Consider the following 72,089-nt stretch of genomic DNA (forward strand, 5'->3'; position numbering starts at 1 on the left):
CAAAGTCACTGCTATTGTCTGTGTCTGTGCACATGCAGGTATTACATATAAAATCCCTGTTTTGTAGGTAGTGTCTGTCTTCTCATCAGTTGCCAAAAGTCAGATGCATGTAGGCACTCGCTGCACTTGCAGGGTTAACTATGTGGCACAACGAGGTGCTCCAGTCCAGCCTTGGACAAGGCAGTTTGGGCACTGGAAGCAGCACATGTATTCTGGGCTGACAATCAGACAGAGAGCTTAAGTAAATTCCAAACAGGTAATCACACACAACATACTTTAAATTCTCAGTTATTTCGTTTCAGGGAATTATGTTTCATTGGCTTCCAACATCTTCTCTTTCCATCTGCACAACACCATTTAATGCTATTTAAAAGGTAGTTAGTTTTGACTTTTCAAATGGCAGAATTCAACAAGATGAAGCAAAAATTTTACTGATTTGGACACTTTCTTAAAAAAAAAATCTATAAGAGGCTCTTTCTAATTAACAGCATATTATTAATGACAAATTAAAAAGGAAAAACATAACAAATGTGTAGTCTATAGTTTCAAGTTTTATTTGGCTTTCACCAAAAAGTCTATTTCCTGTTCTGATCCTCCTTTTGTCCTGTTTTAGTCAACTATTATTCCTTCAAATGTATAACATTGTTAATAAGCACTAAAGATTATGGAGTTATGTCCATTTTGATCTCCTGATTTTTACATGTTTGTACAGTTCTAGAAGCTACTAATTTCAGCATGAATTTCCCAGGATGATTTTGTGCATTAATTTTGTAATAATTTTAATAACTATCTAGCCATTTTTGTAAGATAAGAACAAAATAGACAAACATTACAGTATTATAACACAAAGTAGAGCACCAGCAGCAACTCATAAGGTACCGTGTTTCACATAGCAAATAAGTAGACAAAGGAGCAACTGAAGTGTGAAATTTGGCATGAAAATAATCATAATTTGGTAACATACCTGTATAAGATAACTTCCACGGCTAAAAATAGATGTTCTTCAGAGAGTTATTATTCTCGAAGTAGACTTCAAATGTCACAAGTGAAGGATAAGGTTTAACAGGATAAAGTTTTACAGCAACCAACAAGCCTTTAAATGGCCTGAATAGTTATGAATCATTTAAAGTAGCTGTAGCCAAGCATGAGAGTTCATTTTTAGGCTTTGAAACATCTCTGCCAGTAATCTTTTATGAAAATTCCTAATCTATAATCACACTTGCTGAGGCCAACAGGTACGTGCTCAGTACTGTGTTTTTTTCTATGGCACACTTCAGAAAGCCCTGTCCATATCAATCCGGGTGGCTTGCAGACTAACCTGGGCACACTCAAATTAGGAAGACAATATTAAGTGAGGACCACTGAGGTGATGAATGTTTGTTATGTGGTGTGACAACCCATACACCCCTCCTAGGATGACCAAGGATTCCCCTTTGATTCCCTGTGACCATGTGTGGCATTTGCCCCATAGGACTCCCCCATGGTGGCAGGAGATATTTATGTGCCCTGGGTGAGACAGAAGTGCAATCATACAGCAATATCATTTAACTTAGGCAGGTATGTGAACAGCAGTATTCTTGAGTGTAAGAGTCTTGTATTCAAGTCACTACTTTTAGCTAGTTTTTAGTGAGTTGCTCTTAGTGACCCTTGCTGGAGCTTTTTCCACTTAAAAGAAAACTAAATAACCCCTGCATTGGGGAACTGAGCCTTGCTTTGTACCTTCCTATGTGAGTACAAGTTGGTTATTTTTCTACAGCTGGTGAGTCTCTGTCTGACACAAACATAATCAAAACTGAAAACATTTCAAAGTTTGTTTGGTTTGCCTCTCCTTTTTTTTCTTAGAGTGAGAAAAAAATATTTTTAAGGTATTTTTTAAGTAGTCCCAAAAAATTCTGACAAACATGGATCTCAAAATGAACGGACACATTTTAGTGGAGCTGAACTGTTGTCACTGATGGAAAGGGCAACATCAATAAATTAACTCGTCTTGCAAATAATACAATTGTTAATGGAAAAATCATCCACGAATCCTGGGTAAGATGGAAAAAATACCAAGTAAGAAATAGTAAGTAGAAGGAGGAGGGAATGGTGACCTACATGAAACTGAGGAAACATTTGCTAAGTTGTATGAAATAAGGTGAGAAAAAAAGTAGGGAGTTTCCTACTTACATCTTAAGTGAATGCAATAATATAGTATTGCAGTGCTGAGGCTGAGAACTTCATTTTCACTTCAGGTATAGGGCAGAGTTACTTTGCAGTGTTATTATTCCCAAATCTCTCAGGAGGACTGTGACAGACACGACTGGGCCCACAATCTTGAATGCCATTATTTGAATCTGTCTTTTCTGTGTCACACTAGTTTGAGCGTATATAGTATATTACCTTTAATTAATTGAGTGTTTATGTGTTAAAAAGTTATTCACTTGTGCACAGAGTGATTTGCCGGGATTTATGATGGGAACATTTTATAACAGCAGCATGTGTTTCCCTACAATTTGTATAGGTTCATTCATTATAATTTTTCCTGATGTTTTGCCTACCATATTATTAGCTTCCCCAAAGCAATGAAATAGCAGCTTGTCTTCTCACAGCAGAGAAACGAGAGGAATAATTATGAATGTGGAAATCCCAGTGAAAACATGCTTCTATTGAAAGGGCCTAGTGGCCCAAATAGAAGCCTGCTGGATTTATGAAGTCTATAAAAAAAGCAAACATACAGAAAAACAGATGCTTTTTTTCTTCCAAAAATCTTGGAAGCCCCACACTTAGGAAAAAAGCGGGGGAGGGAGGAGGAGGAGAGAATGTTACAGTTATGCCACTATTAACAAAAATTTATATTTTACTATAGGTTATGGAGTCTGAATAAATCATCAACGTTTCAAGTCCCTGCCATGCATAACTATTTAATCATTTGGAAGTGTTCTTTTCAAAATGTAAGAGTTTGTGAGCATAGTGTTTGATTTGTTACTCCTTCAGTAGCAAAATCACCTTTGCTTCAAAGGGATAGCTCTTTAGGACTCTTTGCATGTAAGAATTTACAATAATGGGAAAATTAATAGCATTCACTAATGGTAGTATGGGATTTTTTTTCCCAGCCTGTCAGTGAGGAGGTCTGGGGAAAGCCTGTGAAATCAATTCCAGAAAGTGTTGTGGATCACTGGTTATTTTACAAAGACCCAAAGCTGACAGGACCACCACAGTCATTTGTGTTTATTGTTCAAGAGGGTGCATTTTTGGACCATCCCTAGCAAAACCAACCTCATTTAAGAAAAAAAAAAAAAGGAAAAAAGGGGGTCAGAGGGACCAGAAAGGAAGCAGGAGGCAGTGTAAGCAATGAGCCTGCTCCAAGCCCGGCTCTAGGATAGTCTTCCCCACCACTGCCCTGGCCCTACCCCACTCTTAGGCACTTTGTATTATTACATGTGCACTCTTCATTGTTATTTCTCACAACAACTCAGTCTGCTTCTGCACTCTGTCGTCCGGGTGGCCACTCATAAAAAATGTGATTTACATTCTTGTTTCACCACCTTTTCACTTCCTGTTGCTTCTGCAGCCCGTGCTTTGCTTGCCTTTTCTGTTCTTTTAAGCTGAATTTATGTGCATTTTATATTTATTATTTTTACATGTTTACACATGCAGCAGAAGAAAAAATAGACCACTGTCATCAGCATGGTCCTAGATTTCTTTTAAAATGAATGTATATATAATAAATTCATCAAAATAATAAAAATAATCTTAAGTTCCTTGAAGCAGAAAAGTACTTCCAAAATTCCAGTGAACTTTATTTCAGTTGATTTTTATCACATCCCAAAATTCTTCACACCTAAAAATAATTACACCAGAAAAGCTATTACATTTGAGTTACAACAAGATCCTTTACAATGGGTTGAAACTCCTTTCAATATCAATAAAAAGCTGAGCAACACAATACAAGTAAGTTAAAGACTGGAGCAGCCACATGGTGACAGTGTCTTTCATAGATGAAGTCATGGAGTTTGAAAGCATGTGCTCACCTTTTGACAGGATTGAACCTCAACCGGCAGAACTCAAGTCCTTCAGAAGAGTTAAGACAATTTACCCCTACTGACGAGCTAGCCCTGTGAATATAAATCCATGTGACAGAAGAATAAAAACGGCCATTTTGTCCTGATTCAATTCCACTCAGCAGCAAAGGCTGAGCAGAAAGATCTGTCAAGTAGAAGCCCTCTGACTGGCCACACACTTTTTGCTGTAAATGTTATGGATTGTCATAAAAGGAGGCTCATCCTGAGTTTTTGCTGGAGACTTGAAGTAGCCCTTAGCTTTTGTAGAAACAGCCCTTTATCCTCTTGTCTGCCTTAGATTCAGATCATTTTCTCCAGTAGGGGTAACAAAAGAAAAGTGATTAACTGGAAGAACATATGAATAGATTCAAAGTTCAAGTATGCATCCAAGATTTGGCTGCTTCCCTAAAATTCATTTAAATTTATCTGATTTTTTTCCCCCAGATCTAAAAAAAGCTGTATCATGCCCACAATCTTCCAACAGGTAGAGCGATCCTCTTCTGTTCTCCGCTCCCCAGGGCCATCTTCTCCTCCTTAACATTTCTTTTTAGGTGGTAAAAAATCCAACACCATTGGTCTTCCAGGCACATACCTTTTAACTGCACTGTGCTTTCCATCTAACCTCAGTACCAGCAGAAGGGGAGCATGGTCCCTTCGGCCACACGTGTCTGATGAGATTCAGGAATGTGCTGATGCCAGATCAGTTCCACACATACCATCCAAATGTTTCAGTATTCTCACCTCACCATTAATTCCCTGCCTTTTTCAGTACACAACGTTGACTAACTTTACCATAGGAGCCATGCCATAAGCTCAGGGCTGGCAGCTCATGACAGTTCAGCCTCTGGTTTCTCATCCTAGTTCTGCCACTGATGTACAGAACAACACTGGAGTAGTAAGTTAAACCCCCTCTGCCTTATTTTTCCCAGCTGTAAGATGGAGTTCTTTATTTTTCACAACTGTTTTGAGAGCTAGTTACTTCTGTGGGAGGGAAGGGGAGAATTATATATGTGTTACTCCTTCCTAATAGGCAGAAATGAAGAAAAGTGCTACAAATCAAGGAATAGCAGAATTAAAATATTTTTAGAGTGTCAATAACAATAATAACATTTGAGCGAATCAAAAACATCAGGGTAATTAAAAGATTTTTTTAATCTGGTCTCACGCTTACTTTTAAAATAGTGACTGTAAAGATTCTTGCTTAAAAGTATATCATAGATTACTAAAATGAAGTCAATAAATTCACTCCCATGCAGCACAGCTGATACAATGACTATGTTCATTTACATGGTATCAAATGATTTGGTAGACATTAGCTTCTACTTTATCTGAGATGCAAAGAGGTCATAAAGAAAGAGAGGTGAAAAAAAGGATCAGAATTCTAACAGTCTGTCTGTGAAAACTGAGGTAAGGGAAGACAAAGAGATTTAAATGTGCCCAGACAGAGTACATGACAGTTTTAAATCAAGATCATGTTTCCCTGCCTCCTACCCAACCTTCTTAGCTCTGGAACAACCTTGGTACAAAATGTCAGTACTGCTAAACTACTCAGTTTAAGCTTTAGCTAGTATAATTGTGTTATGTCACACTTCTGCAAAACAGTGAGTGTCGTTTAAAGGACTTTCTGCAAGTCAAGGTACAGCAAATACATACACTTCCATAAGCCAGGGAACAAGGGCTCTCACTCATGGTTAATGGCTCTAGTCATTGGGCTGCAATACAGAGAAAAGTAGGTGAAGTCTTCACAAGGATACCAAAAGATTTATAAAATCATGTAGGAAAGAAAGGAGAAACATTCAGAATCTCCCCACGGAGAAGAAAAAAAAAAAAAAGAAAAAAAGCAGAAGCAGCAAATTCAGTGGTTATCAGGACTAAAATGAACTTTTTCTTCTCTGCTTTGAAAAACCTTCAAACACAACAAATATTACTCAGACTGAAACCTCTTTGATTTTAAATGCTTCCCAGTGTCTTTCTTAAGTGTTTTGTTTCAAATGATGAAGTTTTAATAAATAGTGGACACATAATAAGCTTCTGTGGGATTTGGACTTTATCCCATAAGTGAGAGGAAGACCTCATAATTCAAAGAGTGATGAAGCCGCAAGAGAGTTATGAAGGTTTTTCCGCACAAGTGGGATTAATTCCATATTCCACAGATGCCCATTATATAGAGGTTCTCTGTTTATACTGCAAGGAGGTAAAAAGCTTTTTTTTTATTAGATTAAAATGTCAGAGTTGAATATAAATGTCTTAGTCAGAAGAGTAAAGAACAGCTGCTTTGTGGTGTCACAAAACATCCTGAAAACAGTGGCTGAGTTAGTGGAGGGACATGAAGTGAAAGTATTCTGTGTGGCAAGCAAACATCACTACTGATCACTTGCCCCCTGTCACAATATTCTGACTTTCTGCAATGGGGAAAGAAATCCTATATTTTTAAGAGGATCTGTGAATTGGTTTTCTTCATGACTTCCAACATTTAAGACATACAATGGGCCCTATTTCTACTGCTTTTGGGCTCTGTTGCTTCATGATGTTAAAGCAGGTCTCCACAACACACCAGGGGCACTAACAAAGGAAAAGGTGAACTTATAGTGAAATAACCTGCACCAATTAGAAACAAAAAGAACCTGCAACCCAAAATGACCACTGAATCTCAGCTAGCTGTGTCCCAGCAACAAGGAATGTGTTTCTATATGGACCAGGGATATGTTTGCTCAGTAAAACCCCCAAATGCTGCCTGCTCTTATGTTAGACTATTGCTTTGTAGTGCAGATTATGCAGATACTGCTTTATAGTCAGAGAATGTGCCCTTATCTGACAATTCTTGTCTCTGTCCCCACATCTCTCGAGACTGGATATTACCCTCATCTTAAGACAAAAATAAGCTCACATATTTACATATTTTCTCTTCATGGAGATATTTGTCTTTATAATGAAACACTTTTTACCTTTAGAACAGGAAGTGTCCAAAATACAAATTATAAAAATTAGATTTGGGCTTTGGTCATGAGACCATAAGCTTTGCTTAGGAGACTGAGTTCTTTACAATACTACTTTGCAAACCCAACCCCAAATCTTTAATTATTAGTAAAGAATCCTCTGTATTTATCATTATAGCAGACAGGACATTTTTGCTTATGTGGGGTATAAGCATTCCAATTATTTTCTAACCATATATGTATTTACAGATGTACATTGCAATGTTTAAGCCCTGCAGCAATGGATCTCTGGTTTTCACTGAGCATGGAGCAAGCTGTCTGCAAACACTGTAACATTCTGCCCAGTGTCTAAACACCTGGGAAAATCTTTCCTCATTTCTTAAACTCAGTTACTGCTTAGGGGTTCAACTCAAACTTGAAGCTTGAAATATCCAAATAAGTGGACCATGCCTGAATTTCAAAAACCAAAGAGCTATTTCAGGATGAAATCTTGCCATAACCACAGAACACAGACCTGCAATGAAGACTGGAGTATCAAAATGCTGCCATTTGGCACAGGCAGCAGAAATCCAAATCATCCTGCTGGTTACTGTTGATAGTGCTGGGCAGCTGTGAGAACACACTCTTCTTTAATACTCCATCTGATGCTCCTTTCAGAGGAGTGGGGATCACCGCCTGCTGCGGTGCCCAAGCTGTGGTCCTGTTCCTGCCATTCCACAGAGAACTGGTGAGCTGGGTTGGCTACTTCTCTGCTGTGAAAAAAATCAGAAGAACTGAAAGGGAGCAAATAAAATCAAGAGAACAAGCTGATGATAGGATTAGTGCTTTTCAAAGGGGTACATGCTTCTGTGGGGATAAAATCACACCTATTTCTGCCCCGACCACAACTGTGTAAGAGGCAGTGTTCACAACAGCATCTCCTCTGCATGGGCTGTGACCCAGAAGGTGGCTTTTGTGAAATGTACTGTCTCATCAAGAACAGACTGGAAACCCCCTTGCTGTGCTGAGACCTGCAACATCCATGCCAAGAGGACAAGAAACCTGAAAAATATCTGGCCCTTCCTGTGATGCCAGCTGAGGTGGCAGCTCAGTCTAGATCTGCCTTAACCACAAGCTTGTAAATCTGAGGTTTTGCTCTGGGTCTTTAAAGGTCCTTTTACCTTCTGCTTCTGATGGATCGGTATTTTGAGGTCAAGTATTTTTAAATATTTATTTTTAATCCTTTAGCATATCTGCTTGCCCACTTAAAATAGCTTAAGAGGTATTTTGGGCACAAAAACACAAACACTCACATCTTTAATGAAGCTCTGGAGTTACCTCCCCATCAATCACTGCAGTGTGGAAATGTGCTACAAGTACAGTTCAGCACTAGGTTTCTTGTGGTGTTCTGATACTCTCCATGTCAGAAATAGCAAAATTTGAATGTGAAACAAAAGACAACAGTTATGATGGGTCATAGACTAGAACATTAGTAGGTTCCTTCCATTTCTTTCTAAACTTTTTATCTCTTCTTTTAAGACTAAGTTTTACTATTCTGTCGCAAGGAAGATAACACTGAACTTAGTCTAAGAGAGCATCCTTAACAGATACAGCAGATCTGCAGTGAGATGTAAAAAACAGAATAGGAATCAAATATGAAATTAAAAATTGGATTGTGTTCTGTTAACTGTATTTTATAGATCATCTTTTATTCTCTCAAGCCAGACTCCTGCATATATTTTTTACATTAAGATAATTTCACAGACTTCCTTATGGAGTTGTTCCATGTTTATACTAACTCTGTGGAAGCCTCTACTCATATTTCTGCAATGTTTTCCTACTGGGAGGAAACAGTTAGAGGAAAGTTAGGTCCAAAGAGATCCACCACAATGATATCATCCCTTCCTAATACGGAAAGATTTCTACACCTAACTCATGCTGATCCCATCCATTTTATCCCGCAGAGAATCACACTACTTGTTGTATACCTTGGGAGTAGCTGGCAGTTGGGATCTGGATGTCTGTATCATCAAGTTAGACATACTGGTCACATGGACTTGGAAGGAACAAACAGTAATCAGCAGGAGCCTGTGGTGTATCCTAGGGGAAGAAGGAACAGAGATTAAGAAGGCATGCCACCTTATCTCGAATAATTCACGAAGTATCTCCTGCTTTCTAAGAAGATGATTCAGAGCTACAATTCAGAGAGGGTGCAATATGGTTCTTTTGCCCTCTAAAACACTCCTGTCAGTGTTGGGGGGAAAAAAAAATAAATCATACTCCTTTTCTAAAATCTCCTTCACTTCAACAGCACTTGGCCTCCACAGGGAAGCAGGGAGGAGGCTGCAGGAAGATGACATCCTGTAGGCTGCAGTATCCTCCCCATGATTGATGTATGAGCTCCACTGGGGGTATGACTTCAATCCTTTCCTTGAAACATGAATCAAATGAGGCCGCTAGCAAATATATTTCCCTGTCAAACATTTCACTTCCTGGAGACAGTTAAGAGCTAATGTGACATATTGTGTACGTTTTATTTTTGCTTTTGGGTCAGCAAATTGCTGTACTGTTTTCCAGGCCCTTAAACTTGGTTTGTGTTTGCTGAAAGAAGCATTGCAGACACATTGGTTGTGAGTCTAGCAGGATTTCTATCACACTGGCTGGTCCTAAGCTTTCAGATGAGGAACTGAAAAATCAGGCCAGAGGTACATGTGTTCCGCTTTGGTTAAGACTTCAAAAGGGCAGACTGATGAGCTTCTTCAATGTCGTCATACTTGCTGCACCATCCAATCTGCCTTTTAACAAAACTTACAACTGATGCAATTGGCCGGCTTGTGCATACAGAAAACAGAGACTCAGAGAACATGCTTTTTCTGCCTTTTTGTTTTTCCCTGGCCAAAAAACATTCAAAACCTGTGCAAGTGCAGATCTCAGAATAATCCCTTCTCATCTTAATACTGTATATGAGAAAACTGAGGCACCAAGCAGTATGTCTGGCCCACAATGACAATGGTAATAAATGGTAGAGCCAGGAGCAGACCATGCTCTACAGACAACTGATTGGACCTAACTGTTCATTCACTGAAGTAAATTAAATCCAAATTTAATTGAATCAATTTTATCCTAAGTCTCACAGTGATATAGAAGGGAAGAAAGAGATGCTGCAAAGCCACCAGTCATTTTCCTTCTTTTTGGGACAGCTCAGAGATCATCGCCCACCCAGTAACAGTTCAAAGCAGCCTTTCTTCTACCAGAGATCTCTAACCACCCATAGAACAAACACAGCAGAGGAGCCAGACCAACTAACCATGACAAAGTTGTTGAGTGACTGCTGGACTCTCTCTCAGGGTTACCTGAAGGTTGCAATGAACAAAAACAGGTCCTCAGTCCATCAGAAGGAAGCAGGGCTTGTCAGCAGTTCTGGGCAATTAGCCCTGGAAAACATCCCCCCAGGACTGCATCTGACTGCCATTCTGCTCCTGCAGGGTTGAAGAACAATGTCAGATCTGGGCATCACTATGTACCTTTTGGGAAAACCTCTGATATCCTGTTACTAATAAGATAATACTTTGTATTTCTGCAACACTGCTCATTTTTCTTCAAGTGTTTCAGAAAACAGGAAAAGCTGGTGGGTAAGCCTTTTCCTCTTTGTTTCACTCACATTCATACAAGCAGCATTTCATGAAAAAGACAGCACAGAAATGGGTAATTCAGGTAGTCCGTAAATGTTGTATGAAGCAGCCTCCTATCTGAATAAGGCTGAAACCATTGCAGGGCATACTGCTGGCAAAACAGTGTTAGAGAAGCAGACGTGTTCATAATAACGTGACATTATTTGGAGCACTGAGATGTTTGTATTAATGTGACATTAATTACTCTCTTTTTTAATAGGAGTCACCTCCTCTGTTGAGTTCTGTGTTACTAATGTATATCAAAATTAGTAGATACACAATTTTGCAGCATAGAGGTACTATAACACTACCATAGAGGACACAGTATAAAGTTCAAAGGTAAAACAAAAATAGAGTGTTCCCCTTTTCTGTGACATCCACTTATTGACAGCAAAGATTGATATAAAACAGCCTAAGAATGTTTTAGTCGGGCCTTAGATCTTGAGCATCTCCAGCTCGGCAAGACTGGTTAAGTGCATTCCCCCGTACACATAGATAGATATGTATAAATTTGTCTTTAGTTACCCTTTAGTAAAAAATTCATATGTAGAAGCACAATATTCAAAAGAGACATAAAGAGCAAAACTCCACAGATGGCAGTGAAAATATTACTAGTCCTACCAACACTGAGGTGGTTTGGTGCCTCTGAAGGTCTTCAAGGACTCTGAAAACAGCTTTTTTTTCTCCTTCAGCCAACAGTCTGAATGTGTAACTAGGCCAGACACACTGTAGCAAAGGAAATCTCTTCTTGTTATTTGTAATGCCAACACAAATTTTCCAACACAGGTATGCCAATATGTTTCAGACTTCATCTGGGAAGAAGAGGAAGCAATTTGGTCTCTACAGTGGTGCAGCCTTCAGCATCTTTGCAAAGACTGCCTGGAGTGCCTGCTGTGGTAGCGGTGGTCTTTGTGATGTGGAAAGCTGCTTGCCACAGAAAACTATCACACTGCTGGCATTTCCCCCTCTCTATCTTCCTGAAGTGCAGAAAAGGAGAAATGTCAGAGGTGTTTTGGGATAAGAAGCTGTCTGATTGCCTTGCTTCTTTGTGTTTAACTATTTTTCCTCTCACTCCACTCAGCGTTTCTTTCTACTCGCAAATGTTGTTTTAAAACAGATGTCCCTAGGTGTTCAGCTGCCTTCAGCTGGTAGCTGTCTAGTTGAAGGAAAAAATAAACTAGCGTACACTTTTCTGAATCAATGCTGTAACTGTCACGCTGCTAATGTTGACTTCCTTATAGTTTATGGTGTTAGTATCACAGACTGCTTTAGAAGAATCTATACCTGAAAAAAACATAACTTCATCCCTCTAAAATTGCTTCTTAAAAGTTATCCTGATTTCAGATTTCTCATTTAGTTCCATATCATTCTCTTCCAGGGATGATGAGCATTATCAGATTTTACTTCATTTATGATCTAGCAGTGGTAAAAAATCTCATGCACCACTGAATCCACATTTTGCTAGGTATGTTAAACATAGAAAGATGTTATTCCTGTACTAAAGAACACTGCAATGTATAAGCATTGAGGGGCTTTGTATAGATCTCAGCATGAACCACAAAAATTTTGTTATTGAATTAGGCCTCTTTGAAACGTATAGCTCAAAAGCTGAAGGAAACAGTGGTACAATCACAAGAACAGACATTCTTCACGTTTATGGATGTTCTAATAGAAACACATAAACTGTTGAAACAAATGGGAGAGAGATACAAACTACAGCTAAAATATTTTAAAGTCTTTCCCTATTTCCCAGATGCCCAGAGATTACTATTGGTCTTAATTTTTTCCTTGAACTGGTGCAGATATCAGAGCCTGTATTTTAAAAATTTTCCTATATTTTAGATTTCTTAGCCAGCCAGGACAATATCATTGTTTGCTCAGCAGAATTACATGTATCTTCAGGTCTAACACACAAATAACATGTTTGGATGGTTTGTATGAATATAGTAAATTGATAAACACATATATACAAGTTTAACGTCTTCAGATAAGACCATTCCATAACAGCATTATCTTTTAATCCTGAAGCCCAACCCCCACATTAATGGTTTTTTGGCTTTTCTAAATTATCGTTCAGTAACTACTGATGTAAGAGTAGCAATAGGAGGTTCAGAAAGCTGATAAGGTATAAACTGTGCCAATAACAGAAGAGTTCTCCTGTTATAATATAATGGCAAAATACACATAAAACCAAATTAAACTCTTAGTATTTTCATGAACAGAAAAGGATTTAATTAAGGAAGTCAAGATTCCCTTCCAGTTCCTTCTTCCAATAAATGTGTTCAGACTTTGATCTTCGACCTTTATTCATAAAATTAATTCTACATCATATTTCTACATATAGCTCTCTAAGGAGAATCAAGTTTACACTTCCCTCCCAATCCAAACCATAACAGAGCTTAATTAGGTGATAATTTATGTAGTACTTAGCATGAACTTTTGACACTTGCTAAAGTAGGCAGCATGAGTGTACACATGTTATCACCTGACTACATCAAGCAACAGAGCCTATGCACCAGTCAGGTGTCTTGGGCTTTATAAGGTATCAAGTAACTTTTATAACCCTGTTGTACCTACATTTCTAATAGTTTGGTTCTGTCTCCAGTGTACATTAATATACATGCCTATGTGTACGTAAAGAACTGATTGTAAGAACTTGAAAACAACTATCAAATAAGGAAAACAGATGTTAAGACAATCAGCAATGAGGCTGCAATGAGGCTGCAATGAGGCTGTCCAAAACTTTGTAACTCCACTCAGTTTTCAGGCAAGTGCACAGCTGACAAACGTTCCGTTTTTGCCCACCCAATATGATTAAAAATGTGGAATTGAGCTCTCTTCCTATCAAAGTCAAACCTTGAGTAATTATAACCATACTAATCTGACCTGTTAACAAAAGTGTACAGAGCTTTTTCATATGGTGATTGGGCTTTTTCCCTACTCATAGAGTATTCAGCTTAACTGCTCTATTAGGCTCAATAGCAATTTTTTGGTGGACCTGATGTCTTTTCTAAACGGTCAGATGACTTTGATCACAATTGGTTCATTTTGTTTTGGGTAGTCTAAGCCTGACTCTCAAATTGTGCAAGATTTCGTAAGAGAACAGACATTAATTCATAACTTGTCTTCGTTGAGCACCTCTTGTAAAGAACATAGACTACTCTAAACTGTCCCTAGCAGAATCTGGTTCCCCAACACCCCAGCACAGTCTTTCACAGAATTACGCCATACTGCTCTGACATCGAAATAGACCCTTGTCTATTTTAAAATCTTTTAAAATGTGGAAGGCATTAGTTAATTTACTAGTGTCCTTGTAAAAGCCATTGACCTCTCTTGCTGTGTCCTCTTCTTTACAGCTCAAAAATTACTGAGAGGACTAGCAAGTTAGAGCTGTAGCACATCACTGAGTCACTGTCAAGATACCTCCCAACCCAGTTTGGTTTGCTCCATTTGGTTACCAGCCAAAAGGCAAAAAGAGAATGCAGCCTCTGTAGCAATGTTAGGCAGAGCATACACTCCCTGGCTATTTTAAAGAGATATTCTTGAAGCTGAATCTAACTTTTTACAGTAGGTGTGCACAAAGGAAAACAGAGCCTCAACTTTTTTCAACAGCTGTCAGAGTTGTCTGCATCTCTTCCCACACAGGCAAGACAAGTTGAGGTCGTCCCTGACACAGAATCAGACCCCAAGACTCGATCCCACCATTTAAATAAATAAATAAATAAATAAAGCTACTGTAAAGAGCAGTGAGAAGGAAGCAACAGATAGTTTATATTCTGTCTACAGGTTAGCATAGGACCACAGAAATGTCATTCCAGGGGACTCAATTCAAAGCAAAATGTTTGAGCTACTGCACTACAGAACTTTACACATGGCCAGGGAAAACAGAGAACAACAACTTTCCACAGTGTTTAGCTGCTTTGCTTGTGCTTCCATGATACAGAGGCCAAACATACAGTAATTTTAACTGAATCAAGTCCAAGACTTGTCTAAGTATATCCACTGAAAATGAAACCGACCTTGGGGAGAAAGAAGAAATGGCAAGGCAGTGAAAACATCTTATGCCTTAAGGAAAAGGATAGAGAAAGTAGCAGCGAGTCATGCCTGCTCTCAAAATAATAACTAGGGCTATTATTTACTGGACAGAAAAGACCTTTCTCCTTGCACAGTAACTCTTTGGTGCCAGCAAAGGCAGACAAGGTAACTGGAGTATTCTGAAAGAAAACAGGATTGAGTATTCAGGGGGATGATGGTAGGACAGAACAGGAGCAAGAGATTCTCTTACTCCTCCTGAAATGGAAAGGATGACTTAGCACGGCCAAGTAAAGGAGACAAAGAGTGTTTGTCAACAGAGAGTAAACTGCAGAACTTCTGGTAATACAAGGAATATTGAATCTATAATGATACTAATGGCTTTATTTTAGCTTCTAAAATTATCCTTGTCCTACAAATATCATAATATCACCTATATAAAAATAATGAAATTATATTAAGGATCTGTGGTTAAAATTCCACTCAAGCGTATTTGTCCCTTGCCAGACTTAATAAAATAGCTACAAGGCAACACTCAGAGCACACTTATTTTCCAGCACTTTTCTAACAAGTGGATGGACTATATTACTCACCCAAAGCATCACCTTCCATGAGTTATGACTCCTTCCATTTAACATTTTTTCTTTTTTATTTTTAGTGTGGAAGATTTAAAGGTGACAGACATTTTCTTCTTTTCCTCTCCTTTGCCAGCCCCTCTTGCTCTTTGCCACCTCCTCTAGCAAGAGATTCACATTGCTTTCAGTTCAACTTTTCTGTCCCCTTCAGGAAGTGGAAAGGTGGAAGGGGGAGTTAAAAACTTCCTTTATTGTCTCTTTTTGTAGATCTGGTGGATTAGCTGGTAAGAAGGCAGGAGTATGTGCCATGAGCTACTGCACTGTTCACACATCCCAATGTCTGTGAGGATGGAAAAGCCCACTCCCACCTCGGAGAACCACAGCAGTTGAGCTGAACTGTTGATAAAGGTTCTTATCTGCTGTAAAATTCTGAATACCTGAACAGATGCAAATATGTCTCATTTACACAGGTTTTGCTTTAGTGATTAAATTTTCCCTATGCATTTTCTCCTAATTATATTTTTTTAAAGCACACCAAATACTAATTCTACATGACATTTTTATCACCTGCTTAACATTTCAAATGAAACGTTTTATTGCGTTTGATGTTATTTAAACACTTACCGTGTACTCTTCAGTCCTACAATTTTCAATGTGTTATGGCTATATTAAACAACTATTTAAGAAACAGTTGGGGTATGTGCAGTTTTTTTCCATTTTTAAGTGCTTAATCTGTAATAAACATGCAGTATGTTGCAAGTATATTTCATACATGTGGCCCTTTATGCGTTAAGTGTTAAGAATATATTTTTGCATTGCCATAATTGAGTTTGTCACTTTTTCCATTACAAACTTAATTTCAGGGTTTTTAACTTCTCTATAAAATGTGCCCTTCAGGAGGAAACTTGACATTTAATTTCCCAGCTGAAAAGAGGAGGTGTTGGGTTGTTTTTTTTTTTCTTTTAAAAAACAGATTAATAAAGTAATTGTATAACAAAGATTTCTAGCATTCAGAAACAAAGTAACAAAAACTCTCTGCAGCTTGGATCCCTCCTCTTAGGCTGCTAAAAAGACTTAATGAAAAAAAAAAATCAACTCTGAACTGGAATTTAAACTCATCATTTTTTAATTCTACTCCAAAATAAAAACTTTCAGATATCAACTACTACTGATTAGCATTTGAAACCGTTTTTGACTCCATCACAAAGCAGATCAAATAATCTCAAATTGGTATAATATAAGATGTGTTCATCGTCTGTCTAGATCACTGCTAATTTCAGCGAACATACTGGCCCAGACCAATAAAAGCTTTTTCATCTTACAAAATTAAATCTAACAGAATAATGACAGTTCTGCTTCATATACTTTTATGATATTCTACAACTCACAATAAAAATGTATTCACCACTTTTTCCTCTCCTCTAAAACTGTTGTACCAAAAACATACTGCTTGCCGCTATTTCTGTTCCCAAACAGGACAAGAAAATCATGCAGGATAAAAGCACTGAAGAAATAAAAAGCTCAGCCAGCTTATTGAAAATGTATAAGTAAATAGACAAATATTTGTTAATAACAAATATGTTTTTCATAATACAGGCATCATTTGTGAATTAGTCAAATATCAGAAGTCTAAGCTTATTGCAGCTTTTATTTTCAGCCCCATGCATAATTACTGCTATTTTTATAAAAATGAAACATCCATATTTTCAAATTCTCACATACTGAGTGCCAGCAGTTTTCCTCAACTACAGTACTTTCCAGATTAATCTATCCCTACATTGCCAAATTTTATGACCTTTATTGTAAGTCACCCAACAAGTGTTTTCTCAATGTTCTTTTTTTTTCCTGAGCAAAGTAAGACTCCTGGCATTCACTCTTTCCAAACATAATATTATGGCTCACAACTTGGTTAAAAAAAAAAAAAAAAAAAAAAATTACTCAAAAATGCCCTGATTTGGAGCCTTTAAAAGACAAAACAAGTCCTATATTTATTATATCAAAAAATTCCCCAAACTCATGACATTCCAGACTTGACTGATGATTTGTGAATGCTTTCAGGTTAGCAATACTGTATTATGTGTTCCTTAGATTCCTGTCTGACCACTACATCCACCAACTACTTGGTCTTTGATCTTTTTTCCACGACTTTCACCCAATATTTTCAGGTTTATAACTCAAATTAAATAGCTTTAACCTGACTTGGAGCTTTGCTGTACCTATTTTCTAGCTGAACTTTAAAACGGCTCCTAAGGTGTATGGTTGCTCCACTACACCTGGATTAATAGGCAGGAACTGTGGATTTTGTCTGTGTCATGCTTTGTCCTCTGGCACCATGTTCTCATACCAGACATTTTCCTAATTGCTTTGTGCCATGCTTTCTGCCTCTTGTAGCCCATTATTCAGTTACACAAAGAGTTTAAAAAAAAAAAAAATATGTGTATATATATATATCTTTTCTTCCATACCAAATACCTTTTGCATCCCAGCAGAATTCTGCTATACCATTGATTCTGTTTTCATTTTCAACTACAGAGAAAAAGTACATATGTGAGCAGAGCTAGGTTGGTGTTTTACTCAGGTGGATGAGTCCATTTTTTCTCATTTGTCTGTATCATGTTTTTCATTAGTTTCTCCCTGTGTGACATAGCTCCCAGCTCACATGGTTAGTTTTCATTGTTTTGCTTTCTTATGAATCTCCTTTTAGCCTCTAATGCCAGACAATTATTTACTAATTTACTAACAAAAGTACAGGTTTTAAAATATAGACTGAGAAAATAAGAAACCTCCTAGGAAGCCAAGACTTGTGGATAATTTAATTTTACGCTGTTGCAGATGATCCTGGGCTGGGATGTTGAATTCGTAACGAGACCTGACATATGTGAACGGGAACATCAGAATAGCTCCAGCCTACCAATTACAGATCAGAAGCCCTAAATTTCCAGATTTTCCATTATATACTTTATCAGAGGGCATGTTTTCATTTATAACCAGCCATAGCAAGTTTATATCACTCTTGATTTAAAGCTTAACTTCTTAGATCTGCCAAAGTTGCAATTCAAGCTAGCCATGCGGTCAATAAACAGCGTCTTATTTTAGCATTCTGAAAATTCTTTAGGGAAGCATTTGTGTAGAAATAAAAGCAACATCATATACTGGAAATGCCTGAAGGAGCATATCTGAGCTGTGGGTAGAAACACCAAAACAAACAGCGCAACACTAATTGTAGACAATCTCTGTTGTTAATAAATTCAGAGCAACATCAGAATTATTGCTTCTTATTCGGACATCAAATTTAGACATTCAAGCAGCTATATATTATACTTTTCTTTGCAGGAGAATTATTTAGACTACTTCAAGTTACATGTCCAAGTTCCCTCTTTTGTGAACAGTAAATAAGCACCTGTAGGAGGTGGTCTTAAACTCCCATCCAGCTCCAATTTCTTATGCTACACCTTAAATATACTGCTACTAAAAGAACATAGGAAAAGTTGTAAATAGCAGCAACTTTTTTTTTCCAGATCTTCTAAGAGGGCCACCACTTGACCCTACCCTTCTAAGCCATAACAGTCTTGATCATGTGTGTGAGTCTCTGCAGAGGCATCTACAAAAAAATGAGGTATTTTGGGTACTTTTAGGAGATGATAGATAGATAGATAGATAGATAGATAGATAGATAGATAGATAGATAGATAGATAGATAAATAGTGCCTCAGAGTAGCTGGTCCAAACTGCTTTCTCTGGTTACATCTCTTCTGACAAAAACATTGGTGGCAGAGCACAGGCTCAGTCCTAGCACACTGCCATCCATTCTGATAGACCATACCTGGCATGGTGTCAGCATCTCCCAGACAGCGCTCAGGAACAGTTCAGGGGAAAGCACTGACCAGACCTCCTTCCCAGTGAGGCAACCTTATTTTCAAGGGAGGAAGAAGAAAGTAGTCTAAACCATCATTTAAACTCCTTCTCTCGCCAGACACACACAAGCTTTGAAACCAGGGGTGCAACATCACTTGACAATTTGTTTTTTTGTCTTCAAAATATCACATCCCAAATCAACTTAACTAAAAACAAAACAAAAATCAACAACAGTGAAATCACATTGGTTTCCAACAAGTACATAAAGGATATATGGCATGATCTTATGTAACCGTGATGAGAAAGCCTACAATTATTACATTGCTTACTATATTATACACTTATAAGAGGCATGAATTATTTAAAACACAGCGTGACCACATTTTTGTGGCTTCAAGGGATTCATTTAACACAATCCAAACAGCTAAGTGTTAAGGTTAAACTGTCAGTAATTATTTACAAACCACAGATTTAGTTTGGAATATGAGAAGACAATTTCATCCCATTCCCTACACAAAAACAATTATTGGGGTTTTTTTAAAGCTGATGATATAAGGAGATACTTCTTCTTCTCTCCTTGTGTCTTTCTTTCTACTACTGTCATCTCTTTCAACTGTGATGAATATAATTAAGTCAAGTCTCAATTAAACGAAAGTTAGAACTTCTTGAAATAAAAGTATTTTTGAATTCACTGGGAAAATAGTGGATCCAGGTTTTGTTTCCTATGAAAAGCATTAAAAGAACTTGTGGACATACAGTAGGGTGTGAAGTGTAGTAAATCAAGCTCCTAACTGTGCTATTAGTCTTTTTTAATTCTCCCTTTAGTGAACAAATGATTCTGGTTTTTTGCTTCAGAGAGCTATAAACCACACAATTTACAACTATTTCAAAAAATAATGGTAGTATTCTCAAAAAATAACAGCAGTATTCTCAAATAAAACTTTTATCCAAATCTCATAATTATTTTCAGAAAAAAAAAAAAAAAGAAGTACTTTTGGGTACCTCTGCAGTTCTTAGTCATGTAAATTCCCAATGATATGAGTGAAAGTTTGCCTGTATGGGGACTGGAAGGAAACAGAGGGAGGACCTCTCCATTCGACTTCAGAAATGTTGGTCTTGCACATTCTTCTCTGAAACTGTAATGTGCAATACGTTTATTTATATTAGTAACCAAGTAACAATATTTATTTTGGAAGACACTGGGTTTCATTACTGTGGGCAGAAATGCAGTATTCACCCACAGCCCGAGGCTGAGCACAGAGGGACAGTAGTTTCAGGGCATTTTGAACTGGTGCTTCCCCATGGAGGAGACTGCGATGCCACAAGTGTGGAGAGGACACTGCTTTGAGTAGCCACTATCACCCTGTCAGGCAAAGATTCCCCCATGACATGAGACTAGAAATCTGTGTGCTCCTTCAGTTTGTTCCTTAGGAAAAAATGCTATTGAAAGGTCTTGGTTTGGAGGGAAATACCTCATTTTTTCCCTTCCATATCTCATAGCCTCTTGACATACAACTTTCTAAATAATAAAATCTAAGTTTTTCTGAAGTTGTATTTTGATGCAAAACATATTAGTACAATACTGCCAGTCCCAAGCAGTCAAAAATCATGAGTTAGATGCCAAAAGTTATGAGACTGGCTTGCACTTCAGATTTAAGAAGAAAGTGTCTTTTGTTATGTTATTCTTGGTCTACAGTATGGTCATATTTTTAAGCTTCTGTCTGTAACCATGAAAGCAGACACTCAAACAAAAGTCAATGCATTGTTTTATTTCTTTGAATGAAATTACATTTTTATGTAATACTTGATTTTAGAATCTCAGGCATTAAGAATACTAGATGTCACAAGACTAGCCATAAAAGTCACCTGATTCGGCAATGTTATCAATTATCAGCTGTGTGGTTATAGTCTGAACATCTTGGCACCCACAAATTGACACTGATTTAAAAAGCCATCATTAGATAATGTGAATTACAATGATATGATACTATGCTTCTATTTCTTGGTAATATAAAAAAAGTTAACAGTACTCTGTAACCCAGAAGTGACAGCCAATCACACCTTTTACTCTTTGACATGATCCAAAACCACATATCAAGTCTTGCATATTTTTGAGTGGTTTCAACTGAAAGTCTTATGCCAAGAATACCCTTGTGATTTGGATTCTAGATTGAGTGAAAAATGCTTCATTCAGATCCAAACAAAATCTCAGAAAAAGCACTCCCTTCAGACTTGTAATCTTGTGATTTGTGCAAGAATGCTGGGGTTTTGGGTCATAAACCCAGAAAAGACAGTTTTATAGATTTCTATCCTATGCTCAAAATCCTAAAGTGAAATTCTTTAGTAGTTTTAGCCACAAATCTGCAATATATGTATTTTTTTATTATAGACATAAATTACTGCTCTTCCGCTGAAGCAATCACTACATAGAAATGTTTCATGATTCAGATCTGATCTTAAGAGTCAGGGTAACTGGATCTGCTCCCTTCTTATGTCTGAGAAGGTTCACATTTCTAGTCCCAGGACATTTCCATAAGGGAGTAGGAGAAAACTTATTTTCAAAGCTGGGCAAGTGCTTGAGAATCCCAGCTGCACAGTGATTTTTCTGTCCCTGTTGATAGGAAAAACATGGATTGTAGGACTTCATCATCATAAATGACATGATTCCACTGGGTTCACTGTTGCATGTGCACCCGAGCTCCACTAGAACTACACTGGGTTGGTTGCAAAACTGGACTCCATTACACACTGCCATTAGAAAAAAATATTGGAGAGGAGAGGAGAGGAGAGGAGAGGAGAGGAGAGGAGAGGAGAGGAGAGGAGAGGAGAGGAGAGGAGAGGAGAGGAGAGGAGAGGAGAGGAGAGGAGAGGAGAGGAGAGGAGAGGAGAGGAGAGGAGAGGAGAGGAGAGGAGAGGAGAGGAGAGGAGAGGAGAGGAGAGGAGAGGAGAGGAGAGGAGAGGAGAGGAGAGGAGAGGAGAGGAGAGGAGAGGAGAGGAGAGGGAAAGGGAGGAGAGGAGAGGAGAGGAGAGGAGAGGAGAGGAGAGGAGAGGAGAGGAGAGGAGAGGAGAGGAGAGGAGAGGAGAGGAGAGGAGAGGAGAGGAGAGGAGAGGAGAGGAGAGGAGAGGAGAGGAGAGGAGAGGAGAGGAGAGGAGAGGAGAGGAGAGGAGAGGGAAAGGGAGGAGAGGAGAGGGAAAGGGAGGAGAGGAGAGGAGAGGAGAGGAGAGGAGAGGAGAGGAGAGGAGAGGAGAGGAGAGGAGAGGAGAGGAGAGGAGAGGAGAAGAGAAGAGAAGAGAAGAGAAGAGAAGAGAAGAGAAGAGAAGAGAAGAGAAGAGAAGAGAAGAGAAGAGAAGAGAAGAGAAGAGAAGAGAAGAGAAGAGAAGAGAAGAGAAGAGAAGAGAAGAGAAGAGAAGAGAAGAGAAGAGAAGAGAAGAGAAGAGAAGAGAGAAGAGAAGAGAAGAAGGAAGTGTCATTTCTACTGTTTAATAATCTAAATGATACTAGATAATACAAATTTACTTAGGACGGTAAATGTAACTTAATTATCTTTCTATCAGTTTATGACTGTGAAGTTGGCAGTTAAGCAGGCATTAAGCAAAAGAGACCATTGTTAGGAGTCTGTAATTGTTCTTTGGTCTTTTTTATTTTTTTTTTCCCAGAAACAATTTACTGAACTACTCTTTGGCCTGAAATCGGTCAAGGTCTCTCATTTGTCTGCTGTCACTATATAGATATATAGAGATAGAGAGATAGAGATAGAGATAGAGATAGAGATAGAGATAGAGATAGAGATAGAGATAGGGATAGGGATAGGGATAGGGATAGAGATAGAGATAGAGATAGAGATAGAGATAGAGATAGAGATAGAGATAGGGATAGGGATAGGGATAGGGATAGGGATAGAGATAGGGATAGAGATAGAGATAGAGATAGAGATAGAGATAGAGATAGAGATAGAGATAGAGATAGAGATAGAGATAGAGATAGGGATAGGGATAGGGATAGGGATAGAGATAGGGATAGAGATAGAGATAGAGATAGAGATAGAGATAGAGATAGAGATAGAGATAGAGATAGAGATAGAGATAGAGATAGAGATAGAGATAGAGATAGAGATAGAGATAGAGATAGAGATAGATAGAGATGATAGAGATAGAGATGATAGAGATAGAGATAGAGATAGAGAGACAGAGAGATAGATAGAGAGAGAGACAGAGAGATAGAGAGATAGAGAGACCATCCTCCAGACTTCCACTACAGGACTTCTCTCTCCACTTCATAACTTTGAAGTTTTAAGTGCTCAAAAGATGTTTTTGCTATAGATTCACATTATTTAAAGGAAACTAAAAACAGGAAATGTCACTGAATCATTTCCCACATTGTACATGACTAAAGCCGAATTTTACCCCTCAAATCTCTGCCACTCGATTATACACAGAAATTAGCAGCAATAGGAGGTATTGCCTGTACCTATCATCTTAAAAGAAAAAATACACTGATAGTAGATTTCATGAATGATAGTGCGGCTTCAGGTCCCTCATAAGTTCTGAAATGTGCAAAGAAATGTGCTCTAGTTTGCACAATTTTTGACAATTTCTACTCCCTCCCTTTCAGGATGGCCTCATCCATTCCTCTTTTTGCCCGTTGTCACTGGCGAATACTAGAGAGGGAAGAACTGAAAGAACAAGAGAGAGTTTGCAGATAACAGTTCCTCAATGTGTACCTCACCACAGTCATGACCATTCGCTGTCAGCAGCAGCAGCTGCTGTCACTGTTCTGCCTGCTCTGCCCTCTCTATCCCCAAGAAAGAAGGCAGATCCACCAGAAGCCTGTTGGTACACATTCATTCAATACATCAAGAGTAAACTAAATCCTCAGACTTCTCTGTTTCAGTGCACTTCAAGTTACTCTACTTAAAAGACAATATGATTATTTAACATTTTATTTTAAATTGGATTTTTATATTTTCCTCTGACTATAGGTTCCTTAGGGCCTTTCCAATCCAGTAATTAACAGGACAACATTCTCCACTTACAATCTTTTACCTGTGGTCTTATTCCTTGCTATGAAAAATTACTTTTGGATCGGAATCTAGACAATCTTTTTTGATTATTTATCTAAAACTAAAAGCAGGAAATGATTCATTAGATTTCTGCCAATACTGGAGTGTTGCCACTTTTAGCTCAGGAAGAGTAGGCTTCCTTTGGCAGCCTGTGCTTGCATGATGATGAATGAAGTTCTATGTTTAGTGCTAGCTAAAATTTTATAGAGTCTAAAAAAGCAATCTAAACATGTTATAGGGAGTAGGTACATTTTTTTAGATAACTATACCATAAGTTTTCATGCTGGGTCACAGCAATACCTTCAATATATACATAAAGGAGGGACGTTTTCCAAAAAACATCTTAAAATACTTGAAAATTCACTATTTGTCATAATAAACACATAATTTCTCCGAAGTGAATGTACACTCACAGTTACATTACATGGAGAACATAAATGCCCCTCCTTGTCTTAATGATATAGCACCCAAATTGCATGCAGTCATTTGTCATTGAAAAGCATGGACCACCATGGAATGGGTAGTTAAACAGCACAATAAAACCTACTGTAGATCTAACCGGCAACTGTTACCTACTGATGAACAGAAAAGTCTTAGAAGTCTTGACAATATAAATATTTGTCTGTGCTAAGAGTTACAGCAATTCAATCATGATGCCATACTTGTGCGGAGGGAATTGCGTAGAAATTATGCATTTATATCTGCTTACAGCATTCAAGCCTGCTTTCAGAAATAATCATTGATTTTATATAAATTAGTCTCACTGGATTGTATTTGCCATCCAGACAAACTTATTTTCAAGGTCTGAAAGTAAACAGACAACTTTGAGTATTCCAGACTTCTTTACAAATGTTTTGTACTTAACTTTAATGTCCTCAACTCTGTTCTCACCTATATTTGCATACTAATTGTCTTTGTGATTTGCTGGAGCATTTCTCCTGTTTCCTTTGATGCCCTCCCAACAGCCTTCTGAAGTGGCATGCTCTGGTGGGCCAGCTCTCATGCTGAGAATAGTCCCCTCATTCTTGTACCTTCTCTACCTTCTCTACCTTCAAGAGAGTCCGCAGATCCAGATGGGCACTCTCAGAAGCTTTCCACCTCTGTGAAGACTAGATTTTCAACGTGGGGACAGATACCCTAACAGGACAGCTTAGTGTTTAAACATCCCTATATCTTGGGTAGTTTAATTTATGTTTTAGATTTAAAGATTAAGGTAGAATCTCTCCCAATATTTGAAAGCTTTGCATGTGTCATAAAGCAAACTGTAAAGGGGTAAAAATGTAATTTTTAAGAAAGACTTTAGTGTTCACCTTCATGACCCTCAGTCTCTCAGCTATCCTCCCAATGAAGAAGGTAAGTACTCTCTGCCAATGCATATATAAGACATTTATAAGTGAACTGGTTTTGACAGGTTTTGTTCCATTTCCCACAGTGTACACTTTCAGATACTGTGTGGGCTATGTGGAATTTCCCTCTGTTCTGTTGCTGAAAATCAGAAACACTCATCTCTGTGGTATGCAGACTGAAAAATCATGCAGACTTGACCAAAACTGCAGGTGGACTTATAGACATATCCCACTGATGGAAAAACACAAACAAAATGAATGCAGGGAAATCAATTGCTCCCTGAAGACCCTACTTTCCTCTCACCTCTTAACCCCTTTCTACTCTTTGCCTGCCAGTCACTTTGAGTTTTCTCCTTCCTACACTTGAACTGCCACAGAAGAGAATCTTAATGGTCTAGCTGTACTCATTTCTTTCTCATCACAAATAAGACCAAAATTTCTCAAATAAGACCATCCTCGAGCTGAGTGCTATGCATTTGCTGAAAGTATTCTTGAAGGAAAAATCTTTTGTATGCCTGATTCCTTCAGAAATCAGTCCACTGACATCCTCCACTTAAAGATCCAACACTCAGGTATGGTCCCATTTATGAAATTGCCTCAGATTGGCTTGACCTCAGTCCAAGGACATGGGGAGTGATAACCAGGGCTGCCTTCAGATCCTCCTTTTTCTCTTCCAAACTCTTCCTGAGCACAACATTGCATCTTGTTTCCTTACAATTTCAGATTTTCTCAGGAAGAATCCCACTCTCACTTTTTTATCCCAACTGCCTATGCACACTGGCAGTCTGTCATAGACCCATTTGTTTCTCAAGAGGACAGCTTGAGAGAAAGGAGTTACTTGCTCTGCTGTCTTCCTCTTATATCACTCTCTGAGGACAGAAGAGACTAAACATATCAAAGCTGCAAGAGGTAAGCCCTGAGAAAAATCTTTACTTTTTTTTCTCAAGAGTAGGTCTTAAAACTATTATTTGATGATACAAAAAGATATCAAAAAACTAAGTAGGAGGCTCTGTAGCTCTCTGAAAAACAAAGAAATAAATAAAGGAAAAAGCTAGCATCACCTGAAGCTTCTTAATTTCACACATCAGTTGGTGTTATCAATTGCATCTCATAGTCACTTTCGTTGACAGTAAAGGGCAAAGAAAATTATTTGGAAACAGTGGAAAAACACTGGAAATTTGTTCAGAGGCACTTCAGATACTATATTAAGGAAAATTAATCTTTAACACATTTGGTAAGTAGATTATTAGCTATTTTTTCATTGATTTACACTAGTATGGGATTGCATAAATTCTATTAGGAAACAGATTCTCTGTCCTCTGTAGATCCAACAGATAAAGATAAAAGCTGAGGAATTCAAATCACTTTCAGTTCCTTCAGGAATATTCTTTGGGAGTGTAAAATATTTTCCTGAAAAGAGCCTTAAACAAGGACTCAAGAAAAACAGCAAGTCTCAAACAGCATATCAGAAATCTCATTCAGAGGTGTAGCATTCGAGAAGCAGCTTCCTTCTACAATCAGCAGCTACAGAAAGAACTTAAAAATAAATAGAAAGAGCATTTTTACACTGATGACCTTGTCTGAGATTACATCATGTCTCAGTTCCCATGAATGCTGGACACAGCCTAGGTTTCTGTCATGTCTACTTGGAGATACATTTCTGCTCTTTATCAATAACATGCCATGTGTGTTTGAGCTGGGGAAGATTTGCTTCTTGCTTCCATATATACTGTCAAAGCACTGAACCAGAGAACTGATTTCCAGATAAATGACTTCCTTTGCTGATGGATCTAGCACACCAAGAAATAGTTTTCTCAGCTTTAGCTGAAGTACAGGATGAGGGTTAATTCTGTATTGTAACAGGCTGCTTAAACATGCATAACAAATCCACCCATTAATAAATTACACTAGCTATAGGGGCAAATTATGTCTACAATGCACTATCTGTATACTGAAGTTATCTTTGTAGAAGCAAGTTCAGGTCCAGTATTTGGTTAATTTTGGGTGCAATGTACAATAGTTAGTTAGAATCAAAGAATCTACTGCTATTCTTGTCATATACATATGTAATCTGTCAACCCAACTTCATTAAGAGCTAGGTAGGTATGCAAGGCAGACTGCTGATTTCTAGATTTCTTGTGTTTCCTATCAACTTGCTAATGGCTGCATTTCTGTCAGTGGGATAAAAACATAATATATTGTGAAAAAAAGAAGAAGATGGTAGCACTGTGCAACCTAGAGGGTATGATATTCTTCTGCAATCAACAGATGTTTCAGTAGCATGAAAAAGTATTTACTCTACCTGAGATCAGAGGGTATCCTTTTATTGCCCTCATAAAAGCTTGACTGCATTTGTATTTCTTTACATAAAAAACAAGTTCTTCAATGGATGAGACTGCAACCTGCCCTGAAAGCTTAATGCCTTTAAATTCACATACTGGTATATACATATGCAGCAGTTTCATTGAAGAACTACAACTAGGAAAATACAGGACCAAGTCAAAAGACCAAGGAAAATTTATAACTGGGAAGAAATCAACACTACCTCCACAACAGCACTTCACTGGAGGTGAAGACTCTTCTTGTGTTTTGGGAAAATGCTAGAAGACTGATCAATCAATATAGCTGTGGCCTGATGCTGTTATTTAACTCAACTTCTCAAAGCCTGCAAATCCCTCTATTCTTTCCTTTTAAATTAGTTTTGGAAATTTTCTTTCTTTTTTTTTTTTTTTTTGGATCACAGAATCTCTCAGACCAAGGAAGACAGCAAGGTGATGGAGTCAAAAAGCTCTTTTCTCTATTATTCTTTAACTGAGTAAATTCACTAAAATTGCTTAAGACATTCCAGATTAATTCAGAGTTTTTCCTCTATCTGAAGCACCAAAATGGAGGACATGCATTCCCACTAAGAATGCCAGTTGCAACAGAGAGTTTCTCACTTTCTTTCTTAAACTGTATTTTTTCCTCTCCAGTAGATAAAGGAATCTCATCTTTCCCCACTTATTCTATGTAGAAATCCTTATTATGAATTATTTAATTTTTGCCTTTTTCATACAGAAACCAAAAATTTTTTTCATAAATGGGATTTTTACAGATTTATATTTACATTCTTTCTCCACAAAAATTATTGCAGACTATTGATATTACAGTGGGCTATGCTGTGATTCAGCACTCCATTGTGAGAGGGTTTGTTCCAGGAAAGAAGAAAAATATCATCCTTACCACAAAGTAAAATTATTTTCTAAAAAAAACAAACAACAACAACAACAACAACAAAAAAAAAAAAAAGAGAGAGAAAGAAATTACATCTGCATCTGTCATTAAATTCAGACATGAAGAAAGCTTAATACTTTGGTTGCAATATTAAGCTGCGATCATTGAGCCATTGTTTTTAATGGAGAATAAATGGTTTCCCCCTGAGAAACCCTGCTTGCAAGACAGGGTCACTTATTCAGATTTAGATGGGTTTATGAAGTCAGCATTAGATGTAACACAGCTTTATTTCTCAGAAGGCTTCCCCCTCACTTTCTTTCCAGGACAGTGTTTTTCTCCCAGTTCAGGGCTACATTCCTACTAAAGAGGCTTTCAATGCCAACTCAGAACAGGTAAAAAAAAAGAAGCACTTTGCCAAAAACTCCCATGCTTAGCATACGGTCTACAGAGAGAGAGGCATCTGTCCACAGAACACCAGCAGGAAGGCTACTTAAGCATCAAAGTAGCCCTAAAGAAGAGAACACATTTTGGTTTGGCTGCCCGTAGAAGTATGGATTTCATATATTGTGATAGAAAGGTAAAATTGGACAGAAATTCTTTAACAAGCTCCAGCTTGTTCTTTTAATGTGAATTCTGAAGAGTAAGAACATATGGAACTGTTTTGTAGACTCTTCTGGGCTAGATACCTGTTTGCTGGCTGTGACTGCAGTGGACTGCGTGTTCACTTCAAGCACTAGATAAGTTAAATAAAATACAGGAATAAAGTACATTTTTTCAGTCAATATTGACTGTTACAATACCACAATCTCTAGGACTGCAGCCTACAACACTCCTCCTCCATCCCCAGCTAAGCGCTTACTTTGTCACCAGTTTGAATTCTCTTTCCAACAAAAATGTGAAACTACTTATGCATGTTAAAATAGTCCTTCTCATTTGGGAATTTCAGAGGTTAGCATGGTATCATAGAGGCAATTCATGATTATGAGATTTACTGTCTTCAGTATTTTCAAATATTACCTTGTTAGCTACCCCACTTGTTGTAATTAAAAGTCTATATATTTACAAAAAGAGACCAGCACTAGGTGGAAACACCTGAGACTTTTGTAGGCAAAGCTCATCCTATGAAAAACTGCTGTTTAATGGCAGAACAAGAATTCACATAAACGTACTTTAACTTCAATATTGGCCTTATTCTCCTGGTGCTGCTGGCACATGATTATACTTCCTCTACCTCCTTCATCAAGTGTAATCACTGTTAAAGTTACTCTGGAGATATGCTTGGCAGCTCCAGGATCCTGATGTGAAGCAGCATTATATATTTTCCAGCAGTAACACCTAGACTTGTGGGTTGGCTCCTAAAATGAATGTAGTGGTGATAGCTGGTTGTTTCTGTTGATGGATGCCTCTGAGGCCGCCTTGCTCTTTGATTACACTCCATACTACATTGATTCTTGAGTCATTCAGGTTTTTTAAACTTTCTTTCTCACTGAAATGTCGAAATACTTAGAAAGCATGTTAAAACTGCCCTTCTCATCTGGAAATTTTAGAGACTTTTATGCCATCTTAGAGTCATTTGCTCATGATTTTATTTAGGCAGATAATGATCCTCAATTAAAGAAATAAAACTTGCAGGGGAAAATGACATTTTTTATTATGCCAATATTTCCTCTTTCCATGTGCCATGCTTCTCTAACCTCCTTAACTACCATGGCTACAACAATGTTTATACAACAGAGGAAAGGCTTTGCTTATTGAATTGATACCTAAGATATACTAACATTATTGTTGGGGCAGAAAGATTCAGTATATGTAGCATTATAATAAAATATTTTATTTAATATAAAATTCCCTGTTGCTTTCTGCATGCATATTGCCACTGCCACATTTGGAAAACTGATGGCAGGAAAAAACAGTACATCTGTTGCTAGAAGTAGAGCATAATGGAGTATTAAAAATTTGCCAGATCCAAACGCTCTCTTCTTTGAGGGCTTACAGATGCCACAGGTGGGAACCTGTAGAGTTTCTTGGCATTTTACACGGTGTATTAATTAATCTTATAAAGGAGGTGGGGCATAGAAAGGCCTCCAGATCACTAGCTCTTTTAAAAAAAAAAATAGCTGAAATTCCATAGTGCTGGTTTGGAGGACTTACTTGGGAATTGCTGTATGGCAACAGAGCTGTTTTTGGTAAGTAAACCAGTTACTAAGGAGGAAAAAAGAGAACTGAGAACTCAAACTAATGCTGAACAGCATGCGTGAAAGTTCGGTCAGTGCGTATAGTGCTGTTGCTTCATATAAAGAAGAAACCAGCACATGGGGAAAGTCTCCTCTTTGCCCATCAAAGCACTTCATATATTCACAGTGTGAATTTACACAAATATTTATGTAATGAAGTACAGCAGAGCAGTAGCAGTTAATATTTGTTACATTCCAACAGCAAAAAGAAAAGGTAGCATGAACTGAAACCAGTCTCTCGTGTTCTAACCATCATCCTATTATACCTATTCATTTATTCTGATATTTTTCATAATGTCTAGGAAGCTTTCATTTATGCTCTTCTTGAAGAATCAAAGAAAACAAATATACAAAAAATTAGGCAATCTATGACCAATGGGTAGCTTTGGGATTTTTTTGGCTCTTTGGTGTTTGTCCATCTGTTTAAAGCAATAATAAAAAAAATTATAAATGGAAAGTTAATGCTCAGTGATGCAAACAACTTTCAAGAACCATATTAGCTAATAAGTTTCTTTAAAAGAAGTACTGTACTTTTTTTATCTGTTAAGAAATTCATCCTTTTTCAGGGACCTGTGGTTCCTTTTTCATTATCAGGGGATAATATAATTGATTTTGCATGAACCTTTAAGAATTACTATTTCCTGTTCAGTGGTTTTATTTTCAATTTGATAATGAAACACCCATAAAATTCAAAGGTTTATTGGGGAGAGGGGGTTTAGTACTAGCACCTGGCAACTATATGAAATGCATACCCAATTTAGGATTAAAAATCAGCATTCCTGTGATTTTTTTTATTTTTTTTTTACTCTGCCATTTGTACACAGGGTCAGGGAGATCAGCCTGTGTGCAGGCAGGAGAGGTAAAAGGTGAGCAGGGAAAGGCTCCAGAGCAGCTGCTCAGGAAAACATCTTAGAGGTGGAGGCAGCTGCGGCCAATACTTCTGTGAACTTCAGTGGTTTTGAGGTGAGAGCACTTAGGCTTTTACCTACTGAATCCTCTGAAGAAAAGAAAAACTGATATGCAAAAAAAAAAAAAAACAAACATAAAATATATATTCTAATTAATAAGGTCTGCTGAGATTTTCATCAAGCCATCCAAAGCCACGTATTTGAAAGCAACAAGCACTTTTTCTTGCTGTCAGCTGACTGTACTCTGTCTGTGGTGCTTTGACAGGGAACAGCTTTTCAAAGCGCTGGGGCCAGAAGGGTTCTGATGGATGGACAAACAACCTCGGAAAATCTTTGATTTGGGTCTTGGAAAATGCTAAACAATGTTGTTAACAGGGGATGTAATTCAAGAGGCAGTGAACTGTCAAACTGTCAAAGCTTAAACACAAACATATTGCTGTCAGGCAATCTTTAAAATAAGCTTAGAAGTTATCATGTCATGGATGTCATGATAGCAGTTATTGACAAAGTTCCAAGATTAAAAGTGTAGCTTATTAGTACATATTATTAATATCAATAATTAATTAATATTTTCTATGAGAAAGGATAACATAAACTAAAAATAATTAGAAACACAAACAAGAATGGATAATTTTTAAGCTTTCTGACAAATGTAATTTAAAAAAAAGAAATTCCAGAGACATTGTGCAAATCATGTATTTTACAAGTCCTCAAGAACTCAGATTTATCTTTATCACAAATAGAAAACTGAGTTTTTTTCAAAATCCAAGGTGTACACTGACTCTTTCATGCTATATCCCTTTCTACACCTGTGGTCAAGTACCTTGCAGTTATTATCGCTTATTTGTTCAAGTGGTGAGGAAATATTAAATATCACAAGTTCTCAACAGAGACTGAACAATAATTATCAACAGATGGCTGGTAGTAGGGGCTTGAGAAACAGAAAGAAATTGCCTTTCCAAAAGAAACCCCTAAGCAAATCATTGGTGATAGTCTTGGTTAAAATCAGACTTAACTAACTGTTTTCTCACCATGCTTTTTGTGTTACTTTAAGCCTTACTTATTCAGTTATGATGAGCAAGCACAAATGCTGTATGTCCTCCTTTTCTTGTAATCACAATATTGACAACTGGAAAACCCAGGAACTTCTTGTAATTTACTTTCCTGTTAAAAATAATACAACTGTTGGGTAATTAGGCATGTACAATTTTGCAACACTGTCTTAAGCTTCCATACACATAAATGACTCCCCAGATATGCAGTGGGACAGATCCTCCACTGAAGTTACTGATGGAGTTAAGATAATTTATTCCAGGCTCCCTTTACATGTAATATGTTTTGTTTTCAGAAGAAACATGTGGCTAATCAAACCACTAGACCTTGAGCTATTTGCTTCACAAATCAGCCCTTCCCTAAATATTTTTAAAGCATGTCTGGTTTGCAAATACTGGGAAAAAAAATAAAGACGGTAGAAATTGCCTTACTACCCATCACACCCTATATTCCTTTGCCCTGTGTACATGAAAGGCTTCATCTGGGTATTGCACTCCAGGCACCTCAGTTAGAAACTCTATAGAAGTACCAATGAATTAATTGATAAGGTTAAATCCCAGGGATCTCCACTGGGTTTCTGAAATGGAGAAAAAAAAATAAAAAATATATATATATATGTATATATATGTGTGTATATATATATATATATAATTAGATGTATTTTTTCCTGTTAAATCTAGTCTTTATTTGTGGGCTGTGACAGAGAAAAGTGCTTTAGAGATTGCTATAGGAAGATGACTATTCTAACTGCTTATGTTGCTATGTTTTGCATGGAGAGCCCACACAGAATCACAGATCACACAAGAACTCCCAAATCATTGTAGCCATTCAGTTGTAATTTTTTAAATTACTGAAATAAGTTCCTGTAGTGCATTCCTATTGGTTCTCACACAGTACCACACCGCACTGGCTGGAAAGCAGCTGGAAGGTGGAGGAATTTCTCTTTACCAGCCCCAGGTGCTCAGCACTGTGCTTTACTCACAGTGAGAGACCCCAGTGCCATTGCTCGCCACATGTGAAACCTGACTGGAACAACCAGTACTTGGTAAGACCAGGGTCCAAAAGAGGGTTTTCACACTATAAACCTTGCCCAAAGCAGAGCTCTCTCTGAGGTCAGCTGCATCCTCCAGCCACTTCTCCCATCTGGAGCAGATCGGAAGATTCCTTCACCCGAAGCACCCCAAAGCATTTGGATCACACTTTCTGGACTTATACATTGTTCATTCCCTTCTCATTGCAAAACAAAAACAAACACCAAAACTGTGAAATCTGTACTGAGTTATTGTGAGCTTATTTCATCTAAAGTTGCAGATATTTTATTTTAGAGTCAGACTGGGTACATAAGCGCTACAGCTCCTGAGCTGGCAGTCTCCTTAAGGGTGAATATTGCTTTAAAATACAGTTTTAAATATAATGGTTAGAGTATGTGTTGATTAAAACCTACTTGGCATTAACATGAAAACAGCAATAAACTAAAGCTCAAAGTCAAGGTCATGTCTGTATGGTTGGGTAAAACCTCCTCCTGTTGTTTCTTGCTTCTAGAACATGATTAACAAAAGGAAATTCCTTTCTCTTGCTCATTTATGAGAAGCCACCGAAAACATAAAATCTACCTGTTCTTCTTACAAAAGCATTTCATGCTCTTCTGCAAAACAAGATAAATGATGTATTACTATGGTTAGCTACCAGGAATAAATAAATCAATAAATAAGTAACATCTAGTGAATTAAAACATTCAGTCAATTTATGTACAAGATCGAATAACTTTTTCCTAAAAGATCTCAGTAATTAATGTGCCTACACAAAATGGCTACCAAACCACACTTTGGACAGATTTCTAAAAAGGTCTCTCAACAATATTTTCTGTTAAATTAAATTCATTTAATGTGTCATAGAAACATTTATTCTTGCAGTTTTCTAAGTATTATAAACCCAGATGAAATGTTAACAATTTTTTTTTAAATCAGCTCTTTTACCCTAGCTGATGTAATAAAAAAGTTTCATATTTTCATATAAAAAACTCTTCCAGTTTTAAAATGTCCTTAAATCACTTAGTTTGGTATTTTTACATGTGTTTCAATTAAAAAAATGCTTATCCAATGAATTCCCTTTTAAAAACAGTAGTTTGGAAGTTGAAGGTCATATGACTAAATAAAAGGCTTCTTGCACTGACAGAATAGGGTGGAACAGATAAATGAGAGTAGTAGCGGATAATAGCTGTACATTCCGGACCTCATGGAAGCACCCTGCATGCATAGACACACACATACACTCAAACATAGATTTGGACTTGAACTTGTCAAAATCCCTACCCGAGGCAAACCAGCCAGGCCTGGAAGGCTGTTCCCTTTCACATAAAAATAGTAATAATGAATAAAAATACTTGGAAGTCCTCCAATGCCTCATACAGCATAATTTCTGTTTCTCTGCCCCATGCATACCCACAGGCTTGTTGCTGCTGTATAGTCCCTGTTCTCCCTGGTTTCTCACCAAGGTAATATATTTGCACCACTATGAATGAAAAGCAACATTCTGAATTATAAGTGCAAAGGAAATCTGTGTTCTTAATGTCTTCTTACCTTTTCTTGGGGTGCTACATTTCATCACTCAAACAAAGATCCCATTCAGAACAGCAACGTCATCCCACACATTGGACATGAGGCTTGGAGTTAGGTCACTTTTTTTATGCCATGTTTCCACCATTGCCTCATGTGACCTCAGGCAATTAATGCAATATCTGGTACCTCAGTCTCTCCTCATGTTAAACCCTGGAGGAAACAATTCCATGCCACTGACCTTTGTGATCAAAGAGTAGTTTATACAAAACAGGAATCCAGTATCTTAATCCTAAATTGCAGCTGAAGAGGCTCAGCAATCTTCTAATTCTTGGAGGCTCCTAGCTAGTCCAGTTGTGAATATTCCTGTGTGACCTGGAAGCTCCCAAGGTGAGTGGAGGTCTGTCTTATACATCCTCCAAACTGAAGAGCCGCATGGCTGCTTCCTGCCTCAGCTTGACCAGGATTCAAATCCCATTCACATATACTTCTTGATCAGGACACCCTCCTGGGTGGTATAGGAAATTTGGGTTGGCAACCTCCAAGGCAGAGGAGAACACTGGGCACAAACCAACATTTTTCTAGGCAAATGCCCTAGTAGCCAATACCATCCACATTTGTACTTCAAAAGAAAGCAGGCTGCCTCAGCTTTTTTGTTTTTTTAATAATGAGATATTAAAAAGAGGAGTAGATACTTACTTGTAGCTCTGAGCAAGACACTTTCATGTTATAGCAAGACAGGATTTCAGGCTACCCTTTCCTTCCACGTTTCTTCTTACATATCCTCTGTGTTCACTGATGAGACAGAGATTTAATTCTCAGGTATTTCATAGAATCACAGAATCATTTACCTTGGAAAAGACCCTTAAGATCATCACGTCCAGACATAAACCTAACACTACCAAGTCCACCATAAAACTATGTCCCCAAGCACCACATCTACATGTCTTTTAAATACATCTAGGGATGGTGGCTCAACCAGTTCCTTGGGCAGCCTGTTTCAGTACTTGATAACCTTTTCAGTGAACACATTTTTCCTAATATCCAATCTAAACCTCTCCTGGCACAACTTGAGGCCATTTCCTCCCATCCTATTACTTGCTACTTTGGAAAAGAGACTGACATCTTCCTCACTACCACCTCCTCTCAGGTAGATGTAGAGCATTGTCTGAGAGTTGAGCAGGGAGTTGATGTTCAGTGCAGGATCCTGGACTCTACCATAAGGCCATAGGAGTTGCAATGCATTGCAGCTGCCTTAAAATTAGCAAAACCTCTTAGTGATGAGTTAGAACCTAACTCAATACTGTCATCCGGCAATTATAACAGAAAAGTGAAATTTCCCAAATGTGGAAGGAAAAATATTATCACAAAACACTTCAACTTAGAACACGTGATTGTTTCCTCTACCATCTAATCATAGTGACAACAAGATCCTGTTGCCTCAGTTTTACCTGTACAGCTCCAACTTAGTCGTAATTTCAGGACAATCATGAGTCCTAACTGAGGAGCTAGTGCTTAGGCTTGTGGTGTTACCATGCTGGTTGATCTAAGGTCTTAAAATATTATCATTTCCTCAACAACATGTTGAACACAAGATAGTGTCTGAATATCAGGATTGGCAAACCATTTTAAAAGACATGACAAAACATTGAGGTAAAGATAAATTAGTACTCCTTATAAAAACATTTTCAAGTTTGACCTAGGCCATCTCCAAAGCTGTAAGGTAGTTTTCACTACTCTTCCATTACTCCCGTCCTAGGTCTGTGATTAACCACTGAAATTAAGGGCAGATTAATATGTGCATTAATGTCTCATGCCTGACAAAATCTTTCTTTCTTTGTCTTATTTCCAGAAGTACAGATACTAACTAGATTGTCCTATATAACTAAAATGAGGAATGAAGCTTGCTGCATTCTTCTTTATAGGTACTACAGACCTCCATGTGAAAACATGACAACCTAAATTACTATAAATGTGTTACAGTCTCCAGGGCTCTGGAATAAATCTTCATATTTAAAATAGAATTACCCATTCTTCAAAAAACATGCATTGAAAAATTATTCTCATCTAAGTAGGTACAAATGAACTATTACTAAGTCTTCCATAAGAAAAGCAAAAGGAATGAGTAGTGTGAGAATAAGCTTACTGCAAAAAAGCACATGTGTTGCTCAGACTTTGAAATTCTTCTGTGAACATGTCACATATTCTCTTTAGATGCTTACATAAAGAAATATTGAGTGCTGTCCATGATTCTGTTTAACCACCATTAAAAAGCCATTATTCAATAACACAAACAGCTTAGTTTCACCTCCTCTAAGGTTGATGTTGTTCTTGGTGGGCTGTTTTTCTTTTTTAAGTCTGAAAAGAGGACAAGACACAGCTATACTGTGTGGCTGCTAGACAGGAGGTGCCATTATGGCTACCAGAGTTTTATTTATCCTTAATCCTAAGAAGCAGTCCTTTAACCAATAGCCTTCTCTATTGCCTTTCCACTGGAAATTTAGCACTATACTTTGCTCTATTCCCAAGATGGTTTTTAATGGCTGTTTCTCATTACAGAGAAAAAGCTTCTTCTGAGTTGGTCATGTTCCAGTGCAACAAGTAACAGCACTTACCAGAAACTTTTACTGCAATCTTTCGATGCTCAGAGAAGATCCACTAGTACTGTGGCAGCTTTCTGGTGTTGCTGAGAGGAATGACTCATTTCTGAAATAATCAAGCAGGAAAAGAAAAGAAAGCAAGTTGCATACTGGGAAAGAAAAGAGTTTTTGTCACTGGCCTTAGTCATCTAATCTAATTTTCAATATATGTACACAGTAATAGGTCTAGTACGATTAGCAAAGTATCATAAAGACACAATTCCTGAGCACTTTTAAACACACAGAGCTGGCAGTCACAATCTATTATCAGAGTGAACAGCATTAATCATTTTTAATGGTCACTCTGTTAAAAAGAAGTTCTAACTGATTACTGGTGTAAAAGAAAATAAATATAATGCATACAAATCTTATTTCCAAAAAACTGAATCACTTTTGTCAGGTATTTAACTTACACCAGCAAAACAGACCATCAAGAAGGCAGCATTTAAATGGATGCCTGCAGCGATGGCCAGTCAATGGCCTCTTTATTTGTTAAAGATGGATTATTTTAAATAAATTACAGAGCACTTTCACTGAATAAACAGAGTCTCAGTGGCTGTGGCATGCTATACATGCTTAATTGAGCCACAGAAATCTTAAATGACTACTGAGCTGTGTAATCGCCTTTGATTTTGCTGATAGGACCTGATTCTTTAGGCAAAAACCAAGCCATTGAGGGCTGAAAAGCAACACTACCTTGAGGAAAATAGAAAGTTTAATCTGGAATATATACTTATAATATTTCGGAAACCGCAGGGATGGAGTGTTCCAATAACTGAACACAAGGCAGCTTCAGAAGTGAACGATCTGCGTGTCATTTTTATTTGAGCTTGATATGTTAAATGTCCCAAATGTTTATGTTGTATAAGCCCACTTAAACATTGCAAAGTGCAACATATTCATTGGCAAAATAAAAAGTATAGCTTTTTTAGTCTTGCTTGCTGTCTTTTTGCATTGATACAGCACATAATGTGCACATACGTACCCAGGGGTTTTCTTAAGTAATCGTGTAATTTGACCGCTTTTGGGGAACCTGTTAATGTGATTTATTTTGAGTGTTACCTATGCCTTCTATAGGCTGAAGTAAAACATTAGGTCAGAAACAAGGAAAAGATTCTTTAACCCTTACTGATCATAATGTTCATTTTGAGATTGTGTATTATTAACTCCTTAAGTTCCAGCCGTCATGTTCGTCAGTCACCAAAAAATCCTATCTGAAAAGAAGTTTATACTCGGTATATAAAACTTGCAGGATCAGACCCTTCCCTTGACATAAATTAATCCTGAGGTAATGACATATGGAATTAATTTTGACAGAAGTTGTGACCTTAAATAATATTACTTCCATTTGTCAATATCTCTGGAAAATGGTTTGACATGGAGAGGTAGTGTAAAAACTACCTTGAATAACAGCAATTAAAAGAGAGATTGATACTGTTAGGCACTTTAATAATGATTGTGTAACTGGATTTTCTCTGTAGAATTTCAACACCTACAGTTTTCTTCACTAGGCAAGTGCAAAAATTCTTAGTTGTGAAATTCTCTCTCTAATAGAGCACAATGAGCTGCATTTACAGTTTCCACAATCACACTGTACATTTGACAGAAAAGATATATGAGTTTAACCATGTTGGTAAAGTAAGTGCCTGCCTTATAACTGATAAGCATAAGAAAATGAAAGTTTATCCATACACTGTGATCCCAGAAAATTAAAATACATAATATTAGATATTCTAAAGGACTGTAATGAACCTTATGCAGTTTTTGAAAATAAGACCAGGGTGCTTCAAAGTGTCACAAACTGATCAGCCAAGGATACTCAACAAGCAGAAAAGCTTTGGCCAAAGGAGCTGAACTGCTCTTGTGTAATTTCAGAAATTCAGAGGAAGAGGCAGCAGAGGAATCTGAAGATGATCTTCGTGCAGTTTTGGTTATTTCCTTGATAGTTTTCATAATATGTGAGAAAAGATCCCACTGTCGTGAATGTCGCTCATTCCTGTAGGGAAACTGCCTGGAGTTTTGCCCGCCTCCTGGGCCAGAGCAGCGCAGCGGGGATGACACAGGGAGCAAGCAGAGCCATCACAGCACTGGTTAGCATCCCAGCACTGTTTTCTCAGGGAAAGGAGAAAACACTCATGGTTCCTCCCTAGTGAATTTTTTTAGCAGAATTAATGAAAAAATAAATCTGGAACTTACAGCTGTGTTGACTTGTGAACATAACAATAGGGGAAATCCCCCAAATATATGGAAGATCCTTGCAAAAGCAGAAGGCTCTGCATGCCTTTCTCAGGCTATTCATACCAACCCAGGGCATAATTATATTTATGTTTTCTTTGGCAGTACACTTTTTTTCCCTTAGCCACAGAGACTCATTCTCCGGAGGCCACCAGTCACGCAGAAACCACGTGGTAAAGGCGGGTGCAAAATTCCAATAGCCTGGTGCCACGCAGTCATTCCTCGCTCCACCCCAGGGACTACAGAGCAATGTGGCAGCAGGTGTGACCACATGTGTGCACTTTTTTTAATATCAGCCCTGTGAGAATAATATTAGTGCCCATGAACCCTGGAGCTGAACACTCCTGTTTCCTTGGTGGCCTAAAAGCAGAACCTCATGTAAGTAATTTGGACTGGTTTCCTGTAGGCCTCTTTTTTTTTTTTTTTTTACCCTTAAATATGGGCTACATGCTAGCAAGTAATCCTTTTGACTGTTCATGCTGCTAACTCAGAGAGACATCTGGCTGGATTAAAACGTTCAAGTGCTTTTTACGGTTCCCTTTGGCCAGTGAGCACAGTATCTTATAGGGATATTTATTGATAGGATCCCTCTGCCCTCTCCATGGGCCAGAAGAGCTCAAATAATGAAGACACTGCTAATAAAACTGGTCAAGAAACATTTCCAGTAAGAGGAGAGGAGCCATTGTACCTTGTACAACAGGCATGTAAGCGGACCTAAAGGCAATGCAAAACAAAGACCTGAAATTGCACTATGTATGTGTAAGGTGAAATATGATATAATTGCTTAACTGAGACTTACCTAAATCAGGAAACAGGCTTGAACATTAAAATTCTAAGACACAGTTAATAGAAAAGGCTCAATAGGACACAAGGGAAAAAGCTATATGGGTGCGGAAGTATGCTAACTCCAGGGAAAGAAATGCTATAGCCAGGTTGACTGCTGCAGAAAAAGCAGCTGCCACAGTGCAACAATCATAAGAACCTTACAGGTCTGCAGGGACCGGTGACAGATATTGCAAAATGATTCTGCAGAAAATGGCCTGTAGCAAGTTGAAATAAGGGATCAAAAGGCCATTTGGATATCAAGTATCTTTTAAACAACTAAACATTCGTGGTGTTTCTGTAGAATCTGGAGTGGCCTAGATCCTGGAAATAACCCACTCACTGTCTCTGTTTAAAAAGTGGAAGAGTCATGAACAAAAAATTAAATAAAGATGCTAGCATTACAAGTACCAGGCATAAAAGCAAGTGGGAAAATTCATCCTTCCCTGACATGAGCAAAGGTTCTATTAAATAGATTTTTTTCCTAAGTACATAATAGTTCCCATAAATCTTCATCCATGTCCAGATACTGGTGCTACAAGCTAAAGAATCCAACCACTGCATCTTCCACAAATCAAATCCTAGAACAAATATTGTGAGATATACGAAGAAGGATATGCTGCATTTATTTATACAGCGTCTTTCAGACCAAAACATTTCAAAGTGCTTTACTAACTACTTATCAGCACAGATACCCTCATTAGTGTACCCACTGAGCAAAAGGTTGCAGATATCCTGATGTGAGGAATAGCTATAATTATATCCCAGGTGGAAGAGGAACAGACAAACTGCCTGCAGAAGAGGGGCAACTGGTAAATGTTGCATTTCCCTCACACACCTTCTCTGCCAGCACCAGACTCTGCAGTGGTCACCTGTTTGTTTTATAAGTCAGTCAGGAAGTTAAGCTGCATAAAAATGTGCTCGGATGAGTTCAGGAGTAAAGTTTTAGACCATACACCAGGAACTGAAGAAAACACCACTTATTCAAACATTACAGTCACCCTAGATACCTTGCAGTAACATTGTAAAATAGGGTAGTCAAGCTCTGCACTCTGCTGTCGCAGAAGATAAGCATTCAGATTTTTTAAAAGTAATCAAAGGTATTTTCACTGTTTCCAGTTCAATTACCTGCCTACAAAATCCTTTCTGTATTCTGATGCATAGTGCTCCATGTATGCTTTTCTTACTGAGATAATCTTGCAACAGTTTTGCTTTGATCTCAAAAGAAAAGCAAAGAAGCCACCACGAAACAACTATACTATGCTCAAACAAGGGAGCTAAGGTAAGCCTTCTAAAGATCAATTTCTCAGTCTCCTGCTAAGGCTACTTTGTGTGCAATAACTACAGTTATTTCTAATCTTTCTCATATTTTAATGAATCATAAATATAATTTATCTTCGATTGTCATTTGCTGTCATAGATAAGTTTTATCTCCTTTATTTATCTGTTTTCCACTAACAATGATAGTCAGAGCAACACTGCAGCCTACAGGTATAAATGGATTAATAATTAGTCAGATCCCTTTCCCTCTATGTAGGCTACAGGTAGCATCCTGTTTCAGCCTTCAGCAATGCAAATAAGCTGATGTTGGCAGTATATCATGAACTGCTCACCAGTCATTTCCTTAATGACTTGCTAATTTTCCTCTCCATATCCTCCACATGACACACTGGAACTTCATATGCTTGTGCAGACCAGTGCAACTGAGAATGCAGGCCATGTAGATAGCCCTATGAGTTTGGTTTTATACCAGGTCTTGTTTCTCTGTTTTCCCCTTAAGGAATCTGCTTCTAATTTTTAATTTAATCTCTGATGGTGGCATAAATATAATTCTTTGGATATTTAACTTTTTCTGTCTACTGTTCCTCCTGCTAATCTGCAGCTGCCTGAACTTTGTGTTTTATGTCATAAACCAGAGATGAATGTTTTTATTTTCTGTTCGGCACTTCATTCTTGTTAACTTAATTTACTCAAGTAAATATTATACAGCTCTGAACCTAGTTTTTCTTACTTTTTTCTTTTTAATTAAGAATTAAATAACTTGTAGCCTTGAATTTACCCTCAGAACATTGTTTAATGCATGCAGAATAAAATGTAATCTTTCCCAGATTTAAATACTATTTTCAATAAGTTTTAGAAGCATTAATAGCTGAAAAGTACCATTGTATCCCAGGGTATGGTAATCTCCTTAAACCTCCAGAAATAACAAGAACATTGTTTTTCTTTTGTATCATAACACTGGGATTTACCAGACTATTACAGTAGGACTCTCATTCTGAAAATCATATTTTCCTATCTATTGACTGAAATAACTATCCTGTGCAACCACAGACCTATAAACTCAAGTATGTTTTGACTTGGTAATACCGTATGCTCTAGATAGCAAATACTTAAGTCTGTCCTCATGGGGTGTGTACCTACGAATCAATTGCCTAGGAGTCACTGCTTTGTTGACAGCGTACTTGCTGATTGCATGGCCTCAGGTTTCAGAAAACTGAAGAATTCTGCGGTGTCACCAGCTCTAGACTGCACAATGGCTCAGTGCACTTTCAGTGTGCAGAGCCATCACATGTAGCTGTCAATTGCATGAGGACTCTAATAAGTAAACCTCGTACTTGAGGGTTTAATACCTACAGAGTGCTTTTTCTTGGCCTAGTTGCCAAACTGAAGAATGTTAGCAACAATGAATTATTAAAAAGTAAACCTGTAAGAATTCTTTTTTATTATTTTTCACCTGGAAAAGAAGCAATTCAGTGTTAAACTTCCTTTCTTTAAAGGCTCAGAAAAGGTCTAGACACTTGAACTATGTTATCCCACATTTGCATCTGTCTAGTGTAGATCTTGCTTTTAAATTTTCCCTGGCACTTGTTAGCCCTGGGTCAGCAATGCATTAACAACTCATACCACATTGTACCTGAGCTGGGTCTCATTTTGCCAGCTTGATTCCAAGGCTAGCAAGAGCAGGCTCCATTTGAATGACTGCTGGCACCTTTTTTCACATCTGATTTACAAGAGTACCATCATTTACAGCAGTACTATCATACATGCACACTGTATGCATAATACTTAGTTTGTTTTTAAAGAAAAGCCATCAGTGAAGCAAACCACATTCTGATACACATTTGACTGCTTTTGCAGTTCAGGACATGACACAGTCCTTTTTTTCAGATTTTTTTTTTTTTTAGAGGTAACCTAAGGAGATGGAGCATAGCCAGGGGAACAACTAAGAGAATGGACAAAAAACTTAAACAGAAAAAGCTGGCAAAGACTAAACACAAAGGAAAAGAGTTGGTGAACAATAAATGAGAGCCAGAAATATAACAAAGATCTGGAAAAAAAAGTTTACTTTATCACAAATTAATAGCAAGAAAGAACCTATGACTGTGGTACAAATTGCTCAATGCCCCATGCAGTGCCAATATTATGCCGTTCATTATACTTGCAGGTGTATTATTTCTAGTTCCCTAGATAAAAAAATGCTTTTCATGTATTCTTTCGTGATTTAAAATGTATTTTTAGACTGCTATAGTGCCAAAGTTTCTTATTCTTCCAAACTCAATAACAACTAATCATTTTCCTGGCTGCAGACTGGGAGTATGGTTACTATTTTGTGCAGGTAATTCTACCATCTTTATTAAAGGACCAGTCTAAAATTTTGATCCATCTGTATTTGTGCAGGTAATTCCACCACCTTTATTAAGGGACTGCTTTAAAATTTTGATCCATCTATATTTCAAGTCCTTTCCCAAATGTTTATTTTCCCCTGTGAGAAAGGTTTTTCTATTAAACCTTATTCTTGTTCCTAATTCCAAACCTGGTTTCCTGTTATTGTGATTAAAAGATTCTTATGATCAATATTACACACTTTCTTCTCAAAGAAAACTAAAAAAGAATTAAATCAGGACATCAAAATGAAATCTAACTTACCAACATCTGTCCCCATTCACAACCACTGCATACATACTACTATTGCCTGACTTCTCTTGTTGCTGCCCAACAGCAGCTGTGGAGAGGGCTTAGACAGAGATGATACTGTCCAGAATCGAGCAGTAGGGCAAATTATGCTGGAGGGAATTGCTCTAAGCTCTCTGGTATCTCATGCCCACTACTTTCCTCCTCACATCCACTGATATAGAATCCCAATGAGTGCAACGTGATTCTTGTTCAAGATTCATGCAGTGGCTTAGCAAAACTCCTCAACAAAGAAAATTATTTAACTCCAAATCTAGTTCAAAGACATTTGTTCTGTCTCCATGGTCACTGTCATGTGAAGGGAGAAGCCCTCCCAGACAGGCCAGGGCACAATGAGATCCTACAGAACACCCAGGAGTCCCGAGCATTGTGCACCCCTCATGTGCCCGGTTTGCACCCCATGTGAGGACTCCACCCCACACACAGAATGACACTGGGGTCGGTTTGCATGCAGTTGGTTGTCCACACAATTGCCCCTTGCTAAGACAGCCATAGCAAAACCGCGTGAATGCTACAGAAACCAAACCAGATCACAACCTATTCAAGCCTGTTAAAGCTAATGGGAATGATACTCTACAGCGTCAATGGTTTAGTTGTTAAATTTGGAGTACTAAGCCGGCAACTAGCCCTTGAGAAAGTATTTACTTTTTGTTGAATTACTGTACCATCCTTAAATTACTGATTCTACCAGACACAGGCCAAGGAGCCTTTTCTGGGCTAACGGTCAAGAATGGCAGCTTTGACGGAAGACTCTCAGTCAGACTCACTCCTGAGTTTGACTTTGTTTTGACATACATATATATATGTATATACATATATTTCTGTGTGTGTGTGTGTGTTACTGCTTGTGCTTTCCTTAACATCTTAAAAAGCACATTGCCATCATAGTGTGTAGAAGTCCAGGCACACTTATCCTCTTTTGAAAACAAGTGCTTCAGACAACATCTTGAGGGGGGAAAAAAAGCTTGCGATAAACTCCCACTTGCTTTACCTTTTGTAGGAAAGGAGAATTTCTCTTCCATCAGATGCTTTACTATCACAGTCATGTCCAAGAGAGATTTTCTCCACACTCCATCCTGCAAAAGTGTAGTAGTAATCAAGGCATTTACAAAGCAAATAAGCATAATGAAAGCTGACACTATGATTTGACTAGTGTAACGTGCACATTATGAGAGAAATTACAATGATGTGTTTTATCTTGGATGAGCTGGGCTTAGTGATAAACTCTCCAATTAGATAGCACTGCACTTTCCTAATTTCTAAACTCTAAAACCTTCCCACACTTTAACAAGGATGTAGTAGACTTAGAGACAAGGTAAAACTTAAATGCAGCTTCCTCTAGCTATATATGAATGAACATAATCATACCTAAGCATTAGCCTTACACCTTGTCTCCATTCACCCATACACTTCTTCCAATTGTGCAGAAGATGTCTTATTACAGCATTTTCTGCTCATGGGAGGGGTAGATGGGAATTCCATCACTTTTTTTGTGTATGAACAACAATTGTGTGGCTGATACAGCCATTACTGAAGTAGCGAAACAGTATCAGGAATATAGATGAAAAAAATCTGAATTTCTATTACATGAAAAACTCTGATATTTCCAAAAAAATATCAACCATAATGAAAAGTCAGACTTCAAAAATTCCTATCAATGAAATCCTGTCAATTCAAACAGCCAAAACTCTTGTTTCAAATTTGACTGCAGTTACATTTTCTGATAGCTTTCATATAGAATCGTGTCTTGTAGAACAGCCTTCAAAGTCAGAAGAGCCATTTTAAACAAAACAAAAGATGAAGTGGTATGTTCCTGATCTAACATTTCATCTGCATTTTTTCAAAATAAAATTTCTATGAAAGTTACATTTCTCCACCAAAATATATCAGTTTAACCAGATTCATGATTTTCGATAGAAATCCAGCTTTAGTTGTAAAGAATGCCCATAGTTTTCAATTGCAATAAGGTTGGGATTGTTTTCATTTTTGTAAAAAAAATGTATTTTCATCACCTGTTGTTTTCTCTGTTTTCACAGTCATCACCCCTTCTCCTCATGCATCCTGCATCCATTCTGTTCTTGGAAGCTGGGTCTTCTGCCATGTCATTTTTATCCCTTTGCTGCACTCACTACTCTGAACAATGTTGGTTTTCCACAGCAGTTTTAGTTCTTACCAAGGTCTGGTTATTGTCGTATCAGTCATTATCTTACATACCACTGGCCCCTTGTTTCCAGATAACTTCATAACTCCGCCAAACATTTTCACTTCTCAGTGAATAAACTTAACACATGTAGTAGCAACTAGAAACCAAAAATAAATCCCACACAGATCGACCAGTCTGCTCTCTACAGACCACCAACAAATTCTTTCTGAATATGTGAATGTTCTGGATTTAGACTTTGGGAATTGCTGCCTAGACAACACAGGGTTTGACAACTCTTCTAGTAGGAAGCTTGGCACCTAGTCCAAATGAAATGAGACCTGGAATCGGTAAAAATAATTTACTATGGCAAAGTTTTCAGAAAAATAGAGCTTTGAGGAAAAAGTTTCTGAGTGGCCACTCCCAAAGTCAAGGCTATGTGGTCACTGAGTCTCATCCAGTTTTGTCTTTCCTCTATTTTATGTTGTTATGATAATCAGTATCTCCAAATATAAATGAGACTCTTACCATTTTCAGCTTCCAGAAGTGCCAATTCTGACTAAAAGAGGGATGCAGAGCAGAAGTATTGGGTCCCTTACATAAAGTCATTTCTTGGAAGGTAATTTTTGCATTTTAGTTCTAGATCCTTCAGCACAGACACTCATTTCCACATTAAAATCATGGAAAGAGAGAAGAAAATATTTAAGATTAGCAAATCAATGCTACAACTTCATATCTGGCAGTGCTAGTCTTCCTGTTTCCCAGGGGAGGATTAATTTGTTTCTTTTTATTCTTTGCCCTGTATTATTTCAATTGGAGGATATAAAAGTGCTATTAAGAATTTTGAAGGATAAACACTTTATGTGGTAACTGCTTAAAATAAGAATAAAATTTATTGAGACTGTAGACATTTTTATCACATTAATGTGACCTATTAATGATAAAGGAAATTTCCTTCGTCTAATGAGCTGTATGTTTATAAATGTAACAAGAGAGGATGTTTTAATTCTTACCATAAATCTAAGGAAGTTAAAATCTTAACCCCAAGGTACTTAATATAGTTGATTCTGTATTTAAATGGAATGTTGTTAACATTTATATTGTTTTTGTTACCTACAACATGGAGATTGGGTATTTCAATATCCATTTCATTTTATAGATAAGGTTTTAACAGATATTTCAAAGAAACCTACATGTAATTAAAATGAGATAAAATCATACGTGGTATAAAATGAAAGGCTGAAAATGTCTCTATTAACACGACATAAGTAATACATAGAATTGCACATGACCAGAAAATCACAGTCTTATGACCTAAACATATCTAAAAAATCAGATATCATTAATTCGACTGTATTAATAGAGGCAAATGAAAACAAGACTTGGCCATTCTTCCTTTCTGCCAATGATTTTTGCTACATTTTTAGTACAGTACATAGTATAGCTTTTTATTAAAGCCAAAATATTCCCTAGAGTTGAAAAAGTGCACACAGGCCATCTGGAAAGGGTAGAGTTTGATGACTGGTGCATGGAGGGTTCAGTGCTGTCACTAGGGGTTGCCTTTCACACCTTACACTAGTCAAGAGCAACTGCTATTGGGTATACCTCAAAGTTTCCTTAAAATACTAATTATTAACCACTTTGTAACAGTAAGGAAGTGGTCAAGGGCCCTGATCATCACTTACATGACCAAAACTGTGCCCATCAGGTGATAAAAATGTAGACATCCCCTCTCAAAGGTGCTGACACATTTTCATGCGTGTGTCCTAAGGATGTAGCCACACATTTAGGGGATCTGGCTGGGCTGAGAAGTGCAGGATGAGGCGATGAACAGATTTTCCAGCTAAATCAAAGGGAATCTCATTAAAACAAGAGAGTTCATGGCAGGAGAGACACCTGAAATATAACCAGGTACCTATTTCCACATTTCTAAGGTGACCCTTCATCATCTCAAGCCTTTAAATCATGACCTCTGGTATTTTAAAACTATGAATATCTGAAAAGTACACCTTGGGCAAGTACTGAGCTCTGTGCTCATAGAATGACTTTACTAGCTACCTCTATCAGAGTTTAAAACAAGCTCCTGCATTGTTGATGGGTTAAAGATAAATCTAAGCCTATAATGCCACCATGCCTTCCAGAAAACCCTCAGAAACTGCATGAGAAATTTCTTCTGTCAAAAAAAACCACTTCATAGACAGGAATCATGCCAGGTCAGTGATGTTTGCTGTCATTGATAAATTGTACTAGGGAATGTGTAAAGCAAAGAATATAGATTTTTTCAAAACGTAATGTCATATTGCCTCATCCAAAATCTCTTCATCACTAGAGAACATGGGCCATGATTTTTAATATATTTCAAGATTCTCTCTCCAGTTAAAAATGATAAGATTTCACCCTTTTCCCCATGCCACTTCTGACACTGTGACACTTTTTTTTCTCCAAGAACCTGTCAGACTAAATGAATGATACATTTAACCATCAGCAGCAATTAAAGTGCGTGGCTTGAAACCAAAATTCTGTTTCAGATGCAAATATTTGTATATTAAAAAAAAATACACCACTTAGTAGTCAAAGTTTTATAAACAACTGGCAAAAATGATTGAAGAGTGTTTTATTTTTAATTCAAAGTCCAAATAAAGAATAAATATACTTTACCTCTCTCTATATGTGTATCTCAGCCATCTGTTAAAAAAGAAAAAATCAAGTTCAATAGTAACGGGCAGTATAAGAATCACATTCCTTCTGCCCTTTGCTCAGGCACGATGCCACATAAGTTTGATGCCATAAAATTTAATTTTTTCATTTTGAATGATTTACAGTGGAGCAGAACCTATAAATCAGAACAGTAACAGGGGTTATGAATAGGGATGTATGTTTTTCCAAAATGTCTAAGTGAAATATTTTGAAACATGGTAAAAGAACTGCACAGTTCTCCACCTGGCAGCCATAATTGAAGTTAATAACACTTGTTTAGACATAAGGAAACTCTTTGACACCTAGACTTTTTTTTTTTTTTTAATAAAATGATCAAACAATCATCATCTAGTCTTAAGAAATCAAAGCAGTTAGTTCTGGCAGTATGTTACATGAAGGCAGTCTTGCTTTCAGCTATGTTTCCAACTGTGTCCAATAAATTTAAAAATACACACCAATTCCTTAGAACAATCCCCTATTTTAGTCATACACCATATTGTAAATCCTATCGCAGCAGTTAGGAGCCATTACCATAATGCCAATGACTGATGGTATGAAACATATTATATGAAGAGTCTTTGACAACCTCAATATGTACTATTGATTTTACAGCATTTCAGATGCATGTTTAGACTTTTCAGTCACTCTCTTGCATATGTCAAAGCCAGCAGATGATGGTATACAAGTGCTTACTTCCCCACAGCTGCTCCAAGCCTTGGAATGTTACTGTTCTTGTCCGTGATGGCATTCAGAAAACATAAACCCATAACTGGATACAGTTTCTTTGTTCAAGGAACAACCTTTCTTAAAAAGAATGAAACCAAACTGCTAAAAATTTTGAAATATCTTTAAAAAATGGCTGAACAGCAGAGTCCTATAAAAGCACTGAATCACTCTGTTCACCCTCTAATTCATTCTGGGCATGGGCTTCCAGTGGTTTTGATGAACTTTATGACAAAGGTGCAGAAAGATTGGCATAACTCTTGTCGTCTGGTCTTGAGTCTTCAACCCACCAGACTTGCTAACTCCTGGAAGCTGTGAAATACTTTGTCTTCAGTCCTAGCAGCCTACTATGACCTCTCATTGGGTTCTGGGTAGGACAACATCTAGGTCTTTTGTTGGCTGCCCTTTTATCTCTTTTTTCCATGAGGACCATGTGCCAGCACATTTGCAGGCACTTCTGTGGTGGAGAGCTGCTTGCTCTGTACAGTGAGGGGAAGAAATCTTCCAGACCACCAAAGTACTGCTAAATAAGATCTTGAGGAACAGACACGTCACAAATAAGGTTGGTGTAGTAAGAAAGGAATTATCTACAAACTTGAGCTTTAGGTTCATGTATCACGCTGTGTGGTCGCAATGGCACACCTCTACAGCCCTCATAGTTATTCTGGGGCCACATCAACCTCTTTTTGAATGTCCTATCTCTATATCATGCGGGCTTAAAATTCTCACTGTGAAGAATAATACTTCTTTCCCAGATATGTTAAATATTCATCAATTAAATGCTTTACAGACTGCACCAATTAAACATAAGGTGAAACTTTAAACAGGTTAATTTAGAATAAGTGGCTTGCCTCGATTAAAGTCTAGCTTAATTCTAGGCAACTTTTAGTCCATTGGGAACAAAGTAAGCTAACCAGTCACCCAATCAGAAATGTATATGCTCATTTCAGCATTTGCATTGAACCCAGGCAGTTACATTGTTGCAAGCTCATGTGTCTTGCAATACCTGAAGCACTTTTATACAGTAGATGTCCCCATGAATTTAACTTACCAGCAGCAGCAGCATGGATGACCTAGTATCATCATAAGCTCTTTAAAAAGCACTGTAAAGCACCTGATACTGCATGGATTGTTCAGGTAAAATTCCTGTGGATTTTAGAGGGAAAGCCAGATCTGCAGCAGCTTGGCAGCCCAAGTAGACACACGGCGATATGAAAAGCGAGCAGATGATGACATCATCCACCAGGGTCTGCCCTTATAAACCCAGGAAATACCAATCAATTTATATCTCATCATCTTAACCCTGAACTTCTAGGTAATGGTTTTACCCCATATTCCCTCTATTTCCAAAATGTTGTCCTGTTCCCTCTTAACTTGATTTACTCTACTTATTTCAGCTGCTGATTTTGGCACTTTATTCCCAGCTCTAACCAACCACAGCATAAAGACGTATCCCTGAGTTGCTCCAGTGAAGAGCAGCAGAGAACTCTTCCATATTAGTTCCAGCTCAGGTGAATAGGTTTGTCCTCATAAACTGGGTTAGAAAAAATTAACAAACAGCCTCAGACACCATGGGCAGCAATGCCCACATCTCTTAAGCCCAGGGTAGAAAACAAGGTGAAAACACTATCAGCACTTGATTTAGTATTTGATTTAGGTCTTTTATATGCAAGCAAAAGCAATCAAAGGGAACGGAAGATTTTGTAACCTCACAACCCAAACAGTGCACCTGCATATGGCTGAGGGAAGCCCTGCATTTTGTCACTTGAAAGCTTTCCTAAAATTTTATACATTTTTCATGCAAAAATCAAGCACCCAGCGCTTGTGCATAAAAGTCAGAGTCAGATTCCTCAGCTGGGCAAATGAAGGCTGTTTTGTTTGTTTTTCCAATTTCAACTACAGAAAACTCCTCCCAGTATAATTTACTTCAAAGTCTAAAATTTGTTCCAGTGATAATTGCTGAATTTATGTGTATTTAGAACCCAGTACTTAAATAAAACAGCTACGTTGGGTGATTATATATAAACACTGTGCCAATTTCTTTGAATAGGTACGTAGTAAATTACTACTGATTACACAAATACTGATTAAAATTTGAAGGCAAATAAATAAGAGGGATGTTATTTATTTGTCCAAATGCTCTTTAGAGTGCAGTCATGCCAAGCACAACTTCCAATGAAAGCAGAGGATGGAAATACAGCGTTAGGTTAGTGAATGGCCTGAACTGAATCATGAAGACAGCAGTGATTGCTGGTTTAAGGTTTTCTCCATGTCTCTGTCTCTCTGTTTTGACTCATTACCTCTATAGCACTAGGACCAGGAAAATTCTGACATCAACTTAACTCTGGCAGTTCCTGTTCAGCTTACTCAGGTTTCCCTTTTGTACAAACTGATAGAAAAGTGAAGATGCAACCTGTTAAGTCAAGGGGAATATTCTTATTTTTTTTGTATGGCTCCTCCATGCAGCACCTGCAAGTACCTTCTAAAATCTTTGAATCCAAATGCAAATCTGCCTCTGGAAACAGTTAATGCATGTCCTAATCACAGCCTTCAGTCTGTTTTATGAGGAAGGATAGAGACGCTTGGATAAACTCTGCCTAGGACAGGTAGAAAATTACGATTTAGATGCTAAGAATACAAAATTCATTTAAACTAACCTGATCCACAGGAGAGTGTAATAGTAGTAAACGTACACAGAGGATGAAAATTACTGTAGTTCCATGCAATTCATAGTCTAGAGTCTCAGGTGGCACAGGTCAGTATAACTGCATTGAACACAGGTAAATAGGCTGATTTGCATGAGCTGATGTTATCTGAGCTGAAGCAGTTGAAATGATGATAGGGTTGCAAACAAAAGTTGGGATCCTGGGCTGATATACACCTGACATGGATGTATTCTGCATCAGCTATGAAATTTAGTCTTGTGAACATGTCATAAATAATGGTGGCCCATACAGGACTGTGAGACTCTAAACAGCATTTCTCTGCACCTCTCGATAGCAACATCTTCCTGTATAACCTCAAAGCAGTTCATTGTGCTCCACACCATAGGTGCACCTCTTCTTAGGTATATTTAATTGCATTATGTCCATCTTGTGCTCTTTTAAAAGCAACTTCAAAACGAACTCAATACTCCAAGCCAGAAGAAATAGGTACAGGCATTTTTATGATCAAGTCTCTAATGGTTATTTTTCTTTTATTTTTAATTAAATTTTACAATTGAATAATCCAGAACACACTTTTTAGAATTTTTTTTGGCAATTGAAAGAGAAAAGCTAAACCAGATGAAAACTTGTGCTTTAGACACTGATACCAAATTTCATTCGCAGATTTTCATGCAGATTTTTGTTAGAAACAACACACAAATGAAAGGATCTAAGGATCTGCTCCTGTCTACCAGCCATAGAACAGATAGGCTCAGCTCATACTGCAGAAACCTTTCAGTTTCACATACGCTTACTATGGATAGATACAATAAACTCAGAAATATTGCAGAAGCAAAATCTTTTCTGATCACAAAGGAAAGTTATAAACACACATACAGTCTCTAATTATCAGATGTGACCATTAAAACCTGGTATTGCTTATTTACTGCTTCACATAAAATTTACTGAAGTTACTACATACAATCTCTTTATTTTTGTCCACTATTTTCTCATTCCACCAAGCATGGTGGATTAACAGAAACAACCCTAATGTCCCAACAACAGAATTAAAAATGAAATTAAACATTTAAATGAGCAGTAAAAGATTAATCTTTATTTCCTACTTCCCCTTAAATATTTCAGTGAGCAGACTTAAGGATCTCCATAATATATAGGGGAAAAAAAAAAAAAAAAAAAAAAGCATTAAGTCCAATTGCTGCACTATTTTATGTGTTTTTCAGCCCTGGAAGTACTCACTAACCCTATTTTTTAACTACACCACTACTTAAACAAAATATTTTAAATGTAGTAGTAGGAATAAACAGAACTAAACTGAAATGTTATGGTGTCTAACTTTTCTGTAGCTCTCTTTGTCTCTTATTTGAAAAAAATACTATGGTACAATGCAGATAACAAAAATATGATGTCATTGGGGAAACATATGCTTATTTTTAAAGATTCTACTGGGAGTCCTCTGTATATGTAGAACTGCTCACACTGAAACTCGGGTTTTGTCCAGCTGATTTCTTGTGAACCATAAAACGAATTTCACTTGTCTCTAGTGTTATTTGTAGAAATACTTATCAGTGAGATCAGAAAACTATTCTACCTGCTCTTTTTTAAACATGTCCCAGTGAGTAGTTTGTTATATTTCTAGTGGTGAAGCATATAAAGTTACCTTTTAAGTTTCTGCCAGTTCGGAGCTCCTTCATTCAAAGTGGAACCCCAGTTTACCTTCAGGCTAGAACTTAACAATAATCATGTTATTTTAAGGATCTAATTTAGACTTTCTATAAATTCAAAGTGTTGAGTTAACCATGTTCTGTTTATTTGTGGAATATTTTGTGACACCTTGTTACACAATTAATCTACAACTTCAGTTTTGACCCTAGTCCTAAGAATGGAGACCTGACATGTACCCCATGCCACCTGTAGCATAATGTATTCTTTCACTCTTATTCCACTCATAGATAGCAGTTTCCTGAAACAAAAACAGTCAGACTGCAAATCAGCTATTCAACACCGCCAGTAGAAACAAAAATGTACAGAAGTGTAAACAAGAGAAAAGAATGGATGAAAGAAATCATTAACAGCCACCCACATGCGAAGTCTCTGACTCCATATAAGTGGATAAGGATTTTGTCTTAGGCTTCAAGTGAGCCAAAATTCATCAGCATCCAAAGGCAAATTAGGATATACATCTCACTCTGCCTGAATGATCCTACCAGTGGCTCCTCCAGTCAGGAGTTATGGACTCCTGACACGAGCATGACCTTCAGCCCTTGCATTGTCTCAACCAAGAAAAAAAAAGAAAATCCAGTTCATCCTCTCAATAAGAAAAAACAGACCTTATTTAAATACAGATAATGCATAAACGTGAAAGACCAAGTGAAGAACTATGGAAGCAATTAATGAATAAAAATAATGAAGAATTTTTTCCCCTGCATTACAGTCCTCATCCATAATGTTTGTGCTTTTTTTTTTTCCAAATACTGTATCTCAGTCCAAACATCAGAGATTAATGGCCCTAGCTTTCCAGTGAGATCCAATCTCAGCTGGTGTTGTTGCAGTAAGCAACACTACTAACAGATACAGAAACAGTACCCAGAGTCTACCCTCTGTTGTCTTCATCAGACATTTTGGTAAACGCACTTAGTACACACCAATCCGGTTGCTATTTGTGATGCTATCAAACAGGTACAACTAAGTTTCAATAAAGAATTTCTTTTAATTGTAAATAGCAACTAAAAGTTAATGCTTACAATGTACTAGTAATCATCGTATAATGGATTAATAAATAAATGATGTACTAATTTTGGAATGCCTTAAGCTTATCTAGAAAATCAAAAAAACCTCTCCAGTCAGTAGTGAATCTTAATCTCTTCATCTCCTTTAGCTGCTTCACTAAATCCCAATCCCTTTCACTTGTAGTAAACTATCTAATATATCATTTTTCTTTCAGCTAGAGACACTGAGAGATCTGTATGAATAAGAAAACTGTTCAAACTAAGTAGCAGCTCAATATTTGTCCATCAGGAAAAGGAAATAATCAAAATTATCCCCACCTAGGGTACTCTACTGTAGTACAACACGGGCATAATAATGTATATCTGGATTTGTATATACATGACAAATGAGGCAAGATCCGATTAATTGTCCAGCAGTTCTAAAATTGTTTGTCATTTCCCTCTAATGTCATTCCATTAGTTGTTAGCTCCTGAACTTGGCACTTAGAAAAATTACTCGTGATTTGCTGAGTAACATATATGTATTTCTATTCAACAGAAAAGTTTCCATCTCCCAAATCTCAAAACACGTGCAGAGCCTCAGATCCTATTATTGCTTCTAGATTGGGATTCTCTGCATGTAATTCAGCAATCATCAGTTTTAGTAGTAATTGAGAAATGCAGAAAGCTCAGAGAAAATTCCTTGGAAGACCAGTGAAGTAATATTTGATCTCTTAAGGATTCCTAGCTTCAAGATTAGAGAAAGCCAAACATGGGTCAGTGTTCTGGGATTAGTTTTAAAATGTTTTATTCAGACACAGCCCAAGTGAACCTTTGGTATTTTGAGATTTATATATTTCCAAATCTGAATGACCCAGCTCAGTTGTTTGAGAAGCCCTGTGCCTTTGAGGAAGCATCCTTGCTTGAAGAGCAGATCCTTTGCCTTATTCACAAGCCAGAAAAGAGAATTCAGGATATAGTTCAGCTCATGTGAAGACTGTAACAGGTGGAGAGGATTCCTCTAACGGTTTGAACCATCTCTGACAGCCACAAAAGCACCAGTCTGCCTGGTACTGACTGTGAGGACTTCAACAGCAGAAACATACACTGGCAAGGCATTTCCCCAGTTTTTCAGCAAGGAAGTAAGGCTTTGGGTCATCTATTCACCCACTTAAGGTCAGGTCTGAGGTTAGTGTCCTAGGTCACCTCCATTCAGCAGACGGACACTTCTGGAGCATGGTTCAGAACTTCCCACAGCCTTGACTATCCTGTCTATACTGTCTCTACAACAAGAGCTGAAAAACTTGTGGGTGCCCAGGCTCCTGGCTTAGGCACCTCATTTAGGTGTATAGAGGTGAAGTAGACAAAAGTGGGCCTTGGAGGTCAAATGAGCTGCCCAACATGGTACAGGCTGTCTGGACAAGACCAGAAATGGAAACAAGTTGGTAAGTCCCGGCTGTCTTGTAGTAAATGATTCAGAGTCAGGATTTTCCCCCAATTCTGTACCTCAGAAACATGACCAGTTTCACTATTCTGGATATTGTGCACTGCAGATGTAATCCTGAAACCTCAGCACCAAACACCAAACAGATATTCTCAGACTTGAGAGTGTTTTGTGTAAAACTATATTTGACATAGAAACTGACCATGAAAAATCTGCAGAATGGTTGGGCTTTGCTTCTAATGTGTCCCTACTACAAGACACATGCCAGTATCTTCATCTGAAACTACAGCTCTCCTAAAAGAGCAGTGGAAAACAAACAAACACCACCAACAAAAAACTATAATAAAAAATTAATAAATTAAAATATAGAACATGACTTTATCACAAACAGTTTTTCTTCAATAAAGGGCAGCAAGGACTCCATGAAGTTCAGTACAGATTTGTTGATTACTGTTTATTCTACATGAAAGATGCTCAAGTACCATTATGGGGAACAGCAACCTGACACAGCACCACGTGCAAGCTGTGCCCCAGTGGTGTAGCCATACTCAGTCTCTGTTCTTGAGTGCTGGAGCCCAAGCAAGAATCTTTATTTGTGAAACTGTTTAAGTGACCAGAGCAACCTGACATTTTAATGATCCAGCAGGTAGATTTTTGCTCAAGTTGTGAAAATGGGCTTTTCGAAGAGCAATTCTAGCAGCCCAGGAACAGCTGCTCCTCAGGACTATAGGAAAGCTTTTATTCTGCAGGTTGGCCTCCTTTCCTGCAGGGACCATGCAGGAAACATAAAAGTTACCAAGGCCTTGCTGACCTTGTCAAGGCCACGTGTGGGAATTTTTAAAGTTTGGGTTGCTTCAAAATTATAGCAGTTACTAGAAATATTCCAGGGGGGAAAAAAAAAAAAAAAGGGATTTTTTTTTTTTCTTCTGCCAGTTCAGATTTCCCAACTGAAATTGTCATTTTCAGCTGCTAAGTCTTTAAAAATAGAATTATAGACACTTTTTAGTCACTGGATAACAGATGTTATAAAACAATGTGGCACTCAGTCATAATTAAGTCAGCCCTAATATGCATCTGTCAGAAACTATTAACCTTTGTTGATGACGGCAGGGAAAAGGCTTTGATACTCTACCACACGTTTAAGGATTTTTGAAGGAAAAATGTCAAAGGTTTGGGTGTTCTGGCAGGAAATTACCTCTTGCATTCCTAATGACAGATGTTTTTAGCTTAATCTAGGTAAACAATGAAATGGTGATACTTCAGTTGGGATTTCTAATCCAAAATATCATCTTTCCTATGCTCCTCTAGTGAAGAATCAAGCAATTGTAGAACATACAGAATCTTCGAGGTGCCAGAGCAAAGGAGTAAAAGTTCCTAATGCAATTGACAGCTTTAACCTACAGAACGTGGTGATAAAGGAAAACTTGAAAAGGGGAAAAAAAAGAATTTTGGTTTCAAACAGAATTTAACTACATGACTTACCTTAAATATTACGGACATCACAAGGACTGGGTTCTCACAAAGCTGTTTGGAAAAGGATTGGTAACACAGTAATAGTTAAGATTTTGAAACTCATAACACATAATACATAACTCATAACTCATAATACAGCTGATGCTGTATTACTCTTAGTCTCCTACCTTAACGTTCGGCACAAACTGGATGTCAGGTTCCTGTCAGGGATCCTTGTTTGCAAACTCAAGACACAGAGATAGGGCTACCTTGAATGTAGGGCAAGCTAAACGCTCTCATCCTGTCCATACAAGCTCCTAGCACAGGCATCACATGAGCAAACACCTCTGAGATGGGCAGCCGGAGAGGAGGAAGCAGCAGAAAGAACCACAACCAACAGCTTCAGCACTAACCTGACAGGTATGCACCATCATGGCTTCAATTTCCTGCCTGACCCAGGCTCCCGGTGTTTTCTCAGCCAAAAAAATACAGTGAAGGTCAGAGAGGTTCCCAGGCATACAAGCATCTAAGTCCCACTGATATCAGCATAACTGAGGGATTTACACCTTGAATCTCCCTTACAGGCCCAGGCCTCACTATCGCTCTGCCTCAGCTATCTACATATAAAACGGTAGCAATATTCCCCTTCCTCAGGGAAGTGTAGCGAGGATTAATGAGTTAAAGATTATGAAGATGTAAGGAAGAGTATAAAAATACTTTTGACAGAGAAAGGTAACATTATTTTTCAAGTCCTATAGCTTTTGGAAAGGCACGTGTGTGTGTGTGCATACATTAGTGTATTTATTTAATAAAATTTCTAAATCACATATTGGGGAGTGCAAAGAATATTTTAAAGGTCTTATTTCAGTATTTTACATTCATTTAACCTTTTATCAAGTTATTTTTACTATCTTTCAAAGGTCTGTCCTCTCAGATACCATGCTCCTATGTATCTTGTGAAGTAACAAGAAAAAGGTGGTATTTTCATAGCTTGATTCCTTTAAGCAGGTTACTGTAGTGTTTAGCTTCAAGGAGAACAGAAATTTACCTAAGCCCACACAGAAATTCAGGCTTGAAAGCTGTGCAAAAGCCATGACAAACAAATAAAAAGCTTATTTGGGAGATGAAGAAACATAATCTTTTCCCAGTGCATCTGCAAAGTAGACTGCAAGACAAACGGCAGTGAGGAAAAGATCAAATAAAATCCCTCATTGCCTAAAACAAATAAATAACCTAATACCTAGGATTAAAGATCAGATTGTTTAATATATATCTCTCCTTGGTCATTGGAAGAAATGCACATGGTAGTGTTTTATGTTTAACCTCAAGGAAATTTGCCCCAAATGCGGGGTGTTCTGCATAATCAGATTTCTGCTCTGGAATAGCTTTTGCTTTCCTGTTCTAGAGAGGAAGCCAATGCTTCTCAAGGCTGTCCTGGGAATGCCATTACTGCACCTACCTAAACAACAAAAAATAGAATGGAAAATAAACTCACATGGAGGAAAGGGGAATGGAGAAGCAGCAGCCCCAAGACAGGAAAATAAAACCACCCCACACGCTCAGACGTGGCAGGTCTTGAATTAAAGACACAGTGCCAGGTGATTCAGTCATCATTTACATTCTGTGGTTTGACAGCACATAATATTACTTGTTCTTTTGAATTAAGAGAGCTTTAATGGCACTTAAACCTCTTGCTGCCATACTGGCAACTTAATATTTTGAAGCACGTTTTTAGTTTTTTTGGAAAGACAGTGAAAATCACTTCAAATAACAAAGTGGTGTTCAGAAGCAAAGCCATTACTCTGCTCCTGATTTGGCTTTTATGCAACGAAATATAGATGTTTCCATTAATCTTTTTCTTTTTTTGGCTGTTAAGAACTACTTTAAAATACCACCAAACCACCTTTATAATGAAGCACCAGACCTTTTTCTTAAAGTTATTTTCCAATTAAATTAATGGGTATGGTAAAATCATCTGATGGCAATTTTCTGCAATGAGATTCAAAAGGGTAACAGTTATAATACTTTCTCTAATTGAACATTACTATCTTGTATTTCTTGCTAATTCTTCAGCTTCCAATCTTAATCATGACAATATTTGTTACAAGTGTCTTATGTTCATATAAATCAGCCGTATCACTCAAATACAATGCTCTTCACATCAGACATATTCTGATTATCTCCAACCATTTGCACAAAGGGCTCATACTGAGAAGTCCAGGAGCAGTCCCGCAGAACATACTTGGGCTGCTCACATTGTCTCGGTGGAAAACCAGTCTCAGAACTGCCACATTCCCATGTCTTATCTCTGGTTCCAACACCTGTACCAGAAGTGACCAAAGAAGAGATTAGTCTTAACTTTTAACTCAAGGTGACTAATCATTCAAGGCTTGGTCACTTACACCTTCACCATACCATTGAAAACTGGCTTCATTTTACCCTTAGTTTTCATATTCTGTTGTTCCCTGCCTGTCTTTTTCTCGGTTTAGTGCTACTCCCTTCCTAATTTATGACATCAAAGAACAAGGATCAACACCATTTGGTTCATTCCCTTTTTTTCCTGTTCATTTAATTTTTTTATGAAATGTTACTTTCTTTTCCCTCTACTTTTATGGTAGGCTCAAACCTCCACACTGATCTTCAAACACAGCAGATGGCGTGGAAATTTGGACCCAAGCCTTGTGAACAGCTTCTATTTTTCTTATGGTCCAAACTAAATGCCCTGATTTGGCAGGAATTTGGAAATCCAAACAGGAGCACAAGGCTTCAGCACGTCCTGCACCGCCAGGAGGCGAACAGGTCATTTTGCTTCCACGGTCCTGCTCCCCTGTTCAAAGTTAAGCATGTATCTAAGCTGCCAAAGAGAAATTACAGTCAGAGCTCTCTTTCACTCACATTAATCCCTCATTGCTGGAACAGCTTCTCTGCTTTCTGCCCAGGGACTGGGTCCACATATAAATGTCACCAACCCTCACCCATCCTCTGCTCAGGTTGTACCCAGAGCTGTTTGGCTGCAGAGAAGGATCGGGGCTGCATATGCACTGTCAGGACAGAAGTGTCACGGCTGACGAGGAAACATTGGATGTAGTTGACCTTACCTCCAAAGCTTGTTTTGATTGTTTTTCTCCATCTGGAGGGCAATGCTAGGGTCTAATATTTATCTGAACATTTGGGCGAACACTCAACACTTTGTCAAGACTCACTATGAATACTGAATTCTGAAGAACTTCAAGCGTACCATGAAACTGGAAAAATTCAGCTGCATGCTGAGAGAGGTGCCTGGGATGGAGGGTAAGGTCATAACCAGGAGTGATAGAAACTATAAATCTTGAAAAATTGTTGTTTGACAAACAAATATTCTTCCCTTGATGTCCATTAAATTTTACAGTGCAGGCAGTGCTTGAAAACTCAGAAGCAAATGTGTTTCATGCAACCCAGCCTTGATGGTAAGCACTTGAAGGGGGAAAAAATCCTTCAAGAAAGATGATGAAAGGCTTAAATCTAAACTGAGATGTTTGTTCTTACTTAAAGTCATGCAGATTTTGAAAGAACTGACCACTGTTGAAGGGAAGAAAAATTTCTCCAGGGGACAAATGCCAAAGCTTCTTTGTCTGAGCCTGACCAGCACTGGGAACCCAAAACTGTCTGGAAGAATTCATTGTGGTTTATACTTCACTTTGATGGCTGAAGAAGGAGAAGATGTAGGCTGGTAAAGGTTTAAAATAACTCACTGAGGGAAGGCAAGCTCTTGGTTTCCTGTAAAGGCACTACACTTAAGAAATCATCACTTCATTCAGACGATCCAAATTTCCACTGTCCATAAAAGCAGCTGTGATGAGACAGCTCTCACAGGTACTAATTCTCCATGTGGTATTGACCTGAATAGGGTAGGAGATATGATCTGGTCTGTTGCACCTAATCCTCATGGCTGTGGGTGAAAGTCTAGTTCTCCAGCTGGGATTTGCTCTGGGAGCTGCAGTGCTGTTACCAACCACAGCAAAACTGTGAAGGTCTGTTCCTTTCCCAAAGCCAGTCATGGGCAATTGTGCTTACTGTTGAGGGTCTCATGTGAAAAATCCTTGGTCCTAGGCTCCCTGGCCATATATCCTCTGAAAATGTCAGGGAGCAGCTCTGCTTTTATTCGGTATGTTCAGAAAGCTTGATGATACCACTCAGGTCCCACACATCCTCCAAGTCTGCATTAGCTATTGATTAGCTGTGTTAGAGACAAAGATGGAAACAACAAGTTGGGGTCAGTGTTGATAAATCTGAAGCATTTTTGGTTGAAGAGAAGAAAATAGCTAGAAGACAATTTGAGTTAGTCATCTTTGAATGACTGCATCTACCTTATGTGACAAGAGTTTGCAGCCTGTTGGGGCTTATATCTCCACCTGCTGCTCGAAGTCTATGTAGCACCAGCTACCTTTTCCTTTACTGTCTGAGCTGTGACCCTTTCTTTCATAAATAAATGTAGACCCTTTACCAATTTGTGGCCTACGGCCATAACAGAGGGAAAGCAGGTGTCAAAGTCACACTGCAGAGGTAAAGATGAAGCCCAGTCCTACAAAGGGAAATGATCAATCAACTAAAGAGTATAAGCTAACATGCAGCTTTTCAAAAGCATTTGAGATTTCCATTTGGCTCTAAATAACAGAAGACTTCACACAGTTCCCAATGCCATTACAACTATTTAATTGGATTTCTACAAATGTTTCCACATTGTTATAAGGTCACCAATTATGTCAGCAAACATACGTCTCAACAGATATAGGAAGCCACTGTAATAGGAGCTCTACAGATACACAGTGATAGAGCTGCCCCTCAGGTCTATCCAGAGACTGAGTTGGGCTGCGTTAGCCTTTAGAAATCGTGGTTGAGCAGCGATCTAGGAATTGTGTTGATTGCTTATTGGTTTCCAGAGGGAGTTAAAGTGTTAATGTTGACAGGTAAAGCCACTGGTGAGAGGCTGTGATATTACACTCACTTTGCGACTGAAAATAAAAAAAAAAAAAAAAAAAGTGCAGAAAAACTACAACTCAGGTCTCTTTCTCAGTGACTTTGTTAGGGTTTTCCAAGTAGAAATCAGATTTTTAGGTTTCTCCTGGTTTACATGCCCCTGAAAAAAAAAATCTCAGAACAAGAATAAGCAGAAAACTCACTGAAGTCTGAGAAGTAAAAAAGAGGAACTTTTATAGTTCTCTTCAGTTAAGGTGCAGACAGCAGTTAGCCCTAAGTTTCCCTCCCCTTGCATATAAGGGGTCATGGGTAATCACTTATGACTAATTGCACACTTGTGTCAGGGAGATGGCTTTTCACATCTGGTTCAGATAATCCTGCAGTCCTGAAATGTTCCACCAAATGTTGCAAAAAAATACAACCTGTGCAGTATAACAGCTGGTGGATGACCCGAGCCTGCAGACTGACACCTAATAACACATTTGCACCCTGCAAGAAGATCTTATTACAGCATGGCCATTTTACATGATGAAGGATTATCATCTTCAGGATGAGAATTCCACCTTTAAAGTGGAGCTATAAATGTTGGAGGAAATGCTGACTGAAGAACTGATCAATGTGCTATAAAACCAAACGCCAGACTTGGGGAGAGAGGTCAGGACAGAGAAAAAGATCCTCATTATAAAATTTGAGTAGCAGCTTCCCAGTTAGGGGTCTGATCTTTCTGACACATCCACAGCTCCAACCTGCCCCATGTTTTGTTCGTTTGGGGTTTTTTTTTGGTAAAGCACACCCTACCCACCTCAAATGTCTTCTTTCTAATCTCTCAAAACACAATTTTCCCAGAAAGTTTAAGAGCAGTTGGATGGGATGTGATGTTCCAGATAAATGAATAGATTAAGTTCCAGACAAATGGGAAAAACAAATTTTTACTCCCAACAAAGTAGTGTTGCAGAATGTCAAATGGCATTGCCAAGGTATTGTATACTTCATTCACAAGCACTGACAACAGTTTTTCAGTCCACTCTCTCAGTGGTTTTAATTAGCTCTCACAGAAGTTTACAAAGCTTGTGTTTAAACAGTTCAATCCGTGTGTGATTTCTGTAGGCAATATAAGACATGGTATGCTGCCCCATCACAGATTTCTGAGTTTCAGTTCGTAACATAACTGTCATTACACAGATTACCTTCAGGAAGGTGGCCCTCTGCACCAAAAGCACTGTCAGGACACTAAATCACTAATGTAGATGCCCCTTCAAGACAAGGTAGAACTATTTCCCTGATCTCCAAACACTTGAGCAACTACTTAGCCTTCTCAGTTTTAGCATGCTGGTCTCCCAAGGTAAAACTGTATTTATACAGTATATTCAGACACATCTAAAGATTTTGTACTGTATCAGGATAAAAAGTGAGAAAACTGATGGAGAGTATAACACCTGGGGGAAATTTTACATCCAGGGCCTCAAATGTTCAGTCTAATGATGTGACATTTGCGTATTCAATGAACTATAATCACAGTGGACGTCTGTGGCAGAAGCATCTCCAGAAAGGTTGGTGTACATGGTTCTGTATTGCACATGATGTAGTGAGTCATGCAGTTTGAAGCTGCTGCCCCTTCATATGTGTATTCTAAGAGTAAATTCAAACTGACTTACAAAACCGGCTATTGTTGATACACTACATCTCACTGTTATAAATACTTTAAAAGAGAATAGAAGAACAGATGTTTAAAATTTTGTACTGGTCAAGAATCATGGATTTTGTGGATGTGAGAGGTAATAATGCGCAAATACTCTTGCACATTAATAATGAGGCAATAATAACAATAATAGTGAGCCAAAATAACATCAATATATATCAAAAGACAAAACCTGGACTGTTCTACATCCAATTTCAGAGAAAAATAATATAGCGGAGAGGAAACAAATTAAATAAATCGCAAAAAGTGAGACAGACATAGTATCAGTTCCCTCTACTCTGTGTTTCACAAAACAGTCCTCCTGGTTATAAAGGTTTTGCTTGCACTGCAGATTAGGAAGGCATATATGTAAAAATATACCGAAACCTGATCTGGCTTTAAGCACCCAAATTACCAAGTTGTTATTCAGGGCACAGCATCCTCAATACTATGAGGTCAGCCTTGGCACATGTTGCCTAAATATCCCATTTACTTCCCTGTTATTATTCTAGAAGGACCCTTCATTCACCTTATCTGCCTGACATGAACCATGTGAGAGTACCACAGGAGAGCTGTGATTTCAATGCACCTGGCAGGTCCTCTCTGCAGAGAGAGACAAACTCAAATCCGTGCTGATACATGTCATTGTCCCAGGATGCCTTATCTGGCATGCACTGAGGCTTACTTAAGGCCACACCAATTTCTGGGCTTACTTTCACACTGTTTGGACAAAAGACAAATTTGGGTTTCAGTGCAGGTCTGAGTCCCAAAATACAAAGTCAACAGTCAGCAAGACTCAAGTAAGCACTGGAATAAGGTAAGATCGCCTACTCAAAGCTGGTTTTATTACTCAAATATTACTTAAATAAAAATTTAAAACCGAACTAACAAATACCACACACCAAAAGAAAGGCAAGGTTCAGTCTTTTCTGTTAAAATACATGGGGCCCAGGCAGAACTCTTTGGTACTATTCTCTGTTTTCATGTGTGATAAGTTACATTTAAAAACAAAAGGTTCATATTTGCTGTGCCAGGAACTGTTTCATGGAACTGGAAGACCAGTCCTTATAACCAGAGGAGAGGGATCAATATCTGGTGAATGATGCTTCCTTTACAAGAGTAATAATGTGACTCTTGGAAAAAATTATATACCCTTTTTTTTCTGTGAATATAATCGAGTAAAAATTCCACCATTTCAAAGATTTGCTGCTAGAAGAGCCAAAAGCATTGCAAAATCTTTGATCAACATGGAGAAAAGTAGATCTCAAACACACAACTGGAAACCTACATTAATGAAACCAGCTGGGAGTTTCCCAGCACATGGACTGTGTGTTCCACAAATCGCAAACTGCACATGTAGGATAAGCCCTAAAAAGTTTATGTTAGGTGAGAGTTCACTTTATGGGTAGTACTGGCAAGACTCCACAACTCAAATCAGTTTTGCATAGTGAAATATACCCCTAGAAACTAAATCCACCCTAAAGAATTAACCAGTTTGTTGGAGCTACGTTAGACTTCTAAGCTGAACAGCAACCTTCTGTATGTTTTACTTAGTTAAAAATAAAACAAAGAATAACTTTTAGAAAAACAATAACAAAAAAAAATAGGAAAAAATATAGCAGTTACATAGTGTAACAAAAATTCCTGCAGTTGGGTCCCTGTTCATAATCCCATCCCTTCAGCAGCTCTAACGCAGGACACACCGGTAGATACAAAGAGCACATGCTTATTCATATCATACTATGCACTCTACCTCTTATTCTTCCTAAAATATTATACATCTCTAGGGAAAACAGAACTTGAAAATCCATGAAGGGGATAGTTCTTCAGGTTTATTATAGCAGAAGGCTGCATGCAAACACAATAGACACATTACCACCACCTACCTACTTAGAAGAGCCCGTTTTAGTAATTTCCACACAGAGATATATCAGAAATATATGTACATCTTGGGTTTGCAAAGTCTAAAAACACAGCGTATCACAAGATATACTGAAATTTAACCCACCATTTTTGTCTAACTACTGTGAAATATTATTTGGCTTTCTTCTGATCCCAGAAAGGCAATGCAAGAAAAAAAAATGCTTCTAAAAATGATTTAATGAAGAACCTAATGATGGTTTAATACAAAATTATTACGAATGTTTGCAAAGACTGTGATTTCTGTCATTTTCTGGAATTATACACATAAATAATTCCATCACTCACTGTGGCCTCTATGCTGCTCCAATATAGCAAAGGCAGACTAAATTGGCCTCTAGAAATTCCTAGAGTTCAGGAGTGGCAAAGAGCCAACGCAGGCAGAGCCATGGTGTCCCGCTGCACCAGAAAGCTGGGAGAATGCTGGTGGGAATGGCCATTTCATGAAACTGCTTCAGTTTCTGCCCTGGAGAGGTCCAGGCTCCACTTTGACATGCATTTTTTTCTGACATGATCTGCCACCCTGGAAGGGAACCTTAAAATACCTGCCTTTTAGGTGTAACTGGGAACAACTTCTTGATCTCACCTGTGTTTTCCCAACTTGGATCCACAAAAGAAACTTTTAAGAACGTTTATAAAATCCAGAGACAGGCTGGAAAACTTTAAGAAATATGCTTAAGTCCCAGTGGGTGTTCTGTTGTGCTGTCTACAACCGTGATATACAATTACGTAAATGGTAAAGTACAGCTTGAAAAACCTCTCAGCCATATGCTTCCTCGTTGAGCTAATCAGATAAAATACAGATTCAGATTCATGTTCATCCTTCGAGTTTCATTTAGTGGTATTACTAAATAGATTTAACATGGTTCCCCCACCCTGTGCCTTAAGTTCTGGGTACTATTGGCGTGTAGATTGGGTGGCTGGGGGAATATTTGCAGTGAAAGACAGAATTTTTTCCTATATATTCCTGTTGAGACCTTCAATAAATTAAATTGGTGGTTTTGAAGTTTTTCTGCCTACTTGCTACCATGAGTCTCTAAATAGAGCCTCTATAGTTTTTTCTATATAACCCATCTTAGTGTTTATAAGGTGGTAGAAGTTGTGGAACTTACCTGCAGGCTTGCCAAGGTCAGTGTATGAGCATAGCTCTGCTTTATTAGACTTTGGAAACATTCCCATTTGGAGGTTCATTTTCAAATGTATAAATCTCAGTTGGTAAAATACCATGACCTGCTAGCAACTTCTAAGTAAAAAATCTATGTTCACCTCATACATCAGCATAAATCTAACTCGTATCACCTTTTATTCCTCGTCCTTCCACAGCTGGTCCAGCACTCAGTGGGAAACTGCTGAGTTTCACATCTCAGGGGAGCACTTTGTTTTGCAGTGGTTGCCACTGTATCAGTGTGGCAAGAGCCATTTTATCTCCGTGGGTTTTTGCCAGAAAGAAAAAAAAAAAAAAATCTAGAATCACTCTGAACTCCCAGAAATAACTGCTCTAGTAAATAATTCTGAGTTATAGAAAATACGGTAAAGAATAGCTCTGCTTCTTTCGGCTGCAACTGAGAACAAGAGCAGAGCTTCATTTTCCTGTGTGACTTCCACAGAGTTGCTACAGAGACAATAAAAGGAACTATTCAAAATAACATCTATGGCCAGCAGATGCAGGGAGATGCAGTTTGCACCTTCATGCATGAACAAGGTATTGTCTGTGAGGGCTCCTTTCTCTACTCGACAAAAATCACAGAGCACTTCCACTTCTTCCCGCACTTTAAAGCTCCCCTGAACTCAGAGTCAGACCCAAACAAGCTCCACGACCACTCAGAAATCTTCCTGGGGGATGCACAGAACAAGCCCTGTCTACTGGTATCAGCCAGCTTGGTTTAGGTGATCCTTATCAAAGTCAATTCCACTAACTTTCAGGATTGAGGCAGCTGCCCAGAGGAAGAAAGTTGCAGGCATCTGCATACGTACTTAAAAATTCACATCATGTACAGCTCCACATTGGTAGGTGTTCTTGTCAGGAATGTGCTCAACCAGTTCACATCAAACTCAACTGATAACGTGGAAATTCTGCCAGATTGTCTCTTGGGCCTGAGTTTTTTTCTTCCTAAATCTTGGGGATGAGGTTAGACCCTACCTTTGATGACTGATTCTTTTACAAAATCATGTTAAACTGCTGTCAAAAACTGTGGAAGAGGTACACAGACACACGGGCAGAGAGCAAAACCTGCAGCCCAGGCTGTTCAAAGCATTGTTTTCTGAAAAACTTTTCTTTTTAAAAAGTCTGAGAAGTCCAAGTCCCCCACACCATTATGTTTCTTCTGCCTCTGTCAGTGTATACTCAGCCAGTGTTGCGCTGAGGAGTGCACTCCTAGCATCTTGAAGGAAAAGATTAAATTAAAGCCTCCCAGAATTCCCTAAAATCAAAATACTCTCTGGCTGTTACCCTGTCTGAAACATTACAGTCAATGGCTCAAAAGCTGTATTACACATATAAAATAAACAATAGCATACATTATTAATTAATCTGTTTACAAAATGCCATGCACATTCTAGATGTTGCTGCCTAAAGAATCTAGTTCATGGCGTAATGACAAGCACACTGGGTAGAAACGAAAGCAAATGGAGAAAGCAAACAGCAAGAGAGGCACCATTAAGACACAAGCAAGACATTCTACACTGGCTAGGAGTAAAGTGGGAGCCAGAATAGTAGCCCTTCTGGTGCTGAATCTATACAGCTACTAAAAGAAAGTTTTTAATTTAAGATCAGTTCAATTCACCGTAGTTAAATCTCACCAAATTACAGAATCATACCAGTCAGATTTTTGTGTGTGTGCTGCCGCTTGTGTAATTTACACTCCAGCCCTAAGTGACTACTGGATCAGCCAGCTGACATATGGGAAATATTTGCACAGAGCTGTGACACGGGGAAGTTTGTGGTTTAAAAAAAAAAAAAAATGGGGGGCAAAGTGGGGAAGGTGCTGTTAGTATGGAGACTGTGCCACTCCAGCTGAGTGAAGCCAAAGTTTCACTTGGAAGTTTTCCCACCAGAACTTCCATCCTCTCAACGGTGTTAGCAAGAAAAGTCTTTTGCATTCATAACGCTTGGCTTTCACAGGAAGAGAGACCTATTGCTACAGAGCAGCAAATGCATCTCTCTAATAATCTACCTATTCAAAGAAGTATTACCAATGGAAATATTACAAAATGAAAATAGAGTTGTCGTAGGAACTCAGATGTTGAACTCTGCTTATGTCTGAAGGGTCTGCTTAGGAGGAGAAAACTCAGCCACTCTCGCTAGTAGTGCTGGCGACATATTCAAAAGTTTCTATTCCTTTTGAGTCAACAACATACACCACCACACGACAGTGCCAGGAAACAACACAGCATTCGCAGTGCCATCTTCTGACCGAGACTCGGGATGGAGCTTGTCCCACTCACTGATCACTGACAACTCCAGCTAATTTTTCCACAAGTCGCCTTAAATTGCAAGTCCTATCTAAAGACACACTGTGCAATTAAAACTCTCCCTCCTGCCGCTCTCTGGGCTGTTTCAGCTGGAGATGTTTGCTGTGCTCAGCGCCTGCCATGCTGCAGTTTGCTGCTACACACTGTTGAACTCATGCCATGTTTCAGTTCAGAAGTGGCTGGCTTTCAGTGGCAGGAGAAGTAATACACATTAACACATTGTATAAATGAGCTAGGCTGTAAAGCCCTTTTAAATCCACCTGAATGATAATCGCTTATAGAGCAAAGGAGAGAGAGTACGCATTTAGTTTGTCTTTTCTCGTGTTATTACAGCAGGCGCTCGGTTGCATTACAGAAGACACAAAATCCATTAATTACCAGCTCATTTACATGGTTTGAGCCTGATCTTGTCTCATTTAGTCAGCTTGCCTCATTAGGACAGCCACAGAGAAAGGTGCTACCAACTCTTCAGGCTACGTCTGTGCTCAGCAGGTTTTTGCCATTGCTGAATCAGTTGTAAGAAATGGCTTCTCTTGAATAACTAGCTTTTAATAGTAAGAAAACTGCTCAAAATTCTTCCAGTGTTCTTCATGCTTTAGAAAAAAAAAAAAAAGATTTGACACTTCATATATGAGATGAACCAAACCAATTCATGGAAATGTACATCCTATAACTAGGGAAAGTATTTTGTTACTATTGGTGTTACTAGCTTATGAGAACTGACAAGATCACAGCCCACGGCGGTGTGGCTAAATGCCTGCAGAAAGAAAAAGGCTTTTGTAAGTTTTCTGGAAAGGACCTACTTGCAGCCCTGACTTCTGACTGCAGTGGAAGAAATATTCTACTTTCAAATGTGAATCAAAAAAATATTGCTAACATATTTTTCTCCATCAGCCAAACGATTTGTCTTATAAATACGCTCTTTTGCTAATTCCTCGGAGGATGACATCTGGGTGGTAGATTTATACAGCTAAGAAAAAATTTTGAGAGGAATCCAAGCATTTTGAGGCATCTGAATTTTTCCAAACTTCCAGACCTTTAGAGCTTCATTCCTCACTACTGAACACACAGTAGTTCCTCTAACAGTGTGTCATTAGAGCTTACCATTA

The 72,089-nt window shown here is 38.1% G+C and overlaps 1 long non-coding RNA gene across 1 annotated transcript; it reads right to left on the minus strand.

Moving 5' to 3' along the window:
* Positions 1-3,830: 3,830 nt before the first annotated feature.
* Positions 3,831-47,873, minus strand: LOC139827898 (uncharacterized). Its single transcript, XR_011739023.1, has 7 exons — positions 47,797-47,873; positions 46,120-46,204; positions 38,076-38,166; positions 36,160-36,255; positions 10,312-10,437; positions 8,947-9,058; positions 3,831-7,731 (listed from the first exon to the last, which is right to left on the minus strand). It is a non-coding gene; the product is annotated as an uncharacterized lncRNA (long non-coding RNA).
* Between the last annotated feature and the right edge of the window lie 24,216 nt (positions 47,874-72,089).

This window comes from Patagioenas fasciata, chromosome 4 (assembly GCF_037038585.1).
Source record: "Patagioenas fasciata isolate bPatFas1 chromosome 4, bPatFas1.hap1, whole genome shotgun sequence".
Taxonomy (NCBI): Eukaryota; Metazoa; Chordata; class Aves; order Columbiformes; family Columbidae; genus Patagioenas; species Patagioenas fasciata.